This window comes from Cydia pomonella, chromosome 13 (genome assembly GCF_033807575.1).
Source record: "Cydia pomonella isolate Wapato2018A chromosome 13, ilCydPomo1, whole genome shotgun sequence".
Taxonomy (NCBI): Eukaryota; Metazoa; Arthropoda; class Insecta; order Lepidoptera; family Tortricidae; genus Cydia; species Cydia pomonella.
In genome coordinates this window covers 10,661,917-10,734,005 of record NC_084715.1, presented here as the reverse complement: position 1 = coordinate 10,734,005, position 72,089 = coordinate 10,661,917, and the positions used below count along the sequence as shown (strand labels likewise).

The 72,089-nt window shown below is 35.0% G+C and overlaps 2 protein-coding genes across 2 annotated transcripts; one reads left to right on the top strand and one right to left on the bottom strand.

Moving 5' to 3' along the window:
- Positions 1 to 12,886: 12,886 nt before the first annotated feature.
- LOC133524176 (uncharacterized) lies at positions 12,887 to 15,127 on the top strand. The gene is made up of 2 exons (XM_061860045.1): positions 12,887 to 13,998; positions 14,646 to 15,127. Exons 1-2 carry the CDS (start codon positions 13,647 to 13,649, stop codon positions 14,687 to 14,689), a joined length of 396 nt encoding a protein of 131 aa, XP_061716029.1. The 5' UTR covers positions 12,887 to 13,646; the 3' UTR covers positions 14,690 to 15,127.
- Positions 15,128 to 22,389: 7,262 nt separating this feature from the next.
- On the bottom strand, positions 22,390 to 29,616 carry LOC133524177 (uncharacterized). Its single transcript, XM_061860046.1, has 5 exons — positions 29,589 to 29,616; positions 27,191 to 27,265; positions 27,044 to 27,075; positions 24,355 to 24,429; positions 22,390 to 23,826 (listed from the first exon to the last, which is right to left on the bottom strand). Exons 2-5 carry the CDS (start codon positions 27,263 to 27,265, stop codon positions 23,703 to 23,705), a joined length of 306 nt encoding a protein of 101 aa, XP_061716030.1. The 5' UTR covers positions 29,589 to 29,616; the 3' UTR covers positions 22,390 to 23,702.
- Between the last annotated feature and the right edge of the window lie 42,473 nt (positions 29,617 to 72,089).

Genomic DNA, 72,089 nt, shown 5'->3' with positions numbered 1-72,089 from the left:
ATCCATGCCAAATTTCAGCTTTCTAGCACTAACCACCACGGAGCAAAGCCTCGGACAGACAGACAGACAGACGGACATGGCGAAACTATAAGGGTTCCGTTTTATGCCATTTGGCTACGGAACCCTAAAAATGAAGATATGTTTTTCATTCACATACAATTTTCAAAATTTACCTTACAAAACAAACCATTAGTGAAGTAATATACATAATTCCCAAACTGTGAAACTCTTAGACAAGTTCCAGTTTCGCATAAGTAATAGACACAGACGTTGCGTTAGTTCGTGTAAAAACATAGCTTTGGACGTACGCCAACTAGACAGCCTCGGGTGACCGGTAAAGTTTCCACCATCAGTTCCTAACGCCAATTCGACCTTATATTTTGATCTCAAAACTATGCGATTGTGCTTTCGGCCGCCCGTGAGTTTTGCTCGCACTACTATATGTACGTATAAGTACGAGTGAAATGCACGCGCGATTTATAATAAAATGACATCATTTTGATATCGAAATGTAAGTTCGGATTAGCCTCCTTGACGACATAAATGACCTGAACTTCTGCTTGTTAGTGAAGTAACGTGCATGTTTAAATAGTGCGCTAAAGATGTTTAGAGTTTACTTTGAAACTGGTTTTATGAAACTAACCTTTGTTTAGTTTGGCAAGTCTTTTATGTTCATACTTAAGTCTATCACTACCATTTTAGGAAAACTTCACTTACATTTTATAAAAGTAATACTTACCCACCCTTTTCATTACTCTTGGCTGTTTTGACATTTAAAAAACAATCTCAGTCTATTATATACGTCCTACAGCCTAGGCATAATCCTGGATGATAGACTGAACTGGAACAAACACCTGGACAATAAACTAAACAAAGCAACAGTAGCCTTTTGGCAATGCCGGAGGATGGTGGGCAAGAGATGGGGACTTGCTCCTCACATCATACTGTGGCTATACAAAATGGTAATAATGCCAATGATCAGCTATGGCTCGGTCGTATGGTGGCCCCGCACCCAGCTAACCACGGTAATAGACAAACTAAATAAAACACATAGACTAGCATGTGTGGCTGCGACGGGCTGTATGAGAACTACTCCGACTGCGGCGCTAGAAATAATGCTAGGACTCCTACCATTACACATATATATACAAAAAGAAGCGGCTGCCACGGCTCTTCGGTTAAAAAAGCTAAACCTATGGACATCCTTCAGCTCATCGCACAAGAAGATCTATGAAAATATGATCTCAAAACTACCCATGCTGGCGGCGCCCATCGACAAAACACCAAAAACTATGATCTTCTGGAAAGAATACGCCATATCATTAACAGAGGATCCTAAAGAAGGACTAGACCAAACAAACCTAAGAATATTCACAGACGGCTCAAAAACATTTGAAGGGACAGGATGTGGTGTCTTCTCGGAAGACCTGAACATACACATCTCAAAACCCCTGGGAGAACATAACACGGTATTCCAAGCTGAATGTGTGGGAATAATAGAAGCTTGCAATGCTATAACAAGACGACAGGTGAAACACGAAAATATACTAATACTGTCAGACAGTAAATCAGTACTACAAGCGCTATGCAGCGACAAAATTAACTCAGAGCTCATACTCGAATGTCATCGAAGCCTCACGGAAGTGAGCAAAGAAGGCAACAAAGTAACAATTCAATGGATAAAGGGGCATAGTGGATCAAGAGGAAACGATGCAGCGGACGAACTGGCCAGGAAAGGCTCAGAAACGACGGCATATGGACCCGAGCCCATCATACCCCTACCAATATCCTATATACACAACCAGCTAGACCTACATCACAGACAACTGCACAATAAATACTGGAATGAAATGGACACATGCAGGCAGACCAAGGATTTTCTACCGGAACTGAACCACAAACTCACCAAAATACTACTGAAAACACCTCGACACCAACTACGTAAAATAGTAGGATTAATTACAGGACATAACACACTTAACAAACACCTACACAATATGGGTAAAACAGACAGCCCCATGTGCAGAGCGTGCATGGAAGAAGAAGAAAGAACAAAACATATTCTCCTAGACTGCAAACAGGTAGAAGTATACAGGAACAAATACCTAGGGAATCCGTGCACACTAGGAGAGGCAATTAGCAGCCTGAAAACTTTGCTAGGCTTCGTGGAGGAGCTGGGGTGGTTAGAGTAGCGCTACCTCGTTTCACGCAAAATAGGCACAATGGTTGTCGAGTTGCGGAAAATGCCCAGAAGCACTAACTAACACTAACGTCCTACAGCCGGGCACAGGCCTCCTATTAGGTACAGAGCGATTGGGCTATTATATTCACCGGGCCCCAAGTGCGTGGGGGACTACATATACACTTTTCTATTCTTTGTATATATCTGCAGGATTTCTCATGATGTTTTCCTTCACCGGAAAGCTACCAAACTACCATTAGGCAGTAATGGTATGTGTCAAATACGTTTTCGTGCATAAGTTCCCAACCCTGACCTCCGAATTGAAAGCCAGAAATAAATAATGATATTAAAATATAAATCCTGAATTAATCAGACACGCTTTTTCGTTAGTTTATTAGTTTTATTAGGTGATGATGCCAGGATTTTTTCAATAATCGATAAAGGAAAATCTCTATTTCCTTCTATCCCTCTATTTTGTATCGTGAAAGTAAAAATTAAGTGTACGTATTAAATGCTAGGCTGTGTCAGATTACTCTAGTTAATTAGGAACAGAAGATAAGTGCGATATTTTCTATGATAACACAAAATTAAGTCGATGCGCACGTTTAATAAAAATTACATTATATCCAAAAAATGCTTGAGGCGTAAACGCATCCATGCTGCTACAAGGTGTTCTGAACACAACCAGATTGCTTCAGAGTGCGGTCATTAAACAAGTGTGTAAATAATCGAAATTCTAACGTTAGGTACGTATCACGAGTAAGTACATTAAGCTACGATTTCCACGAATTCAGAAATCAGAATTTGACCAAAACTCATAACATTTTTTGCTTCTTATAACCTCAGGGATGCGTGGTTAAAATCTGTCGGATCTTTCCAGCCCACGGCATAGAAACCATAGACAAGGCTGCCTCTATCTGTAATTCTGTCACACTAATACGTACTTGGTGGGTGATTTCTACTGAAATTTGAATATATATCATATTGAAACTGAGTACCGCTAGTTTATTATTTATATACCTACAATTTTTTTCAATCTCTTTTATATTTCACGTGGAAACTTATCACGCGTCATTATGCGTGTATTTGGATAATGTCACATAGCATTTTTATTTTTTTCAATATTGCTCTCCAAGTTTTCATGTGAATATTAAATTTGGTTTAAATTAAAATATTCCTATTGTATATTATTCAAATAAACGGCTATTCTAAAATTCGAGGAAGATTTTTTTAGAGTAAATTAATGCCCGAAAGCAACACTGCGTCCTCTAGTGCCAGATACGTCGTTAGTCGAAGAGTTTCCTTTTGTCTCAAGGGTGGAAACTTGCTTGTTATTCCCGCCTTTGTTGGTGACCCCGACGCCCGTGGCCTTCTTTTTACTTATTCATTGCATTTTTTGAACCAAGCCGGGTATAAATTATTTAGGTCAGTCTGTTGAGATGTACGGGAGTTTATTACTTTCTTCTTTATGACTTGCATATTATAGTGGGAAGTTAGACTATATGGTGGACCTAAACGTAAAGTACCTAGTACCTATCTACTGTGCTACTTGAGGACCTACGAGTAAGAGCCATTTTTGTAAGCCGTAGTGGGTGGATCCGTTTACAACCTAGTTGTATATAACGAAAATTTTATGAAAAAAATAATGTAGTACACAATATGGTTGTTACTACATGTTAAGCATAAAATAAGAAATTATTTATTCTTTCATCTTTCATACATCTCTAGTAAATTCTTAGAAATCAATACTAAAGTATTAAAGTGCTTAAAATTTTTGTTAGCCGACTGTACATTTTATAATCACCTTAAAGGCCGGTCCGCCATCAGGCCGAGATGTAAAATTTTCATAAACCACCTGACGGCCCGACCTATCTCAATTTGAAACCGGGCTGCTTTACGAGCGTCGCAAAAACGTAGACCCGCGTCCAACTGATGGATTGTAAATGTCATAACATAATGTAAAAGATAGACCAGACGTGTCAGATCTACCTGAAATGGGCATAATGACTAGAATTTTTTTTAGGATTTCGTAGTCAACTAGGACCCCTTATAGTTTTACCATGTCCGTCTGTCTGCCCGTCCGAAGCTTTGTGCGCGCAGCCAAGGTACTCACTTCACTCACTTTAGCTTGTACGCGATCCTGATCTCACCTTCAAGCCAGGCTATTTTGACGGACGGGAAACTGTAGTACCCTTTACTAAGCATGGCCGGACATTTTATGAAACAAATCTAGAAAAAAAATTTGAAAATGCTTATCTCTGCTACAAACGAGATGTCGTGTGTAATAATATTAGCTTGAGCAAAGGCTAACTTACCTAACTTTTCCAGTTAACTTTTCAAAGTATTTTTTTCATTCCATTGCGATGATACGAGTATACTGGTTATTTTGAATTATAATTTTTCTTGTCTCAAATAGCTCAATCGGTTTTCGTAAATCAAGGGGTTTTCGTTTTAGCGTTTTGGACATGTTTTAGTACAATGTTTTTGTTTTTGTCCACCCTTGTCTTGTGATGAATGTATTCAAGTTAAGTAAGGTTAAGTTGTTAAAATTTAGAAAATAAAGCATATATAAACATCATAAACACTGTAAGAGTTTCATAAAAAATATAAATATTATTTGACAATCTTACACAAATCGACATAAGTTCAATATTTACTATCCGTGATAAACACACAAATAAATGCCCTTACTTTATTAGATTTAGGAAAATAGGGTCGTCTAACTTCGTTAGGCAGGGCCACAACCTCAAAACCCGTCTAGGCTATGCGACCGTTAAATGCATCTGTAGAAACAGTTCGGTTTTCGTGTATACGACGAAATTAACAATCGTGCGATTGGACGACGGTTTATAGCTCGGATATGGGTCGTGTTATTGGGGCACCGGTGTTGCCAGCCTTGCTTTAAAAAAGAGCAATATTGGCCGGTATCCGGAATAGATCAAAATATAATGACCATTGGATTTTCCCATTAGGGAGCTGGACTTTACGAATTTCACGAATCTCACATTTGTATTTGGATTTGAATGAATTTTACATTTACGTTAATATATAATTTAATGGGGTTTATGATGCAATTTCTTTGTAACAAGAAGCCTATATTCTATTTTTTGTTAATGTCACTTCTCATTCTCGAAATTCTTCTTTAAGGTTGAGTCTATAAAAAGTTTTTATTTTATATTATTAGGTGCATAATTGTATTTATTTAATAATCGCACCCATCGGTTGTAGACGTGTGTCTACAACCGATGGGTGCGTGATGACACAGCGTCTGTTTTAGATGTCTTCGGCATCTCATTAAGTATATCAAAATTTTATTTTATTTTTTTGCTGTTGCATATGTTCAAACTTATTTTGTAATTAGTATGCTTATTTTATGATAGGTATTTGTCTATGGGCTCTTATTGCCTGAGAATAAGCAGTATTGCATTTCATTTCATAAATAAGTATAATGATTACTGAGACTTTTATTGTCCTATTACAAGTAAGAAATTCTACATGACTGTTACAAATGATCCCGCACGGCATCACACTGGTAACCATCTTCGCTTAAAAATTCAATATGGCTAAACGTGCTTGGTGGAGGATATATCATGTGGAAGCAATTTGAACACCTCTCCGCCGAGCAGTAAACGTTATTTATGGTAAGCCCTCGCCACTCTCTGGATTGGCCACATTGAGTTTGGTCGGATTTCTAGAGTTGCGTAACTACCTGAAGGGTGCCAACGAACGGCACGACACATAAGTACTCGTATCCTCCTATAAGGAACTGTCAACGTTCCATATTTACAAGCACATTTAAAATGAACCTACTGTCCTTCTGTGAAATGAATTTTCATAGACTGCGTACCTATTTATATGGTCGCCGTAATAACGGGATAAATTGCGTCAAAATAACTAATTTGGTAAAATTTGTTGATGTTATTTTCTTAAGAACAGTGAAACATATATAAGAATAAAAGTGTGACTATAAAACAAAATATACTACAAATAAAAAAAACTCGGTCAGACGGGAGCCGGATTAAAAACTGTACTTGCACGGAAACCTCCATGTTCGAGTTCAACTCGAGCTTGGCCGATTCTCGCTACGCCTGTATTATCGGTGTCACATATTGATTACAAGTCGGCGTCTGTGGGGTGATGAATGGGCCGCGAGAGAACGCTATTCGACTGTAAACGGTTTTTCATTGATCTAATCTTTGCGTGGGTTTCGTGAGGATTTTTGATTCCTTATAATTGTTATCATAATATAATTGTTGTATAAGTGTTGTTGTATGTAATGATTTAAAACTTTTATTTGCAAAACTTGAAATATGTTATTCTCTCTCATAAATATTGGGGTCTGGTCAACGATTGACCGAATATGTACTAATTCATTTTTATTCAACCGTTGGTGCAGAAGGACAAGGATCTTCGTCCTCTATTGTACAAAAATCATTTTCACCATATAGGTTAAAAAGTTACGCGATGGGGAATTAATTAAGCGTCAGTTTATCAGTAAGTAGTCAGAGTCAGCAGCTTTCAGGCCAAACTAAGAGTTAACAAGTTAAATACTCTTGCTCGCAGCTTTGTTTAGCTTCAGATCGATCGTTTTGAGCGAAAAGTCAACTAAAGCCTAATTGCTTAACTGTAACATACACATTACCAGTTTGTTGCTTAAATAATGTTTAGATAATTTGGCTAAAAGCAAGCGTGTGTGGTTAACGGCCGGCGTGTGCTAATTACAGCTAAATCATAATTATCTAGGTGCGCTTAATTAGAACTGATTTGAGCCGGCGTGCAAAATATGTTTAATGAAATTTCATGCTTTAATTATTATTATTGGACATTTCATTGGGTTTCACAAAATAGTTCCAGGGCCGCGGCAAAGCTCTCCTCCTCACTGATGGCGAGATAACCTCTACGTCTTTGATTGTGACTGATGGGAGATCGCTCAAGACGTATGAATACGTACGTATACATGTATACGTAGAAAGGAAGAGGGAGATCTTTGCTCAGCAGTGGTTTTAAGCTCATTTGAATAAATTGGAAATCTCAATCAATAGGAAAACCTAAGTTAACTAAATAGCTCAATAAAGCCGTCAGGCTGCTTGGACGGGACACTATATGGTCAAGATCGTAGGGAAATAATTGGACGAAGGCAGCGCAACGAACGTTTCCTCGATCATCTCCATAACGTAACAGTCGTTGCATTGTGGACTCGTGTTGAGGAAGGTCAAAGGCAAAACAGTGAACATATTTCAATGACGAGGATGAAAATGATTCTACCGGGCGGGCGGGTTCTCTGTTCGTAGGCGCTTTTCGCTACATACGGTTTTTCCGGTGTTTTTGGTTAAGCTCGTAGCGCGTAGCTCGCGTTGGTAGCAAATGTGTTAAAATATCCTTGTGGATCTAAGCGTACCTACTACCTTTTTATTTACCATCGTTAATTTCAAAAAGAAAGGTTTCATTTGTTTAATTTACGATCAATTTGTTTAACAAGATACTCATAAAGGCCTGATTGCAAGACTTTGTAATATTACTTTAATACTTAGAAGCTATTTCATTGAAATTCTGTATATAACTTAAGCAAAATTATAAATGGCGAATTAGATAACTGTTTCACGTAAAAGAGATTTCAAAGTTAAAAGAACTTTGCAGAAGCTCTTCGCTTTGATTTGTCTCTTTGTTCTTGAAATGAAACGCCATTTGTAGATGACTATCTTACGGCCGGGATAATGACACCTCTTTGTTCAAATGATATCTCATTTTTAACCCTTCAAGACGAAAATATCATTTTAATTTTGGAATTTGGGAAGTCGAATCGTGTCTTTATTTAAGGAGAGCAGTTTTAAGAATATTAAAAGCTCATCTTGTTCTTTAAGGGTTTGGATATATATATATATATATAACGTTGAGGTTTCATTCAATTTATCAGCCTTTTTTAGGGTTCCGTAGTCAACTAGGAACCCTTATAGTTTCGCAATGTCCGTCTGTCTGTCTGTCTGTCCGAGGCATTGCTCAGTGGTCGTTAGTGCTAGAAAGCTGAAATTTGGCATGGATATATACATCAATAAAGCCGACAAAGTCGTACAATAATTCTAAAAAAAATATTATTTATTAGGGTACCTCCCCTTTACGTAAAGTGGGGGTGATTTTTTTTTTGCTTCAGCATTACAGGAACATTTCAGCATTACATCGTTGGAAAGGTCTTTCAAAAATAATAGGGGTCTTCAACAAACATTTTTTTATAAAATGAATATGTTCGGAGATAATCGCTCCGAAAGAAAAAAAAATGTGTGTGTCCCCCCTCTAACTTTTGAACCATAGGTGCAAAAAGTATGAAAAAAATCGTGGAAGTAGAGCTTAAGAAAGACATTATATGAAAATTATAGCGGACATGATCTGTTTAGCTGTTTTTGAGTTATTACAAAAGTTTACCCTTCATAGTAAAAAGACGTACATCCACAGTTCATCCCTTGGTTAACAATCTACTATACTTTAAGCTCTATTTTAGCTTATTGTGACGGAAAAGTAACTACGGAACCCTACTCTGAGTATGGCCCGACATGCTCTTGGCCGGTTTTTTATTAATATTCTAAGTAAGCGTATGATCTCGCAAATAAATATTCTACATGTAGGTATAATTTATTTGTTAAAATACTCGTAGTGAAGATAACTGCCATTTGATTTCACAGAGAAGGTTTTGTAGAAAGCTTTATGGCCAACTATCTCATATGGTAGAATTTATATTTTCTGAAAAACTGTAAACAGTTTCATCATATCATCATCTAAACTTAGATTATATTTGAATTTCACATGAACTTCCTCAGAACCAACTGCAGTACATACCTAACGTAGTTGCACACTGAAAGGAAAAATTCTATTCTTGTATTTTAATGTTTTATCATCAGCCCCCGATCTATGTAAATTAAGGGTTAAAATCCTTGATCAATTTTAACATCTCAACTCATCATCTAAAAGTAAAGTCCGATTGTTATCTTCAATGCAGTACTCCCCAGTCAATATGCTTAACACATATCCCTCCTTGAATCACCCGTCATGTTTCAACGCAAAGGACCACAAGAGTTATTGGTGTAAAGCAATTTTTCTAATGCATCGACCATCGACATGGCAATATCGCGATTAAACCTCCCTTCCCGCTTCTACTTGTGCCAAGATTCTCTAAGCGATTGGATTAAAGTGGCAACCATACAGAATGGAAATAATGTTGTCTGCGTTGGATTCTAACAATTTTACAACCGTACGTGTGCGTTAGGGCGTTTTGCGTCTGTCATTATTTATGTAGAAAATTTTGCTAGTTTGCTAGCTTCTATGCATATCAGATTTGTAGAATATGTAAAAAGACAGCAAACCAAAGTCAATGTTTTTGTTATGCATTATAGTTATAATTTACTGAACTGTCTAGTATCGATTTTACTAACTACATGGAAATAAATGTCAATACTATTTATTGGTCTCTTTAATAAGCTTAATTAAAGTTGCTAATGGCCAGAATCAAATTTTAGTAGGTACACGTAAAAATTAGATCTAGATACAATATGGTTGGGTACTGTCATTGTCAAAAGAGACGTTTTTGTTAGACGAAACCTCATTTTTGACACTAACAGATCCAATCTATCTCGTATCCAGATCTAATATTTAACGTATACTAAATATAAAATCAGGCTGCAAATCTTCATAATGCATTTATTGTTTTAAAATGGGCACTTGATTTGCCAAGTCAGCGGTGATATCAATATTATTTTACAAGCTTTTTATTAACTTGCAATGTACGGGTTAAATATTGAAATTTAAATTTGACCCACTTCCCAGTTTCCAATGAAGCTGAAAATTTGCATGAGACAGGAGGTAGCCATAGGAAGAAACTCTGTGATAAAACAACGCAACCTAATTGTGTTTAGGGTTTTAGAATTGTCTTGATGAATATTTGTTGCCTGTGGAAAGAAAAGTACAGTCAGCGATAAAAGCTTGTATCGAAAATGTCATTTTTGCCAAAAAAATGTTTTTTTTTTTTTCAAGTATGCAAAGTCGCGTAAGCATTTGCTTCCGCAATTTCCATCAGCTATCAAACATATTTTGTTAGTACATGCCCACAATAAATAATTTAGCTTCCGGGAGTAAATCTACTGAAACGGCCGAGGGTATAATTAAATGATCATTAAGTGGCAACGTTTGTTTTGTAAAACACACCTCAAGGGAGTAATTTAGGTGAGGACTTTAAAGCATTTTAATAAACTAAAATCCTTGAGGGCCCAAAGGCTTCATTCGTAAATATTACTGCCCTATTAATATACAATCATTAATGCAGACAATATTTAGGTAGTACCTGTTTACCAATATTTACGATTCTTGTAATTATTGCATGATAAGATTTTAATAATCTTTATTACAGTAACTTGTTAACAATACCGAAAGAATAACGTGTAATTTACGGAGGTAACGTCAGAGTTATAGCAAATAAACCAAGAGTATCAAGGTGTACATTAAATGTTGCGCTCCGCGTACCTCGTTAATGTTATCGGTGGCGCTTTTTACTAGTTTTGCATTAAGCTTTGTTTTCATGAAAACATGGACCTAACTGCTATATATATATATATATATATATATATATATATATATATATTAATGGTCCAAGTTTGTTGGCTTAATAAGGCCCGCAATGTATATTAAAAGAAATAGTTGGACCTACTTGTTCCATTAGTCAATATCTTTCTAATAAAATATACCTAGGTATAAAAAAAAACAAAAATTGAACTTCATGCGACTACTGCGGAATGTTAATCATATACATGTCAGCCTCATCAGTGACTAGTCGATAAAATAGCTCGCTCAGCGAATAACAAGTAGGGTACAGGCGACGTCAGCCCTCACATAAATTTATAATCAACCCCCCTTCCCGAAATGAAATTAAATTATACCTGGCACCTGTACCTTCGGCAAAACATTTACATTTTGCTTCTTGAAAAACGCCTTAATTTGTGAGCTCCATTTCACAGTATCAAAGAGGGGACTCGTTTTGTCACTACGCTGAAGGCTCTAAGGTTCGCTTCGGCTTTGGTCTCAAACGTGTTTATATGGCGTACTTAATTAAACTCAGACGGCTCAGTTATAACGCCTTTTTAAATCATTTTACAATTTATAAGGTGAACAATGTGACACGTTTAACTTAGCAGCATAAAGCAAAGTTTCGCTAAATTCTAGGCAGTATTTTGAAATGAGGGGATAACAATATTAATTGAGTTTCCTTTGCTATTTGTTGAGGGCTCAATTATATGTAGGGGAGTCCGGGAGATATGACCAGGTGGGAGAGTTGAACCACGACAAATATTTCAATTCAAATTTCGCGCCACCGACGCCGTTGACAGCTCATGTCGTACTTTAACAGAAGGCGCAACTTTTGGCGACGCCATATTGGCCGCTTTTAGTCTGGTTTGGAAATGACTGGAGTAAACGTGGTTTCGCTGTCGCGAAGTGAAAAAAATAACAATTTTATATTTTTAATCTATTTTGACAATTAAACAGGTGAGTAGTATTATTTTATCTTATTGTACTTGTTTTTTAATGTAGTTTTACTAACAGTGATCATTTGGAATGTTTATTGTAAGAGTATAAAGAAAAAATAATCTATATAAAATAAAGGGGGGTGCGGGAGAGTTGAGCCACATGGTGGTAGGGAGACATGATCAGTGGTTCAATTCTCCCACACTGTCCTTAAATAAGGGTTTGCTTTATTTTTATGCAGGCCAAACGTCAAAGGAGGTAAGAGGAAGGTGTTGCAAGATAGCGACAAGAGAAAAAAATCCAAAAATAAAATAAAAAACAAGTCAAACAAGGTTGGGTGTACCAGGTTGCCAGAGCTCGACGAGGGTACGGAGTGCGGAGTGTTAGGGTCGGCAACGCGCATAAAACACCGCTAGAGTTGCAGGCGTCCATAGGCGACGGTCACTGCGTACTATCAGACGGGCCGTATGCTTGTTTGCCACCGACGTAAGTTGCATAAAAAATGTTCGACTGTGTGGTTCCTGCAAAGGATAGGTATATTCACGAAGTTTGCGATGGGTTAACTGACAAAGATGTGGACAACTTAATTTGACATGAAGAATTTATGTTTTCGATTATTATGTTATGTAAAATGAAAAGGACCTTGCATGTGCCTTTGATAATTTGTTGACTGAATTGATCTCACAGAAATAATTAATAAGTTAAAGATAATTGATCTCTTGAATTTCATGTTAATGTGGCCGATCTTAAAATTTTATAAAGTTTATTAAATTTTCACATTTTGTTTTATGGGTAAAAATACTTCGTTACAACTACTTTCCTTTTTTAATAAATATATTGGATTAAACAGCACTTTTTTCACTGTTTTTCCTACCTAACATATGTATGGTCATATCTCCCTCACCCCCTGGTCAACTCTCCCATAGGTTGGGGAGACTTGAGCCAATACCCCGTTTAAGAAAAATATTTTTGCAGGACTTAAATTTTGTACTTTATCAGCACTTTGCTATGCTCTAAAGATACCTATTTAAATATGTCATCTATACACGAAATATCGAGTTGCTAACACTTACGGATAAAACTCTAGTGGCTTCTAAGTAAAAAGAGGTTCAAGTCTCCCGGACTCCCCCTATCTATTTTTGAAAGTTTCTTAACAAGAGGGTTTCTCTTTAGGCGTTTAATACTGGTTGTGATTGTTCGAGACAAGTCTCAACATAGCTGTAAACTTTATGTTTAATATTTGTTGCTTGCAACATTTGAGAAGAGTTGTGTCTATGATGCGCTGTCAAGAGCTATTTGCGTTCTGTGCTATAACTGAATGTACTAGCGTAATAAAATAATTTAGCTTTCAATAAAAGTTATTTCTCCTAATCGCATTTTGATTCAAACATGCGATTGTTGGTCCTTCGAGCTTTTTAAAAGTTTAGAATCAGTGATTCCGTGGTTTTACTACGTATTTCGTTTGCTGGCTGGGCGAAGGTGACTTGCTATATCTTGTCGCCGCCCGCTGCAACCTCGCCCAACCCATTGTTTGGGCGAATTTATCATCGTGATTTCGGTTGATATTATCCTGAAATCGTTTAACTCCGTGCTGCAACAATCATCAGGAAAGTTCCCGTTCGTCGGCACAAAGGAATTTTTGTGCAAGTACCGGCGGATTTATTTGAGCGGTACAACGAGAATACTTTGACAAGGTTGTCAACTCAGGTGGGACTAGATTGTAAGGTTGGTAGTACGGATCATCGGTCGGTGCGTGTGTGCGTGCCTTTGACAGAGTTGGCGGTAAAAGTGACTTTTGGCTGTCAAAAGTGACGTCTGCTCAATTGGAATTTTCTTCACGGGATTTGCAACTTTTGCAAGTGTTTATATACATATTTCAGCTGCGATTATTAACAAAGTTGTTTTATCAAAGTGCGGGTTTGTGCTTAAATAGTATTAAGCGTTTGTTTCGTGAAATACGACAATGGCGGAGCTCAAGAAGTTAAAAATAATGCGCGGCCAAGTCAAGGCAACTATGACTCGCATCGAGCAGTTTGTCAACGACCCCAATACCTTAAATTCCGCCTCTCTTGATACTTTGGAGGCTCGAAAAGAGAAGCTAGCCTCTTCCCTCAAAGATTACGAGGGAATCCAACTGGACATATTGAGCTTTGATGACAAGGACACAGAGGATGCAGGTGACTTTGAGGACCGCTACTTTAACACAATAGCGAAGATTAATGAGGCTCTCAGGTCTCTAAGAGGGTCAGATACAGTTCAAGCTGCTGGTGTCTCTTCTTCAAAGTTACCCCATGTTGACATACCAGTGTACAATGGTGAGGATGTTACCCTATTCAAACCCTTTTATGAAATGTTCATAGCAGTGATTGATAAAAACAAAACATTATCAGATGTACAGAAGTTGTTTTACCTAAGAAAGTTTTTGTCTGATGAAGCACTATCTGTCATTGTAAATTTGCCTTTAGTCAATGTCTCATATATGGAGGCATTAGAGTTGTTAAAAAAGCGATATGACAATAATGTTAGGCTAATCATAAGCCATATATATGTTATCTTAGACATCCCATGCATGCCTAAGGGAACTGCGGCCTCTATAAGGTCATTTGTATCACAAGTGCAGCAGCATCTGCATGCACTTAGAAACTTAAAGGAACCTGTTGATAAATGGGATATGTTGCTCATTTCTATATTATCCAGAAAGCTAGATCAATATACTAGCCGGGCTTTCCATTTAGAGAGAGACCCACAAACTCTTCCAACGATGTCGGAGTTTATTGCATTTTTAGAAAGGCGTGCTATGGCGCTAGAGGATAGTTTGCCTCAAAAGAGTATCCTAAATGATAATGTAGGTACTTCTAAATTTAAATCTTACCCCAAGGTTGCTAATGTTGTAGCATCATTACCTGGTTGTAAATTTTGTACTAAACCTGGCCATGCAATCTATAATTGTGTGAAATTTCAGGAAGCCTCCGTCGAGGACCGCTTGGCCTTTGTGCAGGAGAATGAGATGTGTGCAGTTTGTATAAACCCTCACTCAGATAAACCTTGCAAGTACAAGTTCAAATGTAAGTTATGTAAGGGTCATCATAATACCCTTTTGCATACAGAGGATGCTGGAGGTGCCAATCAACCAGTGGCAGCATCTATTGTTTTGACATGTGTCAAGAAAACATCTAATAAAAAGGTATTACCCACAATTAAAGTTAAAATTGTTGATAAATTTGGCCGTGATGTTTACTGCCGTGCATTGCTTGACACTGGCTCAAGTGAATCCTTTGCCACAACTTCTCTTGTAGAAAGGCTGGGTTTCTCCACTGTGGCAGAATGTGAAAATATAATTGGTGTAGCTAAACAGACCATCATTATGGATAGGTCAGTAATTATTACTGTGGAGTCTTGTCAATATCAAGATGTTAAATTTAAAGTTAGCTGTCATGTTGTAAAAGATGTAACGGCACATTTGCCACCACAATATGTTGATTGTTCAGCACTAAAGTTTCCAAGCCATGTCAAACTTTCTGATGAAAACTTTAATGAACCATCAGAAATTTCATTGCTACTAGCAAGTGATATTTATTTTAATTCATTATTAAATGATTGTATCAAATTGCCTGAAGGACTTGTCTTGCAAAGCACCTTATTTGGCTATGTTGTTGGTGGCAAGATAAACCAATCTGGTAGTATTTCAAACAGTACAAATTTAATTGAAAAATTTGTTGAAATGTGACAAATTGTATGTCAGACCTAATACAAAGCTGTGTCCCTTATCTCCTGACGAAATATTGTATATATCTTGTTAAATTGTTGTTTTCGACCTCTACCTAATGTAAATTAGCTCACCTTGCCCGGCCCAATTATGTTCGAGACAAGTCTCAACATAGCTGTAAACTTTATGTTTAATATTTGTTGCTTGCAACATTTGAGAAGAGTTGTGTCTATGATGCGCTGTCAAGAGCTATTTGCGTTCTGTGCTATAACTGAATGTACTAGCGTAATAAAATAATTTAGCTTTCAATAAAAGTTATTTCTCCTAATCGCATTTTGATTCAAACAGTGATAATTGAAATTCCTACGTTGACATGACAGAAGTAAATTAGTATACCTTGTTTACATTTAGCCGCTGATACATAATGAGCCGCCTATTATATTATTTTAACGGGATCCTTCCCCAGCAACATGTCAGTGCTGTCCTAACTGGCACTTTTTTGCTAAAAAATTAAAGTGAAAAGTAGGCACTGTATGTATAATATCTGCACCTGCATAGTTTTTGCAGCCTCCCGGCAGCGACAAGGACATTATTTAAATAAAATTTGTCAAATATGATCAGGAGATCAATACAAACTTTAAAAATCACAAGCTTATGTGTTGGTGCGAGCGTGCCTCCTGTACATGGAGTGTGTGTGTTAAATTGAAACCGTATATTTTAATCTTCATAATTTCTTATTTACTTCACAGTTTGACTTAGTTCACCGATAGATGGCGTTAGTAGTAGCGATTTTGTTTTTTTTAATGGTTGTTTTTGTTGGCAAATTATTTGATATAACGTGTATGTAATATTTTGCATTTAAAGTCACAATTTAACTATTTGATGTTACAGAAAATTAATTACCGAATAAGTCAAAAGATGGCACTTTATTCCCAACGCGTATTTACTACAACGCGGTGTTAAGATTTTTCCGGGTATATATATAGGGTCCGAGGAACAATAGGTCATCAGTAAGCCCAAAAAATAGTTCAGTTGCCTGCCTCCCGGCTTAAGATAAAATCCATATAATAAATAAAAGGTCATCAGTTCAAGCTTTAATTAAGCAGTGAGCATCATAAAACGTGAGTAGTAGTAGTGTAAATAGTAATTAAGTGTTGGTGAGTTATAAATTAAATTATAACTTTACACATTATTAGCCCTTGGAATTGGCACATTTTACCTAACATCAAATGAGGTACTTCTGTTTTTTTTTTTAATATGTTGCTAGTGATGAAATGGTAGAGTCTGGCTACTGAAATATTATACAATATTTTTGCGGGAAATTCAAATAATCTTGGGCTGGTCACACTTTGTGTAGTAGGAATTAGACGTGCCGCCATAAGGAGTCAGCGCGCCGCCGCCGCCGCCGGTAGTTTAAAATTCGCGCCGAGACAAAACCCGTACGCCGCCGCCGTGGATTTTTACGTGGCGCGCCGCCGCTCGATTTTTTTCGACCGGCGCGCACGTCTAGTAGAAATTATAGTTTTGATACTAGAAAATATTTTTTTATTTTCTGTGCACACGTAAGGTACCTAAGAAAATAAATTAATATACGTTGACGTGCACTCAAAGTCAGCTCACGTAATTTCTATCTCTATAGGGAGCGTGCATGAACTATAGGAGGCAGCACAGGAGCCGTCAGATTTTTGGCGCGAGACGTAAATGTGATGTTTATTGTTCCAATGTAGCCCACAAGATGGCAGAACCTACCATGCACAACAAAACACGTGACATGTATATTTGCATGTTTATTGTTCCGATTCAGCCCACAAGATGGCAGACCCTCCAACGCGCACGGTCCCTATGTAAAGTACAAAGACATATATTTTATTTTATTTTTAGAGTATATGGAAAACCAACAGCGCTATATATAACATATCTAGAACTTACATTAGAATTATAGAGCCAATTACAGGTTCTCACATATAGACATGTTTCGCCAAGATATTTTTATATATTTTATATCAATTTACTACTGACCAGTCATTCCACAGATTTCTTCTAAACATTAGTTTTCAGTAACTCGTTACGTTCCAATGTTTTGATTTTATTGATATTTTCCAGAACTTTACACACTTGTTCATGAGATTCAGGTATTCATAAATTCACGTCCTTAATCAAAGTTATAGGTAAATGTTAGAACTAGTACTTAAAGGATCAAAATATTAATAGAGCACCAACCCACTAAATTGTTTACGACTTGTGAACATAGCAGATTTTCGATATAGGTACAACGCTTCACGTCGATATCGCACTTTATCGTAATTATTTATGAGCTTAAATAATCGTTTGCGGACCTCAGTCGGTATAGTCATTTTTTATTTATTTAATCTTTATTGCACAAAAGAAAATCTTATAGTACAAAAGGCGGGCTTAATGCCATGAGGCATTCTCTACCAGTCAACCTTTCCTTATTATTATTATTAATATTACACCGTGAACAATTTGACTGAATAACATAAATTGACAACAGACTTTTAGTTTTTTTTATCATAGACAATTGGTGATACAACATGAAAATATCTGTCAACAATATTTGGCTAGCCAGACTCTAATAACAAATCTAAGTTTCCCACCTCAAATGCCCTTGGGATCATTGAGAAGTACATGAAAGTCGATTAAATTTTAGGACTTTTTTCAGTTGTTGTAATATTTTTCCACCAATATTTGGAGTTACGGCAAAAGTCACTATGCACACATTCAAGAAAAAGAAATTTACAATTAATTGACTATATTTTTTTCTTAGTTAGTCAAATAGTTAATAAGCTACGGCTTCTCAAAGGTTTGTAAAATTTTAAACTAACTGTAACTCAAATAAGGTTGTACCAGCAGCTGTGGTTGCAGGAAAGCACGATTCAAATGCTCAGCTGTTTGCAATTACAGCAATGGTCAATCGTGCGAGAATATACAGGACCGGAGATGTGTGCCGATATTGAAAATACACACACACACACACACACACACACACACACACACACACACACACACACACACACAATGAATGCATTGATAATCCACCATCAAATGACAATTTCTACCGGCCTGGAGTACTGTGGATCCAAAGGACAAGCCTGGTTCATCAAACTGGTATCTTTGATGGACCAGGTTATAACAATTTCCCTCACTGTACTGAATATTATACACACAATGATCCGAAGGGCTTACGAGGTGGAAATTTTGGATCTGTCATTACTATTTCATCACTATCAATAATTATAAAAAACTCATTTGATGTAAGGCAACATCTCTTTTTTGGTATGATTTCCATGTATTATATTATTAATACTGTGGTGTTATTTTTGAAGTACTATTTATATCACTAACTTTCTAATTTCACAGACGAGGGACGTTAAAATATGCTGTAAAATTTGCATTGAAAGTCTATCCCGTGTTGCAGGGAAAGTTTGGAAATATTTAAATAGTTCTAAAACTGAATTATTTTATGAAACATAAGATAATAACCACAAACTTGCGCATCACCTCAAATGTATTCAGCCCAATTTACATACCCCCGTTTTATTAGCTTTCGTTGGTCTTAAAGTAAAATTCAGGGTAGTCATAAATGAAAACACCTTCTGGATTTATGGGACGTGTCAAAACGTTTACTTAGTTGAGAATTCTGTTCACGCAACCCGGTGCCTAATGCCCCGAGACGAAAGTTAGCAAAGTAGAGAAGTTTTACTGATAAGAGTGACGTTCAAACCGCACACTAAATACCTACTGAGATAGTTTTAGTACGTCAATAAATCACGAAGTTGTTTAAACTTCTTCCGACCTGCGATACAGTCAACCGAGCGCGTATTCAAATTGATTCATTAACCGAATTGTGAAAAGCTCATAATACCAATCCGGAGGTCCAAATTATTCATGATTTTTTTAGTCAAGTTGGGATTTGTTCGATCATTGGTAAATGCAAGATGTTTTACAATAAAATTTACAAAGACTGTGGCAGGATAAGGGATAATCTTGTGCCTAAATAAATATAAGATGCTATAATATTTTTTTTACCAATATGTAATAGTTTGTGCCAATAGGAAATAGATATTCATATAATAATTAGAATAAGTAAACTGAATTGGACTATGCATCTCGGTGAGGACTGTCGTGGAGGAAAATGCATAATTTATGTGTACATGTACATTTAACTCTGTTTGTTATCCTAATAAATAAAATAAAATAAATAGCTTTTCGACCTGATTTTTCCATGGATATGCCCGTTTCAATGGAACGAAATCTTTCGTGCTTTACACGTGTGTTAACTACATTTATTAGTTTAAACCCACAACATGTCATTAAAATCAGGTTTACACTCCATATTAAACAAGAAAAACACATGTGTCCATTATTTTTTAATAAAAAATAAGAATAATCGAATCCTGAAATTTACTCATATTATACTTACTAGAGTCAGACCAAGCTAAGTTGGCAACGACTTTGATAGCCCAACCTGTGGAAGTGCAAACGTCATAATTTCATAGATGTTTGACGTTTAAAATAACACTTGTGCTGTCTGAACTATCAAAATCACTGCGAAAGTATCTTGGCCTGACTCTAATGACGTGGCAGATTAGCAAAAAAAACAGGCCGTAAACCTGTTAAAACACAAGAAAGTAGTTTAAAATTTAGTTATTAAGTAAAGGGAACATGTGATACTATCAAAACCCAAAACCTACGAAATCGAAAATAACAGTCAAATACGAACCTATTAATTTTCTAATCAAATAAGCTTTTTATAATGATTGTATGCAGATCCGTAATTACAAACCACGTGTCAATATAATTAGTCAGAGATGAGAAGTCTATAGAGTTTACCAACTATAAATTAAAAAAAAAATATAGCTTCGTTCCTAGCTACGAAAAATAATAACACTAACACTTTCCCGCAAAGCTATAATAAAAATGATTTTAGAACATAACAGTAAAAGGCTTTTCAGTTATAAATAACAAATATTCCCTCCCTACAAATACAAAGATCAAACTGCAATATTTTTAAGTCAAGCTCTTGATAGGATTAAATGCGGAAAAGTAAATAAATCAGTCTTTTTATGCAAAGTCGGAGAGGTTAATGCAAGAAAATATTCCCTGGGGAAGTTACAGCAATAGCGGTGGATCCCGAGACACCGTGCTCTTTTTAAATATTAAAAGTTGAAATTTTAATTAAAAGACTCTTTGCGTGCTTCGAAACGACTCCAATTAAAACTATGTCTTCGCCTGTCGGGGAGAACATAAAAGAGTCGAGAGGTCGGCTAAAAAGGCCCGTATAATTGCTCTCTCAATTGTGTATTTGTGGCTCGTCAATTTAAATATGTAAATTGTCACCTCTTGTTCCAGATTTTTGTAACTTTCGCCACTGGGGAAATGTTTTTAATGAGATGGAATTCCATCTCTATGTTTACCGAGGGATTGACATTCCATTTCAAATTAAAGGAGAGATAAGTACAATTTAAGCAGGAGCGCAATCTTTGAACAGACGTCAAACGTACATATACTTACAACTCCTCATAACGATCCAAAGAAATTCCATCCTTTGTTGTCCTTTGAATTTGTTCGTCTGCTCACCGACATTCATTTTCAGAGTTCTCTCAGAGCCGGAGCATTGGGATTGTTATTCAACCCCCACTTTGCGATTTTTTAAGAGTTATCACGGTACTTCTTTTGTCGTTATTTCATAAAAAAAGTTTCGAACTACATATCAGTTCGTTAGATACGGTATCGAAGATTGTAACGTCTGATGACAGTAGTCGACGATAAAATGTAGCTGTATAATACAAATGTTGCATAATTTTTTATCCTTACTTGAAAGCAGTTCTCTCCTCTGCACTATACCTTCCAGTTGATCAAGTAATATTAGAAAAACATCACGTATGTATTTTAAACTTCACAATCAGAATAAACAAAATATATAAACATGCTTGAGAACCAATTCACATCCACATCAAAATTAAATATTTCACATGCTATCCTAACCTAAACTACATTTCACAATTTTATTTATCCTTCCATTTATCTAACTACTTAAACATGACAGTTATATTAAGCGAATCCACACTTTACGTCAATACCACAAGGCTTTTAGCGACCGATCACGTTTTTCTGGGCCACGTATACCTGAATTTATTTCTAATACACTTATCAGAAGATATTCGATCACGTTTGTATGCATGACCAATAGCCGACCACCGCTTTGGAGTTATGACTACGTTGTTGGAATGAAAGGACAATGCGGATAAACAACAGCTAATATTTAGATAAGGGGCCTCATTCGCAAACCCCCATATGACCAACAAAGTTAGGACCCAACAGATAAGGGCGGTCGTAAAACAAACGTGTCTTCTTTGTCCTTAAGCATCAAAATGGCGAGATGAATCTCGTTTGTGGGCCGTCGTTTTAGAAATTTGATTTAATTTAGTCGTCAAATTCGCCTGCGGTGCTTTTAACGTTAATGTTGTTTCATGGAGGTGATGACTGTGACTGTGAGGGTGGGAGTGAGTTGATTTTAATTTTGCACTGGGAAAATTTAACTTTATACTCATTACGCAATCGATATGGTTTTACTAAGTTATACTCTTCTGAATAAACGACAAAAAATAATAGGTATTATTATTATAATCAAAAACTAAACAAATATAAAAAAAACTGTGTGGTTCTTTATATTGATTCATATTGATGGAAAGATTTATAAAAAAAAGAATTAATATCATTATTATAGCATTAAAATGTTGTAATATATTTTAAGATCTTTTGCGGGTTGGCCAATGTTTAGGTAAGTAAAAATGCAGTATCATTTTTTGGAATCGCTTTAAAAAAGGAGGAGTTAGTTAAGGGATAGATAGAAACACAAAACACTTACTGCTTACTCGTTAAAAAAACATGACCCGTATTTTGTCCGTTGGGAATATATTGCATATAATTATATTATAATCAATATTTCAGACTATCACTGTAGACTCTCTAAATCTCACTAAACGCAGACACAAACGTATTTTTAGCACGATCAATAGTATTTAACGTTTCTCAGGATACGCAAATTGTAACAGGCTATGCAAATGGAATAACCGTGTAGCTGCGATTAGAAGCGGCCGGGCCGTGTACGGGATCAGCCTACGTCACACACACTCGTGGTCGGGCCACGTCTAGGCTTAGCTTTATTAACGAGTGAAAATGATTGGTTTTAGCTATTCGACCTCTTTGCGTTTTCATTGACATTCCCAAATTGAGTCCAGTCCAAAATGTAAAATGTTAATGGCAAATCTAATTTATTCAACTGCTTCATTAAATTTAATTAAATCCTTTGCATTATCTTATTTCGGCTTGATCTTATTTGTCTTTAATAAATGTTATTAATTAGAAGGCTTTACAAAACATATTATGTGGCTTTCTATCACATGCACATAGAGCATGAGAACCCTTTAACCATTGAACGCTATATATAACGGTATGCGTAGCACACTACATCGCAATCCAGCATAACCTGCATTCGACCTGCTGTTGCAGCTAAAGTTTTCGGAAAGGTTAGCAATCATTTTACACATCTTAGAGAACTGGACACCCACTACTCTCCAGTAATTAAAATTTAGGGTTAAATGAACTTACCGGTAAATGTAATTTTATTTGAATTATATCTCGACATAAGGATGCCTCACGGTCACGGTAGTACGGTCCAGGTCTGGGCCAAGGCATTCGACACTTTAGTTTTCTCTAGAAAGCATCACGTTATTACATAGAAAACGAAACGAACGTGTAGATTTTGTGAAGTTAGGGCGTGTAAAGTTAGAAGCTTTGTTCTACATGAGATCTTGACGGTGCGAGCCTTGTGGTTTTGGCAAACATTTTACAAGATATTGTTTTTGATAGGAAACCTTTTCCCAAAAATACGTTCCTTAGGGCAACTTGCGCGTTCTGGGTTAGCCAACTAACTCGGAGTTAACATTTTATGCAGGATTAAAATGTACTTTATAAACGGTTAACTCCGAATTAGCTGGCTGACCCTGGAACGAGCAAGTTAAGGAAGTAAAATGACATCCTCCATGTTAGTATGGCAGTACAAGTGCAAGTCGATTTTTCTTGCCATGTCGTAAGAACGACTGTTACTTGCATGTACAAACTCACGAGCAGAGGCTTGTATTAATAACGAGGTAAATAAATGTGTAGGTAAATTTTACAGTAAAACTATTCGCTTTGACATTAATTGACGTAGTTACACTGCAAGAATGCCCCGAGATTTACTTATTCCATTTACTTGCATATTTGTCGGCCAGTCAAAGTGAACATATTTTATGCGTCATTAATTCCAAAATCTCCTGCATGACAATTCCAAGCGCACAGCCAGACACGCATAGGCACGCTACGACGACGCCGGGGCAAAGCTTGCACATCATCTGCCTCTGCAAGTGAACTCCTGTAAACCAAAAAAGCAAAATAGTCGAAACACCGACATATAATTAAATTAAATAAAATAATAATTTATTTCAGGCATTTACAGCCCATATGTGTGTTAGTAACATACAAAGTAAAAATAAAAATTAATGTTAAGACTTACAGCTATATGCAAAAACGAGGTAGGTGCGCTTCGAAACTGCATGGAGAAATTATGAATGAATTCATCGATAAAGTCGCCATGCACATTTACAAAAACCGGATGAGCTTTATAATTAATATATAACACGAATCTTATGGGTAACGCCAAAAAGTTCGTGTTAACGAGCCTTTTGTCTCAAGACCAAAAAGGGTACGTCTAGTTTTTCAAGATAAAACAAAAACGATTCATTTCTAGGTTTTTGAGGAATTCGAGGTCAAAATATTTTGGACCACCATAGTTATTTATTAAGCTTTGAAGGGAAGACATTGAATTCTAGCTAACTAGCATTCGTCTTCGCGTAGTTCGAGTTGTCGAGGTATTCAGAAAGAAAAAAAAAACTTGATATACCTGTCGTTGAAATCATTGAAGGAATCAGAACCGTGACGGTCTGATATTGACAACATGTCGGCTATCTGCTTAAACCTGATAAATAAATAAAGCAGATACAATTGTACGATGGTGTTGATATCTGGAAGTGTAGAAGAGTAGGTAAAAAAATTAAAAGTGAGTTCCACCATTTGACGAACTGGTCTAATATTTTTTTGATTTGGTTTCACTTGCAGCACATGTCGCGCGCTACAATGTAATGTAAAAGCAAGATGCACTGGCACTGTAAGTAATGTTTAATGAAGTGTACATTTTTAAAATTTGATTGCGGTCCCAAAATTATTGCAACTTCAGTATCCGTATACCTATGAGTGTCGCAGCCTGTGGTCGCAGCCAACTGGTTAAATTTGCCAGCTAATTAGTTGGCTGAAGAACAACCGGCCAAGTCTTTGATCGCTACGTTTAATCAGATGGCTGAATGTGGTGTAGTCATTCAGTTTATTTGGACATTGATGAATTTGTTGTTTGGTTAGGTTAGGTTAGTATTTTAGTGTAAATTTGTTTATTATTTATTTATTCTATTTTAAGTCATTTCATTTCTTTAAGTTTTTAGGTTACATTTAAATTACTTGGCTGTGTGAACCAATCGTCTTTAAAGAACTAACTTTCAATACGCCAAGTTGTTAAACATTGCATGATTTTCTATCGGCCTAGGCAACTAATTAGCTGGCTAACTTAACCAGATGGCTGCGACATAAGCATGAAATCAAGATTACTGACGGTTGTTGTAACCGTCTCAAAATGACAGATGTAGAAAATGTTGATGGATGTAGTTTCATGAAGGTACAGCCGAGGAAATGTATTCTTTAGCAGTTTGCGGTTCAAGCAAATTTGGTTGACATACTTATGCTAAGAGCTGTCTAATTATTAAATTAAATTAAATTAAAAATATTTATTTCGGACTCTGGTTCCATAATTTGTTAGTATAATACACACAATACACTTACGACTACAACACTGTACAATTTACTTTACAACTAGTGTTAGTGACATACATTACTTAAACCTAAACCTAATATCTCCGGGGAGAGGCGCGCACTGGGGCATGCATCTTATCCCAATAACGCATTATCGGGCAATCTACCCGTTCAGCAAGTGAGCTCAAAATGCTGTTGGTGCTACCCAGAACTCTTCGCATCAAAGATGATATTCTGGTGCGTAAAATTGCGTGGAACCCCGGCACGCCCGCCGCCGCGAACATGCCGGACGCACTGCAATAGCGAGGGTGCCCCATCAGCATCCTGAACGCATTGTTGTATTGAACTTTCAATACATTGACGGCCCTCTGAGAATAGCTAATCCACAGTGCACACGAGTAGAAGGATTGGCAGAATGCCTTAAACAAGGTAACTTTTACACTGTCACTACATCGTGCGAACCTACGACTCAGCATATTACAACGGACCGCCAAAGCTCGACGTTCCCTGTCTATGTCCTGATCATCACATAGCGTGTCCGATACCCAGTGCCCCAAGTACTTAAATTTAGAGACTCTGTTTAGTGGTGTGCCATCAAGTACAACAGGCGGGACAATGTTGTATGATTTATTGCCAGCCTTAAACAGCAACAACTCACTCTTCGTCGCATTGTACTTAAGGCCATGGGCAGCAGCGTAGCGCTCGCATATGCATAGCAACTTTCTCAATGCACTGATGCATGGACTCAGTAACACCATATCATCGGCATAGCTGATGTTGTTTATAACTTTTCCGCCCACGGAGCAACCTATAGAAGTGTTACTGAGTTCATTGATCAGCCCATTCATATAGAGATTGAAGAGCTTCGGAGACGTCAACCCACCCTGTCTCACTCCGCACTTCAACCTATACTCGTCAGAAACCGATCCAGCCCACCTTACAACATTTGTTTGATGCTTGTACCAATACTTAAATATAGACACAATCTCCCCCGGCATGCCTGCCTCTTCAGATAATTTTGACCACAATGTAAAGTGAACCATAAACTGCGAAAGAATCAATTTCCTCGACCGTACAAATAAACGAAACCAGCTTTAGTTCAGTATCGTATCGGAAACAGATCTAAAACTAAAATTCGAAAAGTACAGCAGGTTCACTACAGCCAATTCTCAAGATAGAACAAATTGTATAAGCCCATGTCGGAAAACAGACCCTGACCACTGTCGGGATATCGCAAGCGTAAAAAGAAGAAGTGGACATTCATGTTTCCGGCTTAAAATGCTTTAGTAAATAAAGTTAATTAATAGAAAGTGAATTCAGTTACCTAGGGAGTAAGCAAAATAAATAAATATTTCTCAAACATGCAATGAAATATTGACGTATCAGGTGCGATGAGTGAAGATGATGTGTAAAGGAATTTCATACAGCCTTACACACCTAGGCCTGTAAAGCAACCTTCTTTTGTTTTCAAACGTGAAATTGCGACACAGTGTCTTGGTATTCAACCATCAAATAGTAGTAGATTCGTTATTTGTTTCTAGTTGTATAAACCCATGAATAAAACAAATTGATTACATTTTTTTTTCATTGCAAGTTTGAGACAAAACGGAGTTGCCGGGCGTGTATCCCTATAGCTACTTGGCCTGCAACCCGATGTTCCTGGCCTCTATAGTAATGTACTAGTAATATAAGAGAAATCTGTTTAATTAAAATGGAGATAGTTGTTTTTATACCTCCTGGTTTCAGCATCTTCAAAAGACTGTAACTGTAAGATTAAATAATTCATATAATTTAGCCATTCCACCAATATTATAAACCATATATATTAATCATATGATCAAAGCAAAAAATGAATTTTATATGAATCGTCAGCATTTTACCTGTACACTTGTGATGGCGACCATCAGTATAACGGCCATCAATACGAGTATGAGGGCTCCACGAACCATTGCCATCTAGTCACGAAAATATTAACGAACTTTACTAAGTATTTTTGCAATTTTGTGAAATCATAATATAATTATAGTAATTAAATTACATACTTAAGAACCATTGATTTAATTTACTGTTCATTATTGATTACAATGATAATAATAAAGAATGAACAAAAGAACAACTATAAGACCGTGTCATCCATGAAGACGCGTGACATGACGTGTGTAATGTAATGTTATTAAAGATTAGATTTGACAAATCTGCGCATTATCGTGGATGACATGAACTATATCAGCTAATTGGCGTTATGTAGTAATACCTAGTTACTAATAGATATGTGTAAAATAGACCAATCACAATGCGAATTACCATATATTTATTTATATTTCTTCTTATCACAAGTATGAAATCGCTTACGAACCAATAGATGAAGTCAGTGTTGGCGAAATGTCAATGTAAAGTTTCTACGCCCGCTTAAGTACAATTCTAACTGCAAGGCGAACACAAAAGCGTGTCGAATTTTATTTGAATATACATTACTATTCATTAAATGATTATACTAGCCAAGTATTAAAAGTTAAACCATTGATATTTTAATTGGTAACGTAGTACCAATTTACTAGGAATACGAGTAGATGGTGGATACCTGATAATATCTATCAGTGCTAGGATTTTAGTACCTAGCTTAAAGGAAAAATATAGTAAAGTTAACATCTCGTATTCATGAAATATATATATATTAATTTATTTAGAAAACAAATAGTCTTTTACACATATGTTTTATATAAATGAACTAAAAATAGGTCTAAAGCTTTCTACGTTACTAAGAAAACTATTACAAAGAAATGTAAATTACAAAATTGGGTAATTCCTCGAGACTGTAACGTCAGTTACCAATTCTTTAGTGTGTTCTTACATTAATTAAGCAAATTTAAGTATCCAGATATCTACCTGTAGGGCTATGCCAGACATACAGACACTTAAATTTGCTTAATTAATGTAAGAACACACGAAAGAATTGGTAACTGATGTTACAGTCTCATGGAATTACCCAATTATAAAAGTTGTGTACAGTCAGTATCAAAAGTAGCGGATCAAATAACGCTTCATAAGTATCTACCATTCTATAACAGCTTAACAAAAAGTGATGTCTTTAATATAGAATAGAAGAACAACTAAGACCGTAAAAGATATATTTTTGAACGTGAATTTCAGAAAATTATCTAAATTTGGAAAAGTTATACGGAATATCAGATGCTTTTGGCGCATTGTTTCATCCGCTACTTTTGATGCTGACACGCAGGTACCTAAAGTAACAAAACAATAATGATATATATTTTTGCCTGTCAGTATCAATAGGTATATTATAGGCTGAGGCTGGGACTTGGTTACATGTACTTCCCTCTCCACAACAACTACTATTACCTTTCTCGACAACAACTCCTTGCGAGTGGCTGACGCTTTTTGCTGCTGCGATGTTTACGAACCACACATATGCATCTGCGTCACTATGGTTGAGTGTAATGGTTATCATGCGTTGAGTTGTCGGGGAGTTTTCACGCCGGTAGGTATATTGGCTGACATGACTATATAAGGGGGGCACTTTAGTGTGCAAATGTGCCGTGTATGTTGGAACCTCCACGCCTTAGGCGGTCACATGGCCAAAGGCCTGACGGGCTGACACCATGGGAAAAAGAGTGTGTCTAAAGTAGACTATCAATACAATTTAGACCCAGCGACGACCCAGAAACAAGAAAGGAGAAGGAGGATTAGGAGAGCCGACCCCAATTTGAAATGGAACAAGGCCGGAAGAAGAAGAGGATTATTAATTCTATTTTTTTATTCTTACAGTCAGCACGCTAAATCTTCAAGAAAAGATTACCATCAGGCATGTCGTCTGCTTGTTTGCTTACTATATCATAAAAAAAGTAGGACTGAAATATCTGAAATATCCTCTAAAATGTATATTTTCCCAAAAAATCTCATTTTCCCGCTTTCTTATTTTTCTCGCCCGTGTAAACCCCTATTAGCCTAAGAACCGAACACAATTTTTGCAACTATCCTAGCTCTTTTCAATGGGATGCGCTTTATATGAAAATTGGGCACGCCTGGGCTCAAACAAGCTTTTGAATACTTGAAAATACCGTCCAAAGCATTTTTACATGTAACTTTGGCATTTTTACATGAAGCTTTGGTATGTTACTTTTTTTAAAGATTTCTAAGTATATAATCATTCTTTTGTTAAAATAATATCACACAACGAAGGATCTGCCAAAGCTAGCTCTTACTATCATACACTTATAATAAACACCGATATATTAGTTTACAATTTTACTAACTAACCACAAAATGTGATATATCTGTATAATAATTTACTCGGACGGAGTTGCGGGTACAATTAGTACGGCTTTAATAGTAATGTGTTTTAGTTTTCTGCATTTCTATACCTCTACCTACTTATTAACAAAACGATGTTATTTGAATATAAGGTAAATCAATATGCAAATTGATTTGTTACGGATTACGACCAGATTGATTATCAGTAATAGTCCAATGTAAGTACCTAATAGGAAAGTTATTCATTTTACAAAACAATATAAACAAAATTGTTTATATAATGTTACTTATTATATTTTTTTAGGAAATAAAGTTTCAAATGAAATAATTGTTAAATACGGTAGAATTATAGATATTGTAAGCCATTTTGTTTATTGTTTGTTGCAAAGACATGAATGGCAGAGAGATTCATTCGGCTATTAGCTATTAAATTATTAATATTTAATCATGAACAAAATAAATATATGTATTTTAACAATAAATCTCTTTATGGTTTCTTAGTTCATTTTTCATTTGTCATCATTAGTGACATATTTTTCCTCTGTAAGTTTTTCGTTTTTCGAAATATCACCATTTATGAGCAAGTTTAAAAAAAAATGTTTCTAAAACACAATTTAACGCAGCTACTTAAAAAATATGGTATTGACTCGGTATGATATCAACATTAAAAAAACCAGCCAAGAGCATGTCAGGCCATGCTCAGTGTAGGGTGCCGCAGAAACCCCTTCTGTCACACTCACAATATAGCCTACCTTGAACGCTCTTTCTACGTATTTTTACTAAGAAAAGACTTTGAAGTTTTTATAGAGCTTTAGTTTCACGATTTTTTTGATTGGACGAAATTTTAGAGAGAGATCAGAAATTTTAGAGAATTATGGGGGGGGGGGAGGGCATATTTTTTTGAGCGATTACTTTATCAAAAATATTTTTTGAGCTCGTGTAGTCATTTAGAAAGATCTATCCAACGATACCTGGCAACATATGGATATAACGAAAAAAAAAAAAAGACATGCGCACCTTCCCTACCCTAAAAATATATTTAAACTACACCAGCTCGTAAAGGCTCTTTTGATTGTTCGAAAACTGATGAAAAGGTTGCATTTTATCCACATAAAGTAATTTGATGCAAATTTTGAGTTGTTTCCTTATGTTACTTGGTATATTTGGCTTTCGAACGATAAATATTTCATTAATTACGTTCATTTGGATTTGATTTGGTTTAATTTTATACGTTTAGTATTTTCCTCGCGTTAATGTGGTCAAATATTATTTGAAACACACTCGGTGGCAATTTTTTTTAACCCTCGTGACTTGAAACCCTCGCAACGTTCAAGAGTCCACTTTTCGAACAAATTTGTGATCCATATCTTGCTCTGGTATCAATATAACGAGTGGTTAAAAACCAAAATTGGCTCCTTGTAACTTTATCGGCATGATTCATTTTACATACGAGTATCTATGCCTAATTGCTGCTTTCTAGCACTAACTAATGATCACGGAGCAAAGCCTCGGACGGACAGACATACAGACAGACAGGCGGACATGGCGCCACTATAAGGACTACGGAACCCTAAAAAGAGCAAATGCAAAAGCGAATACCTACATTTGGCGGAGCGGTGAGTAAATTCGGTTGCCTACGTTAAATTACGAACGAATATTTTGCAGGAAATTTGATATGTGATATGTGTCAATTCAAGTACGGTATGATGTGTTTCTCATTAACAAACAAGTAAAATATGTTTATTTTGTTCGGCTTCACAATGCTTATATTAAAATATTTGTATCAATATTCATTTGATACGATGTAAATTAAATGAATACTATATGTAAGTAGCTTTCTACTTATATTTAATGCTCTAATTGTGTATATGAATATGAATTTTAATCGTGAAAAGTTCACAGGATAATTGACTGTCCTTCGCAAACCTTCTTCTTGCGATCTCGGGTCCCATAGGTAAAGTTGCTCAGTATAACCTAAACGTTAACGGGTTTAAATTAATGCTTTACGTTCAGATACATACAGTATATGTACATCAATTGCAAAACTAGTATGTAGACATTGAAGAAGAATAATTTTTTACCTAGATATATAAGTAAAAAACATTTTGCAATCTAAAATATATCATCCTGATAACATGTTTGTCCAGGTTCGTTAGTATTTCATAGGATTTTACTCAGAACACGAAAAGTTCGTTTTTTATACGCGATTGCAATGCTCAAAGGGAGCGTTGTCGCTGGAATGAATCCGTCTGTGGCGTGCGGATTTACCGAATCCGTGCAGGTATTACTTGAATGCATGCAAACAGATTAAAAATGGGACTAGCGAGAATTATTGGAATGATAAAAAAAACATAATAAATGGAAAATTTCTGGATAGCCTAGCAAGCTGCTGCAGGTAAACTCTAGATGTTTATCATATATATACCTGTACCCCTAGTGTAAATTTAGTCGATAGCGAAACGTGACGTACGCGTTTGCGTAAGTCTAATTTTGTATGGGTTTTTGAACAGCGCGCCAAGCGGGACGTTTTGGAAAGTCAAAAATCTCATACAAAATGACACTTAACGCAAACGCGTACGTCACGTTTCGCTGTCGAAAATATTTACACTAGGGGTATTGTTTATTCAACAAAATATTGATCGTTAAACACAGTATATTACTTTTCTCTCAGTTCAGTCAACATATATCATGTCCTATATTTTGGGTAAAAGGGTACAAAGTCGTCCTAGCTAAGATTAAATACACAAACAGAACCTAAAGACATGGTATAGACATATACATATATGAAATGACTAATAATCAAGCAAGTAGGAAATAGAATATTAATACAATATTTTGGTCCATAGGCTCCTCAAGTATGTAAGTAAGATTAGTTGGGTCATGTTACTACCGGGCGGGCCTGTGCTACTAGCAAGGGTGAAAAGACTCACTATTGTATCTTAGCTAATGGTTTTTTTTTGCCGGGGTTTGGTGCCTTTGTGATTTATCACGTATCACAGAATAGTCGTGTAAATTTTACGTTTTGTTTTGACATGTTGATTTGATTCGACATCAAGACTGGTATTTGAACTATTAAAATTGCTGGCTAACTACGGGCAAAATTTACTGAGAGTATTATAAAATCAAGATACAGATTTCTAAAACTAGAATTTAATTCACGGTGAAAATATTTTATCCTATTAGTTACTATCGGAGACATTTGCGGTGAACCACCTTAAGGGCGAAAATATTTTAAAAGTCTTGCAGACGGTGAGGCGATAACACAAAAGTGACAACCAATAGTACGGCACTTAAAAAAAGTGGGTGTCGAAAAAAAAAGTTAGCTCAGGTAAAGTTTATTGTCGTCCATTGTCTTTGTACTCGTAGTGGCCGTATTTGCAAACTAAGATAATGAATCCTAAATGCATCCTTATTGGTTATATCTATGGGAGGAGGAGTTTAGCTCGCTCGTAAAGATCAAGGCAAAAAAAATCTGAACTGGTTCAACGTGAATGTACCCGATTGTACATTAAAATTTAAGAAGAAACAAAAAATGGATATATTGTATCCCATGCTTAAATATTTCTGAAAGAAAAACACATCGCAAAAGACTATATTCCCCGGTAGAGGTACATCACCTTAACGTTGGTGCTACTGGGTTTGTATCGCCCCGGTAATGCTATTACAATAGGGTTGTCTCTTGACTTCGTTAATATGTACCTGTATATGCGTGTATTAGATTTTTATTTTCCAAAATTGCAGGTATATTTGCTAAACAATATAGGTATTGAATGAAGGTGCAGATTACATCTCCTTTCTTCAACTTTGCCGTTTTATATGATAAACACTAGGTAATTATTTAATGTGCACATGGAAACTAGTTACCATCACGTAACTTTTAACATTGAGTAGCACTTTTTAATAACATTTCAATAATGTGATTAAAATCATTCATCAGATACAACACATAATTAATAAATTATAATCGAAAGAATAAATATGGTAAATTTATTTGTTGTATTTAAATCAAGCATTTTCTTCTATGTCCTTACATAATCGTAGTGGGTATTCAATATTTTATATCATTTTTATTTTGGCAGCCCTGAAAGCACTTTCACCCTCAGATTTACAGCCGAAGCCAGATGAAAGAGCTAGGTCGAGAGCCCGTTTATTAAGACTATTATGTGCGGGATTTATTGTGTTTCCTCTAAGAGTTTGCCGCCAACAAAGTTTAATGTTTTGGCTGATGTAGCAATAGATTGGGTTCTAATAGAGAAACAGAGGAAATGGACAACTGAACAGACTGCAAGTAGCTGTAGGTAAGGTACTAGAACATATCCTTGCTAAACTTTCCTTGTTAGGCCTGTTCGAATTTCAACTCTTTTCGTAATTTGATTTGTTATTGATAAGATACAAACTTGAAATATAACGCAGTGCATCTCACAGGCACCGATGAGCGCGAGCAAGATGTACCACGGGACGCGTCAAGCTTGTATTAAAAAATAACAAATCAACTCTTTGGCCTTGGTACGGTATAGGTCGGATATATCAGTGTCAAGTGACGTTTTTGTTTGAAGAAACGTCACTTTTGACACTGACATATCCGGCATCGTTTCGAGCGATGGCGCCATAACCTTTGGCTTATGCTTTTTAGATGGCGTCACTTTTTATATTTAACAAATTTAGCTTGTATCAATGAAAAAATAAGGACCAAATTCAAATGGCGTTCTAAAAGTTTTAGTCATGGGTCGAAAGATGGCAGTAAATTTACTGTGGCTACAAAGTTTTCTTTGACAATCCACCTCTATTTCAAATTCTCTTTGATGTTAGGTGAAGTCGGTATTAACCCCAGGCAGGCATTATTTATACAGGTGATTTATTTTAACAAAATCTTATTGGAGTGACCATGCGACTGCTATAGCGAGAAAAATGACATGAAAATCAGCTACCTATTACTGTTGCATGGCCTTTGTATATGTTTTAATACATATTATATAGTATGAATTCGTAATTAGTTTGTAGTCTAGTGGTGGCTATGTATGGATCATGCTACTTATTTATTGTAAATACAATTATCACAATGCTTAAGTCATTTGGAAACTTGACGATTGAATCTCAGCTAGTCCCAATTCAATGGTCTGAATAACAATGCAGTAATTCGGCATTGTCCCACTATCAGCTTGACGAGCTTGCATCATTATCGTTTAGTCTAATGCCTTAGAAAGCAACTGGTGACAATAATAACGTAACATTGGGTAGCGTTAAGGCGAAAAAAAAGTTTAAAAACATTGTGTTTAGTAAATGGTGATTTTAAACCGTGGCCACATACTGGGTGTCCAGTAAATAATGGACCACCTTTTAACCACTTCTGTCGACTTAGGTATACGTATAGTAAAATCTCCTCAGTGAATGTTTTAATTATACAGGGTTTTGACTCTTGGAGACATCTCTAAGGATACTTTGATAAACTATATAATATTTAAGTTCTGGCACGAAGCGACATTTACATCTCTTAATAATTTTAGATTTATTTTTGTATCTTTTTTTTAAAATATTATTGTATCTCCTTGGATTTCACGGGCCTATAAATCCCGGTCTTTTGATAGGCGTACGTGGGGATATAGATCCAACACGTAGAGGCCCCTTGGAGAGGTTTAATGTCATGTAGGACGCCTGCTGGAACCCGTTCAGAGGCGCAAAAATAAACACCCATGAACCGGTCGCAGCAGGCATTGGAAGTATGATGGAAAAAGTGAACACTATAACGGTCTATGGATTTTTAATATTAATATTATCGTTATTTTTTTGTAATTCGACATTAAGAGACTATAAACATCTCTAAGTGATATAATATTTTAATTTGAATTGATATTTTCAGTTAATTGTATTTTATAATAATTGTTGATGTGTTTTTCTTACTTGTTTGTAAATTGCACGTTGACGTGTAAAAGTGCCCTTGTGGCCTATTTACTGAATAAATGTTGAAGCTGATATTCCTGATTTTCAGTCGGTGGTTAGAAGGTTCTCCATTATTTACTGGATACCTTGTATACTCATTAATTACATTAGTTAGAAACTTTAAAAACGTTAAATTATGGGTCGTAGAACCAGTCGACGTATATATGTTTACATTTTTCGCCTTATTACAAAGGGCTAAGGTGCAAAAGTGTGAACATATCTTTGACGTGGACTGACCTATAACTAGTTGGTCTAGACTTTACAAGTAACAACGACTATTTGGATATACCTCTCGCGTGTGATGGTCCTTATGACAGTTCCTTCTGTTCTTTCAAGTTTCTTTTAGTTTGAAGTTCTGAAGAAATATAATTTTACCGTATGCACGGTGTAACATCAGGAACCCGAAAGATTTTAACCACGAACATTTCAAAAATAACATTTTTACTTTATTTTAGCCTCTAAAATAAAGTAAAAATGTTATTTTTGAATGTATTTGTACATAAAAAAATAATGTTATGGTAAAACTGGCACTATTTTTTTTTTCTAGAACCTAGTTTTTGCATAGGTTACTTGTCACTTTTTGACATCTATCAAATATCCTTAATATTTAGACTACGCCCCATAATGTCATCATCGCCATCAAAAATACGTTTTGCACTAAATTACAATAAATAGTTTTTTTTATTGGTATTAACTCTGAAACTAGGCGAAATCCAGAAAAGTTTACATATATGACATTTTAGTATCGAAGTGTGATCAGGAATACGCTGTTATAATCTTTCGGTTTCCTCAAGTTACACCGTGTATATTAGTGTGCTAAACTTCAACGTCGTCTACAAACATTTTACGTAACAACTACTACATATTTAAATAATCAGCTGTCATGGGACCATTATTTAACACGAGAGGTATAATGGTTATTTTGTTTGTTGGTAGTGTATAGGTAGATTATTATTTAAGGTACCTAGTAATTTTAATTAAATGGAATAATATGATTATTGGATTGAATGAATGAATGAAAATCTTTAATTTCAAGCAACTTGTTATGGTTGCAGGCGTCCATAGGCTACGGCTACTGCTTACCGTCAGGCGCGCCGTATGCTTGTTTGCCACCGACGTGGTATAAAAGAAAACTACTGACCCATAGATAAATACCTTAAAACAACATACATATTATTATACTCGTAAAATATGTCTTAAAACTAAAAACAATTATGGCTGCGATGCAGTTCGCAGCCCCGCAGTATCAGAGAGCCGGCCGCGGAACCGCAGGAACTTGACACTTCGGCGAAAACTCCTCCTTGGTGAACGTCGCTAAATGTTCAGTCGCATAGCAGCTGACGACAAAAACAATTAATATTCACATGAACAATGAATGATAGGTATATAGTAGATAATAGTTCAAAACGGTTCATTTTGGCAAGATATCATGTTGTGACCATTAACCAAATTTCCGTACTATTCTGAATAGATCAATAAGATAGGTCAAAATAGGTTAGTTTACTGAAGCCGTCCTTTTCAAGTACAAAGCACGCCTTAATCACTTAACTAATGCTATCACTTTAGTTCGCACAATGAACTGCAAAATTATGTTAACAGCTTTAAGCTCTATCTTCAGTAGCGTAAAGCTTTTGAATAAACTTCCAGAGCACTCTACCTACTGTAATAAAACCCCAAATAAATATTCATCTTGAAAATGGTAATCAGTACGCCCTAAACTCATTACTGAGTCATTTGACTGAAACTAAAACGCATTGCCAATGAATACAACCATTAAATAAAATGGGAATTTATATTGCAAGTTAAAGTCAATAAGTATACTTCGAATGTTATTATCTTTTCAATATTTCCCAACGGCATGTCATTGTCGTGATAGTAAAAATTGAATGACAATTTAATACATATTTAGCTTGCGAAAAGACGTTACATGGTGCGTAGTCGGAATAACGAGCGAGGGGGCCGCCCCATCGCTCTGCCCTTATGGAAAATAAAATTATATTTGACGAGCTCAAACGTTTCGTTTTTATATTGAAAACAACGTTAACGTCATAATATTTGAGACTACATTGAATAGATATCTGTATTGTTTCTGTTTTGTTTTGCTGGGTCCGAAATACAATAGCATACATAGGTATGTTATCTATATCTATGTGGTTAGATATATGTGAATCTTCATGTACTGAAACATTTGAGTTTGACAAAACGAGTAATTTAAGTGCTGGTACCATCGGTTACACCTATACCACACAACGGACGGTTTAAAACAGTACTAAAACTACTAAACAGATAGTATTGAGATAGAAACAGCTGCTAGCTATTTCTATTATTTGCGTTTAAAATCTACCCTATACTATGCATACAGAAAAGGGCGCGAGTAAAATGTATGACGGCATATTTCAGGTTCCGAATTGATGCGCCATTTGGAACTCAATTTGACGTATAATTCATATTGTTTTCTACCCTCCGGTATTTTCTTTAGTCTCATCCTCCCTTGTGAGAAACTTGTTGGTTTAGAAATGACATTAAACGGAAATTGAAATAAGATATATTAATGGTGACTTTTATAACCATCAAAGAGCCCAGAGTTTTTATATACCTTAACCTTTAAGAACATAGGTTTTATCCTGGTTCCATTTGTTATAAATTGAAAATATATATTAGATACCTAATGCTACTATTCACCGATTTAGACCTTGGCGACCACTTCGACTCCTAGTTAGCTCGGCGCTCATACGCCCGAAAATGGCTGACGTAGCCGATCTTCGAGGTGAACCCCCGTGCACACTGAGGGCACGTGAGGACACCAGCTGCGTAGTGGTAGTGAATGGACGCAGGCTGGCGTGTTTTCAGCTCGTCGCGTTTATTTTTGAATATGAACGTACTAAAATTATAAGTATCGATTTATTTCGCTGCCTTTAAATTAACTTAACTTTTCGTAAACCAAAGCTTTGACATTAATGGTTTACATAATTTATTTGCCTTCGTGACCGCAATTCGTTTGGAGCAGGTCTAAACTTCTAACATTGTATTTTATTTTTACTCTTTACCAAAGAATGTCGCCAATAGACCTTGCATTCAACGTTTATCAAAACTCGCGTCACCATCACCAGAAGTGGACGCTATTTTCACTTTAACTCTTCGGCGCTAACGGTACAAATCAGTTGCATATTACACAATTTCATACTGCAACCACTCTATCTCTATTTTTAGTTGATTGAGTGATTGCTCTCCCACAATAAAGCCATGTATTCATTATTAACTTTTTATAAACAACACAGGCTTATACACAATGTTTCGTAACACCATACATTGTCCGAGAAATATTGTTTACCAACACTGTTTATGAACAAAATGACTTGCCTTAAGCATCTATAGGAGCGCGAATGTGTGATGACCGAGAGTACTTTTATTTGGGTTTATTCCCACAAGTTACCACCAACTTGTTACCAGTGGTAATTGGATTTTACTTGGATTTTTTCCCCACCTTTTACTAGTGGTAACTACTGGCAATTTATTTCCCAGTAGTTAGCACTGGTAAAAGGTGGAGAAAAAAATCCCAGTAGTTACCACTGGTAACAACTTGGTGGTGACTAGTGGGAATAACCACTTATTTGTTCCGATAAGTATTTCACTGGTAAGTGATCTGTTGTCTATACCTAACTCTGTGCGGGTTCTGTAATCTTCTTATCGGTCCGTTTCTTTGTTTTGAAGTATTACTAAGGATCGTCTCGTTGGGTCTGCGTGAGGACAGATCCATTTGTAAAGGTTTCTTACCTATACATACGAGTAACCAAGCAGCTTTTCTACGAATAACAGCCCTTTCAACAAAAGCTTCTTTTGCTTTTATTTATATTTTTATTCTTATTTCGTGATAAGATTGAAACGAAAAATATTTTTAAGTATGTATTCCTTTTAAGGGTTCCTTGGCCAACTAAAAACCCTTATAATTTCACAATGTTTGTTTGTCTGTCTGTGTGTTATCTATAGTCCTAGTTCTTGTTAATATGAAGGTTTTTTTAACAATAGATGTTAATAGAAGAGTATTTTAGAATTAGGTTAAGGTGTTTTAAGAATTTTACCAACTGAACAATTTTCCCGTACCTTTTCGATTCGAAATCGAACAAATGTCCGCGGGATTTGCCCCACCACTGTTGATATACTATACCTAGCTATAGTATCATTATATTCCAACACGTAAGACGAAGGTGGAGGGGCAGACGTTCGATTATTGATTTCCAGTCATGATTTGCAGTTTCCCCTTAAAAATACCCTTTTCAATATTTGAAAGGTACTTGAAGATTTATTGTTTTTCTAAAACAGACTTTGATAAAGCGGATCGGTAAACCAAAGCTTTAGGGAGCTACTCCTCACTTAAGGTATTTTGAATACCGTGAAACGGTGAACTGTTTTAGTTTGCGTCATGTTTTTAGGGTTCCATAGCTAAATGGCAAAAAACGGAACCTTTTATGGATTTGTCATGTCTGTCTGTCTCTCTGTCTGTCCGTCCGTATGTCACAGCCACTTTTTTCCGAAACTATAAGAACTATACTGTTGAAACTTGGTAAGTAGATGTATTCTGTGAACCGCATTAAAATTTTCTCACAAAAATCGAAACAAAAAATATAAATTTTGGGGTTTTCCCATAATCTGAAACTCAATTTTTTTTATCAAACCCACACGTGTAATAGATAGGTCTTCAAAAATGATATTGAGGTTTCTAATATCATTTTTTTCTAAACTGAATTGTTTGCACGAGAGACACTTCCAAAGTGGTAAAATGTGTGTCCTCCCCCCCTGTAACTTCTAAAATAAGAGAATTATAAAACTAAAAAAATATATGATGTACAATACCATGCAAACTTCCACCGAAAATTGGTTTGAACGAGATCTACTAAGTAGATTTTTTTAATACGTCATAAATGGTACCGAACCCTTCATGGGCGAGTCCGACTCGCACTTGACCGCTTTTTTTTCTTACCAATATATTTATCACGCTTTGTTTTTCGTATAAAATATCAGATGTATTTTTAGATAACGTTATAATGTGCGTTATAACATTATCTTAGTGTTTATTTTGATTTAAGATGAATTTGAATAAACGTTGACAGGATAGCTTAAATAGCAATTCCAGCCAAATATGCGCAACTTGCTTATTTAATGATCGCATAGCCAACCAATGTTTTGCGCATGTTTCCCGTTAATCACATGAAAATAAACAATTAATTATTTAACAGGTATTAGGTTGAAAATTCAAGTAAGCCACAAAAACACACCCGGTAAGAATTAATTACTTCTCCTTTAAAGCCTACAATCATCAATAAATCTTACCTCCCTTAAACCGGCGCAAAATCCGGCTTTCTTAATGGGACTTTGCCATCAAGCTCCATTTTTAGATTTCCCTCCAGAGAAAGCATCGGGTTTCAAGTAAATCTGTGATATCTCCTGTAATGTGTCCCTTGGCGTTTATACCGAAGTCGTTGACCGTAAAATTGTAAAAACTACGATAAATCTTGCCTTTTACTTTTCCCCTGGCCTACTGAGGATCGAGTAAAGCTGCTCACCTACTCGATATATCGCGAGGAGTATTAACGTAATGTGATGGTTTATGGTCCCTGTACTGTAACAAATGACTGTACCATTACGAGATCCTAAACATATAGGTACATATAAATAAAAAAAGCGAATGCTTAAAAGTGACGCTGACGTGGGTATAATGAGATAATTAAATCAGAATAGTATTTTGCCTTTCGGTAATTTTTTGGTAAATGTGTTGATTTGGATGCCGTTTTTTATTTAAAAACAAGTTTTCTAGCGGTGATTCTTTGATGTTTTATCCAAATCGATTCATACGTTTCTAAATTTTATATTTTTTAACATAAGAACATGTATAGAAAAAGAGATAAATTCAGTAGGACGAAACGTAGGCATTCAGAATGTAATATTTAAATATAAGTTTCAAATTGGGTAGTCAGTTCTTATATTTCGGGAACAGAAAAGACAAATTAAGAAGCTAAAGCCGTGTAAGACCCTGACCATGACCAATTCAACTGTCATTAAGTTTCAAATTATATTATTAAACCAAACTACCAATAAAATTGAAAATATTTTATCATCATAAGAATCTGTTTTGTTCTGGAGTTGGATTTAGTTTAGTGGAACACCAAGTAATAAAGTATCATGAGTACGTACAATATAAGGCACATTTCGGTCTAAATTATTTAAATAAAACTCGTATACCTCGATACAGATTCAGTTACATCGACATAAATGGGCTTAAATGTATACGCTAGCAACAACAGCAAATTGGTTTACAGTTATTAACTTTCATGAATCACTTAGCAATAACGGCAGTAAATGGATACTAAAAGGGTATGATATCACAGCTCGGCCATTATAGCAAGTAATTTAAAACTTTTATTTTTAACAAACATCGATAAAAAGTAACTTTCAACCAAACCAAAGTATAATTTTATGACATGGTCTGAAGATTCATATTAGCGGATTTAGTACTGTTAAAAATATTTACTAGCTTTAAACAAAGTGGATAATTAAATCTTTGCGATGAAATTTTATAGAATAAGTACTAAAACTAGTTAGTCTTAACACCTACATTGATGCTATTTTGAGCCGACTGGCATTATCAGGGAACACGGCAAGAGGCTTGATGGGTTGTCCTTAGTTCCTTGAAGCTTAGGATGGATGTTAGTGTGGGATGCTACCTGCGTAGATATACTGGCACCGTCCCACCTCCAACGGACCAATGTAAAAGTGGGCAGAGCGGTGGAAAGCGTCGAAATTTTGAAACGTAGTAAATATCCTCGGCAGAGAGTACCATTTTATACCATTTGGCGTTGAAAGTCTAGGTCCATGGGGTCCTAGCGTCTGGTTGACGTAACTGGTGACCGAAGAGCTAGCGACTTCCTCGCACAACGTATCAGCATTGCGACACAACGAGGAAATGCCGCCAACATCCTTTTAGATTTAAGCTAATTATAGTAACGCCACTATATATATCCACTATGTATACTGTTATTGTAAATAAATTTAGTTTTTGAGTAGGTATATAAATTTGCTAGAAAACTTGAGGATTATTTTGTATCTCATCTACATTCGGGATTAGCAGTAGCCTAATTTTAATTGTCTACTCAGACACTTACTACTTGTGAATATCTAATGAACTGAATTTTATTTACCAACTTCAAGATTTCAAAAGCAAGAGGTTCTCAAATCAGGTGTATGTTTTTAGGGTTAAAGTTAAGTAAAGGGGGGAAGTAAAAAGGAACCCTTATGGTGCGATTTTTTCGTCCGTATGTCACATCGCTAAATATCAAGAAAACTACTTCAACTAAAATCATTCTTAACATGCTTATTTATCTAATGTAATACAATGAATTGAAAATGTTGGTCCCTCCGAGTTTCCTACGCTGTTTTTTCTCGGGGCAGATCAGAGGTTTTCCTCTCCGCTGGTAGTATTTACACTTATAGTTTCATTTACGGTCTTAAGCGCCTCTGTGTAGTGTGTACTTGTCCTGTTGTTATCCTGTAGTTTATGAGTTCTACCTCACCTCCAGTACATAGGTATCGGCTGTTCCATTTAATTTACGGCGGATAATATCAATAATTCATAGTTGCAATTCCCACCACTGAAAAAATACGATGTCAGCTCGGGGTGATAACATAGCCTAATTATTTTCCTTTTAAATTGGCTGACATCAATCTAACGACTCCTCATCAGCCAAGCCGTTTAGACAGCAGACGTACTCTAAAACCACATCTCTAATTATTTTAAGTTGCGTAGAATTAAAATTATTTTGAATAGATAGATCAGTACAATCGAAAGCACAAAACAATAAGCGTAATTAATTAGCTTATTTCTTGAGTAGAAAATCAATGAAAATATTCTACTTGAATATTTAAACACTATAAAGTCTGTCTGGGTCTTAGTTTGCGATTTGTAAACGACGTCAATTGCCTGAGGGCCCAATTAGGTTTGCACGAAATCGAACTTGGCACGATGTTGTAAGGAAAATTATATGATGTAGATATTGTAAATAACGATGTATTTTGAATACAGATTTATTTAAAGGATTTATTAGATTATAAATGTATATTAATACTTATTTGATTTATTTAAGGGGCGGTGCTCAATAAAAAAACGACAAAAGCGGTTCCCTTACTATTTTGTAGTGTCAATAGCACAGTCAATACCCGGTGGCAGCAAAATTAGTTCTGTACCGTCCAATCATAATTTACACTTTTTGAACTATTCATTTAAGGTGTAATTTCCTACGATCGTTCCTTGTAGAAACATAATAATGGCGTAGATAATTAAATATTATAAGCTACATATTAGCTTTTTGGAGAATTTTTGTTCAGAATAGAAAAAAACCGGACAGCTGCGAATCGGACTCGTCCACCGAGGGTTCCGTACTTTTTAGTATTTGTTGTTTTAGTGGCAACAGAAATACATCATCTGTGAAATTTTCACTGTATAACTATCACGGTTCATGAGATACAGCCTGGTGACAGACGGACAGACGGACGAACGGACACCGGAGCTTAGTAGTCAAGTACGTGTCTTGTATAAAAATAAATCTTAAAGAAATACGGTTGCTCCACGAATATGTGACAAACAGTGCAATTCGAACGTACCCGACCCCAGACTGACATCTACTCGTAAATGATGTCATTCAGTTATTATCGTGCATTTTGCTCGTACTTGTCCGTACATGCATTGGCGCGGGAGAGACGCGCGGAATCTAAATAACAACATTCTAATATCATTCTGATGCCAGTGTAAGTACGTTCGAATTGACCTGAAACTGTCTTTTATTTACAAGGCCTTTGAGACTATTTCCTATTGTACATTCACAGCAGACTACGGATGTATCATGGTCAATAAAAATGCTATGATCTATTCTTGAACTATCGAACACGTGCTAAGGGCTAAATACATAGTTGCCAGATATTTTTTGTGAAACTTCGTACAAGCATCAATCCTTTTACGCATTGGTATGCAGGTTACGTAGGTCGAAATGCAAAACACTTACCCCGCCAGGGTTCAAAGCGTAAAACTTTTTCTGTCCCAAACATTATTCCGGTCTCGTAGTTCTGCAGCTTTGCGTGTTTGAGGTTTGAAGTATTTTTCGGTTCAACCCACTTTCATTAAAGAGTTTTCGTTACTAATATCCAAAGTAATGGATAACTTCCAATTACGCTGACAGAATATGATAAGATTTGTTTATCTTTCACATAAAAACACCTTTTGAAATCATAAACAAATTGAACATCTGTTGAAGAATGTAAAATTATAAGAGATCATCATTATCGACGTTTAAATTTGTCACACTAAGGGCTGATTTGGACGGCACGTGAACTCCTATACTATGGACTATTGGGGTTACAACCAATTCGGCTGACCGATCAAATACCGCAATGTAATGAAACTCACATGTCCAGTTCTCGCACCGTGTAAATGGGGTGCGTAACGTAATGAATACGAACTTTTTTTATAATTTTAATTTACAATCGTTCAAAACGTATAATAACGTTAAAAATAATGCACTAAATGTCTATTTTCAATTAGTATTTAATAAGTAAGTAATATAACATAAGTATATTAGACATACATACCGCTGTTTCATATAACAAGTATTTTAACTCATTCCGTTTTGTATAATCTTCATTACGTATATAAGTTACTCGTAAAAAAACGAATAACTGCGACCTCTACAGAAATAAACTGCTACCAAAAAAAGTAGGTTAGGTTAGGTTATTTCAGTATTTTTCAAATTCATTGTTATAGTAAACAATTTTATATGTTTACTACATTATAAATTAATCAATTATACATTATTATACTGTATGCATTTCAAAATTATTCAAATTGAATTTATACGCAATCCTCAATATACTCGTAGTATAAGTTCGTATACGTTCCATTACTTACCCAGGCAGGTAGCCTTCGAAACACTAAACATTATTTGCAAAGTTTTAGAGTCATTAGTGTACACAATCGCAGAACATGGAAAATAATCGTGTAATTTATGTAAAAAAGAAAATAAGAAAAGCATTGTTAGTATAAAAAGTATAGAAAAGTCGGTGGGCACTTCGCGAAGTTTTTATTAGAGGCAACTCCGTTTGCCAGACCCGCCTGAGCGGCCGGGCGCGACTCAATCTACCAAACAACTTACAGTTTTTTATGCAACTCGGTAAAGTTTATTGTATATTGGTCACGCTAGGATTAAATTAGTTGTATTATATGCAGCATTTTTAAACCTCAGATATTTCATACTAAGTTGGTAGGTACTTAGTGGTAGTACATACATGTACCTAAATAAACATGCTTTGCAGACATCATATTAATGTATATTGGTATACTCAAAAGCTACTGAAAGTTCAAGAGCAAATGGATACGAGTAATGATTGGTCATGGCAAGACTCGCAGATTTCGCTCACTATCTTTCTTTCTCATATAACCGCGTTGTCGTCTATTATGTTCTAAGTAATACTTGAGTAACAGGACCTCAAATTTAATCAAAATAACAAAGTATGACATATTATAATAAAAGCGTGTTTTAAACACTAGAAAAACACGTAAAAACCATCATGGAATGCCAATGCCTATCTTCCGGCTTCATCATCAGACCATGAAACCTAATCATGGTCAAAGTTCAGTTCATATCTTCCGGCTCCATCATCAGATTAGTTCGACAGTACCATATTATTGTATTGTCATCAGAACTACATACAGCTGCCAAATTTCATGACGCTACGATCCTTGGAAGATGGTTAAATTAGCTACTTAGGTCGACCTACGACCGATTCGAGGGGAGCCAGTGCTGTCAAACTGGTCTAACTTGACAGACATTCAGACATTCAGACGTACTCTCAGAGTAAACAACAATTGAATCGATATACGCTGATGTCAGATTTGACCTAATAAAAGCGTGTTAATTTATATTTGGTTTTAGAACCATTTCACTGTAAAATAACAGTTTTGAATACGTTACCGTAACAGTCTGAAAAACATCGTCGTAACAGCATGACCTAGTAATTGTAATTCTTGTAAATATATATTTTTTTGTGCTCCTTTTAATAAAGTGTTTCAATAAATATCGCGAATTCATTATACAAAGTATGTGTGTCAAGGGCGGTATTCACACAGAGGCGGTTTCCGGATGCGGCGCCAGTGTTTAACATGAAACAAAAATTAAACAAGAAAAATCAAAGAAAACAATTACGTAAATATGTAGTGGAAAAAAAATCCCATTTGATTATTTTAAAAGTTTTTCCAGGCTACGAATTTGCAAAACTTATACCGGGTAAAATTTAAGCATACCCAAAAATCGCCAGTTAGTAGCAAAATTAATATTAATACAGCCTGCGGTCGAACCTAGCGGCACAATACCGACAAAAAAGAAAAGGGACCTATTATTAAAGCCTTAGAAAGTAGAAGTTTAAGCCGACTTTCTTTCTACAAAGATTGGAGGCTTAAGATATCTCTGGGAGAAAACTTTTTGCACGATAAAATGTTTCGTTTGCGTGTGAGTAATCCTTAGATTCTACTTGATTTGTCTTCAGCGAGATAACGTCGGAAGTCGTGATGCATCAGATCTCTGCTCTGGAACCTTTTTTCGCAGTGGATAGCTATTATTTAAAAAGTTACTGCCCTTTTTGATTTGTCACTTTGTATGGGAGAAGATATCGGTTTAGTTTAGTAATGTTACGTTAATATTTAAATTTGCAATCATGTTACGAATATCATATTATATTTCAATTTCATACTTAACCTTAGGAATTTGTGTTAGAATAAAATAAATAACATAGCATTTTAAATGAATCTAAAACTAAAATCATGTACATATTAATATGTACATGTCATTATTTATTATCCTTATTGTATTATTATTCTGGGTGTAATATACTACGGTACAGAGTTGTATATTGGCAGACTCTTAGAGTATAATGGTTTGATCTAATGATTTCCTATGGCGACAACAAAATTAACTTAAGCAAGAAGCCATTTTAAATGATGTCGTAAAATATTACAAAGACGTCGGGTTGGCAAAGGCTTTCGAAATAATTAAGGAAGTGTAAGGCTTTGCATTTGCATAACAAATTTGTAAAGGGCTGCTTGGTGAAAAAATATTGCTAGTAAATCCTTTGACAAATCAGGCGTCCCTTTCGCCTTGAGTTTTCTTCTGATTATTTTGTTCAAGCTTGGTTTTGTCAGCTTTTATTAATTTTTGTAAATCTCTGTTTTCAATTACTAAAGCCGCCTGAATGGCCATTGCTTGCTTATTTTACGGTCTAGTGGTGCACGGAAAATATTATTGTACTAATATTATAAAAAAATATTTAATTTTATAAAATTTAATAAATAAAACTTTAACTAATTATTATTAAAAAAAAATCTTCGTAATTATGCAGACATTTCGCGTTGTATCGTAGCGTTATGCTATTGTCATGTTCTATCCGCTAATATGTTTGTATCTAAATTTTTAGTTAATTAATACCCTTTGCATTAATTTTCCTTTTAAAAATAGATTATTAAACTTACTTACCTACTCGAACATTTTTGATCAAATTTTAAGATTTATTATTTATGTGACTGAGTAACATTATACATTTGTAGATGGATTTACAATCTGAAATGTCAAAAAGAGATTATCTTCAGCAATGTCTGGGGCTCAGGAAACATATACTTAAAGGCCACAAGTCCTCGTCTCAAGTAGCGTGTCGCCAAACACCTGCCTGAGGCATTTGTCAACTTCACGGACAAGGCACTCCAGCGATACAGGGCCCTCGGAACGGACACGCTGCAACTAACATTATAGACAGGCGTTGATGACACTTGGCATCAGGTGCAAGGGATGTGGGTTGTAGCGGTTTCCAAATTTTAGACCCGTGTCGCGATAGGTAACGACATTATATACGTTTCAAGAAATATTGTTTAAGGTTTAGAAATGGTGCAAATAATTGAATGGCTGAAGTATATACAACTTTGTATTATTTTCTATCGTATATTGTACATACACCTACTTTTTTTAATATATCTGCTTACTTTTTTGGTGTTAGTTAGCTTTGTTGTTAAATAGTGTCTGTAAATAACTAATTTAAAAGGATTATATTATTATATATTTTCATTTAATTTTATGTTAGTCATAATTTGTTTTTTATCTCAAACGCGTAACTTTTCAGGATTGCCATAAATCAAACCTAACCTAACCTATCTCTAGGATAACCTTACGAAAATCCTGAGAAGTTAACGGTTTCAGAATTATGACGAGTGATAATCTGACAATCATTACATAATGACTTTCAACAATTATGTCAAAAAGGGATCTGTAGGGCTAAGATGGTCGGCTCTTTATCATTTGTCACCATGCCTGTCACGTTATAACAAGTATGTAATGGCTCCTCTACACGATGGATCATCATAGTGGCCCACTAAGCTGGGCCAGCGTGTAGAGAGGGTAGTGGTGTCGGATGGCTTATGGCGTGCGGGATGGCGATGGGATGGCCGCGGTGTCGGTTTTTCGTCCGCACATCAAAGGCAGTGGACCAGCGATGGCTGTCCGCATCTACACGTGGCCCATCCCTCAGTGCGTGCTCGAACGCGGTCGAGTGAGGACGTTCGTGCTGTGTATTATTTTGATTAAAAATAACGAGTATGTGGCCGCATCACGAAAGAATAAAGTTTTTAGAGTTATATCGGGGAGAAAGCGTAACATGGAACCCCAAACATAAAGACCAGAACTATAGAAATAAGGTAGCAGGATATTTAAAAAAAAAGTTTTTATAACAAATAGTGCACGAATTAATTGGAGGATTAGGAAAATTACTTATACATTACACAGACATCTGTATATACAGTACATTTACAATTTAAATAAATAAATATACCAATAATAAAAGAAATTAATATTAGATACCTACATATCTAAATATACATACATAAATTATACCTACATATCTAAATATACATAAATAATATTATATACCTACACAGCGGCACATTAAGGAAGAGACAAGTAATGATTTTTAGTAGGGTTTCAAAGGTTTGAGGAGTTTATTGCACAAATTTAAATTGACTTAGGTGACAACCTGTGTGGTCTAGTGGGTAGTGACCCTGCCTATAAAGCCGATGGTCCCGGGTTCAAATCCTGGTAAGGATATTAAATTTATTCGTGTGATGAGCATGGATATTCGTTCCGGAGTCATGGATGTCTTCTATGTATTTAAGTATTTATACATATGTATATAATATGTATATCGTTGTCTAAGTACCCACAACACAAGCCTTATTGAGCTTTCCGTGGGACTTAGTCAATTTGTGTAATACTGTCCCATAATAAGTAGTTTATTTATTTATTTATTGCGATGGATAGATAACATCCACCATAATCTTCTACGTCATTTCTTTTTAATTACTTCATTATTGTGCAGATTAAGAAAAGGTTGGTACGTGGCGTATAAATAAATTGCTGCAGCGGCTAATGCTCCCACGTCCATCTTGGAAAACGAATAGATCGCAACTGAATATCGCCATCGTGTAGTGGCGTGTCAGCCATCGCATGGCCATCTCGCTGGGCCAGCGCTGGGCCATCGTGAAGAGGAGCCATAAGCCCGAAAGTGACGGACATAGTGACAAGTGATAAAAATGAACCATGCTGCCACCGCTGATATTATACTATATTACTATAAATCAAAGCGTATATTTTTCTACATTTAGAACAAGCATAAATCGTAATACATGCGAAAAAAAATGCCTGAACAGATGATATGTCCTTGATATTTAATGTGTTAAATGTCGCCCAGCACCCTCATCGCTACTGAAAAAGAATTTGGAATTCAGGTAGGCAATAAAACGTGGTCCTTTTAACACACTTGGTGTGGCCGTAAAAAATGCTGAAGCTTTTATTTATAATCGATATATTCTGAACTCAAGTAGCTCTACTCTGCTGCTTTGTTCGTTTGTTTAATTTATGTATAGACATGACACTTTTAAAGGAGCGCATTTATTAGACATATATTTACTTCCCCCGCCCGGGACTTAGTCTGAGCGTTTTGTAAATATATAAATAAAATTTATAAGCTGTCAAAAGATAGACAAAAAAAGTGTTCTTGGTGTATATTTTCCTAGACTTTTATAAAACCCACCGTATTCTCCCTTGTTGGTAAAATTCTAAAGAAGTTTTAAGTTTTAGAGTAGCCTGTGAATTATCGTGGTCTCGTTGGTGTCATTTGTAAAGTTCTGGTAACTTCGGTCTTCGGAGAGGTCTTGGCGATGCAAGTTTGCCCCATCCTAGACCGTCTTGTTCAAAATTCTATAAGTAGGACGCCATTAATGTTCTTTCTAAATCTTTGGGATTTGTCCTAAGAGACTAATGTTGACGGATTTCTTAAATGTAAAATATTTCCCACAAATAGTAATAAGTGACTCATTTTCATTAACAATGGTGTAATTGGGAATAGTAAGTTTTAAAGTACATTGTGCAACGAGGAGGGTAAGGGAAATTTTGCAAACGAGGTCTTTAGATGCACGACAGCCACAGACTGGATGGCTTTAAAGGCTCGAGTTTACAATTTTCTTACTCCCGAAGTTACACACACAATTTTATTTACAGTACTTAAATGCGGTGACATTTCAAACATTCGGCCGCCGTGTCATTCGTTGACAGGTTACAGATATACAGAAAGCACAGACCTACCCGGCATTCAGCCACGATTGAAAATTGTGTAAAAATATTTTAAACGGCTACTAAATCAATCCAATTAAATATTTTTTACTTGGTCGATATAAATTAGTGACACAATACAATCGAAGTTACGCTCTTATTTTAAAATGACATTCTTAAATGGTTAACATGAAATTAATTATTATTAGCCTCGGTAGAGAGTACCATTTTGTACCGTTTGGCGTTGAAACTCTTGGTCCATGGAGTCCCAGCGCGCACAAGTTTTTTGGAGAAATCGTGAAACGTCTGGTTGACGTAACTGGTGACCGAAGAGCGGGCGGCTTCCTCGCACAACGTATCAGAATTGCGATACAACGAGGAACTGCCGCCAGCATCCTTGGTAAGTACAATGCCTCAAGGGCCTATTTTAGATATAAGCTAGTTATAGGTAGTAATCATCTGTATATATCCTTTATGTATATTGTTATTGTAAATAAATACTTTTTTCATTATTATTTATTAAAAGTTTTCGTTGCTAGAGATTGTAAAATAAAAATAAATTAGAGCGAGTAGATTTTATACATGCAAAACTTCTCACTATATTTCTTCTTCTAACTAGTAAAGACAAGTGTAAAAATATAGGTCCACGCAACTTACTCAAAAATATGTCCCATTAGCTCTTAATTTGCAGACATAAGAAAGACAGAAAGAAAATAACATTATTCAGTATGATTACAATATTGCTGTTATAATATATCAATTACTATAAAGTATAAACGTCACTGAAAAGGTCTTCCCTCGGTTTGCTTTCAGGTATCTTGACGCTGGTTTTCCTCGGAGACCTGTCTAAAGGTGGCGACTGACTTGTAACATTTGCTTGTAATGTATCGTTCACGGCGATCGTTACAAGTCAGTCGCCACCTTTGTAACACTCAAAGGGATTCGCGTAAAAACCGACAGCCGAGTGGAGCACGCGGTGCTCGCGTCGAGCGGCGCAGCTCGCTGCACTGACTGTTGTAATGCTCGGGTTGTATCACGTTACATTACACCGAAATGTTACAAGTCAGTCGCCACCTTAAGCGATCGCGTGTGTATATAAACTTAACTAACATTAAACTAAGTCAAGATGAGGATGGCAATCACAATTAAAATTATTTCAGTTCGAGTTATTCATATATGATGTATCACTTATTTTTTCAACGACATATGTAAAATAATATAATATAACAATAATAAATGTGTATAAATAATATTATGTTTATATAAAACTAAAATGTTAATGTACTTTAAATATGTAATTAACTTACCGTACTTAACCGGCGGTTAACCACTAGGTACAGATCTTGTTTAACCGAACCTGTTATAATACAACTTAGTAGAAGCGCATGCGTATTTTCGTTGCTTATATCTACCCACTTTAGTTTTAATATGTAGTAGTATAGTTTACATAGTTGTATATTTAGTTTAAAATTGGCCTTGAAAGTTGCATAATTACCCTCTCCTTTGTGTTATGTTAAGTTGAAATATGTATTTCTCAGTAAGTGATTATTTGTAATCTGTATCTTTTGAGAAATAAACATCTTAAACCTAAATATGTGTAGGACTCACTAGAGTGGTTGTATGGACTGAAAATAATAAAAACTTAATAAAGGTTAAAGTTGGCATTGGCACTTACAAGTCATCTAGGTACTCATGGAGCAGATTTCTGCAAATTTAAAATGTAATTTTTGTATTTTACTTAAAGACAAATAAGAGCTATTAGAAATATTTTGGAGCAACTTGTGTGCACCCGTTTTTTTACACTTGAATGTAACAGATATAGATATATGTTTCTAAATGTTCATGCCAAGTTTCATGTAATTTAAGGAAATTGTTTTAAAATTACAGAGTAACTTTGATTACCTACATGGGAGCAGGTTTTTGGTTTCGGATTCTTGTGACTTAAAACTCAAAACGGTGTTTTGCACTATAGTAGGACCTATGTTAACTAATCAGTTTTACGACATTTTGGTTAAAGTATAATAACCTAAAAGTCTATTCCAATATTAGCTTGGTCCAGCCCAGTCAAAGATAACCTTATACGAACATGTCGGATAGGTATATATTTATAAAATATCACATATAATGCTAAAACCAGCAAAGCTCTCCTTCGTATACTATCTTCATCTACTTGTAATATTATCGAAGTTGTTTTAGTATATTTGGCCCGTTTTAGATTTTCGAATAAACTTTAACCTAAAACTAAAATCCCACAAAACCAGATAATTGCCGGATAGTCGAATAACAAAAACAGAGCAAACAAAGAGACAGAGCTGATCGAGTTTCTTATGTTACGCGTACGAGCTGGTATTAGCCCAAGTTTTAATTGAGTTTTTGCAATACCCGAGGGCTGTTATTCTCGCATGTGCATTTCACATATCAAAATTAAATGGAAAACGCAATTTGTATATATTATTATTTAAATGTACTTATATGTCTTTTAACTTATCAACAAGGTTATGAAGTGGATATTAATTGCGTGAGGTTTTTGAGAATTTTTAACCCCCCCTCTGGTGAGATGTGAGATTAGCTTCGGCCTGTCCCACCTCTAATCTCACGTCAGATATTTCAAAAAAATGCAATGAACTCATTAAAAATATTTTTATTTTCGTTAAGAGTAAAATTCGGAGGGCTGTGTTCATTTCACCATATTTTAATCTAGAAACATATTTCAATTTAATTTTCCTCGCATAATTAATGGACGCCCTCTAAATAATCTGTATATACTGATAGAAGAACGGAAACACGCTCGATATACATGTGAAATTACAAAGGGTTCACGCTGTCACTTTTCAACAGCTGGACCTTAAGGTTGTTTTTCTCCATAATATGTTGTATAAAAACGGTACCTGCTTAGGGTTTTATTATTGTATGTATTAGTTTTTATCTATGGGCCCGGCCTTAGTTGCTTGATAATAAATGATAAGTCTTATCTTCATTTTCTTGATCGTATTATTTTCAAATGTGAAATACTTTAGCTGAGTTTTTTTACTAATTGTTTTATTTCCTAGAGTTTTGGTGTTCTTTTTTCAGGGCACGTGAAACCTAGAGATAAGTATGTCTTTCCCATCACGGAACAATGGTGCTCCGGACCTTTGGGAGGCGTGCGCGGAGCCGAAGCCAACACGTAGAGGCCCTTTTGACACTTTAATGAAATGTAAGGGGTACACCTAGCGGATGCTGCCCTTGCCCGTGTCATGGGACGTCTTTATTATTATTGAAGTCAATTGGTCGCATAAATGATATTCAGATACCTACAGGCCTTCCTCCAGGCCACCACGACTATCATTCTGTCCAAGATTTAATGGATCATTGAATGATTGAATGGCCATTATATTGTCACGAAATTTTAATTTCCGAATATGGTTCTAGTTACTTTTGTCGTTACTTGCGCGGAAAACGGTTACTTACTTTGTTCAGCAATACCTAGGTGAATAAGCATCGCCATTATAATACTTACTCGTAATGGGATTATTTAGTTTTGCATAAATACGTTTTTAATATACCTAACTGGTAGAAATGATTTAAAATCTTGTTTTCGAAATGTTTATATTTTTTTGTTAAATCATCTTATTGACGGTGGAAAGGCAGAACGCTTTAAGCGGCATTTTATAAAATTTACAGCCGAGCGTTTAAGTTATTTTTTTATGAAAAAATAAAAACATTATTTTATTTTATTATTGAACTAGTGAGTGGATATGGAACAATATGAGGGAGGATATATTGTATAAAGATCAGCTTGTTACTTTATTCAAACCATCATCTTTAATTAATAATGAATTCAGTTATCTATTATTTTTAATATTTACCTGAACTTGCAAAGCGACACAAAAACAAGCGCGAGCATAGGTAAACCCAGCGACCCAGCCAGTATCTACTTACAATAAGCACCGGCCACTGGGCGTTAGCAATTTTTGTCTACACAATGGATGGCGCTTCTTCACACGAACCACATTGTTTGCTGACCGCCGCCGTGTTTATGGCCTAGAAACACCGGCACCATGCCACTAAAAGAGATTTATTAACACTTTATTCCAGCCTTATACACATTTGAGGCAAGTCAAGTGCAAAAAACATGGCGTAAACACGTATTTATTCAGTTGATGGATATTAACTATAAATCGATGTCACTGGATTGGAAAAACAAACTTGAATTATTCTTTCTAGTAAACATACAACTAGATGAGCATACTGTATGTATTGCCTAGCATACAAAGCTCGGTTGACTTTAATATACTATATATCACTATACTTTGAAGGAAACAGTTCAAAAGATTTTCTGTAATCATTGCTGAAGAGTTTTTCATCAACTCAAGGGTGTTTTTCGCTGGCCTGGTGTTTATTTTTTTCTATTGCGAATTCGTTTTAATTTGACGATATTTCAAACCTCTGAAACCTTAATTTAACCCGCAGTAAAGTGCTTTTCAGTGCTCGACTGTCTATCCTCTTTACCTCTTGCCAGTTTTTCAACGAAGACATAGTTTTAATTGGAGTCCTTCCGTTTTACTTAAGGCCCTCTTAATTGAATTTTTTGCATTTTAATTTGAAAAGACTTAATTTGGTACTTAGCTAAAGGGTTTTAATTCATTTCATTATTAATTAAGACTCCATTGAAATTCAAATAATTACAAGATATCAAGTTCGCAAAATTAAAATACTTGTGGACTTTTGTTTGAAGTTTTTTCATTATGTAGGTAATTAGAGGAAATTTTGATAACGTATACGCAAGCATTGCTTTTACCACAAAATGCGTATATAAATAAAATAAAATCTATACTACCATTAAAAAACCTAACTTTTTAATAATGGTAAAATGGAAGATACTAACTACCTTAATTTGATGTAGTGGCGTTAATCTGAATTAGGTCGATTAACACACCAATCTACAATTATAGCATCGATTTATCAGCAAATATATCAAAATTCACGAGTTGTTAATAATATTGCATCATGATCATTTCTTTTCTTAAAGACCTTTCCAAACTCAAATATCAGCTTTTATATTTATATAAAGCTGTTACTGGCCATTGGACTGTTTCAATATAATAGTATATTAAAGTACCTACCCGTAAAGGCAGTATAGCAGATTATTTAAGAAATCCGAGAATTGTAAAAAAATACCAATGTAAAAAAAACCGCCGTATCATAAACACACATACAGTAATTTTTGCCTTAATGTTTTTACAGTGCCGCCAAAGTTGTACATAAGCAATGCTTACGGCTTACTAAGCATAGTTTATGACATCTAAAATAGTGAAAGTATTGCTAATTATCTTTCAATGTGCCTCATAACAGACAAAGTTTAAGTTAAATTAAAAGACAAGTAAGACAATAAATGCTTGATTTTTTGAAGAAAATACGCCTTTAAGATTTGACGAGTTCCCTCGATGTCTCATGAATCCCATCATCAGAATTGATTTTTTACAAAAATGGGACCTATCTGTCTGTACGAGTATGTATACTTCCGATCATTTTTTTTTATTCAAAATTGGTCGAAAAATGACGGAGTTCTGAGGCGACAAAAATTAAAAAAAAAAACATACAACCTAATTGAAAACCTCCTCCTATTTAAATCTTAAAGTCGGGTAATAAAGGGTTATATTTATGTAGGGTGTATTTTGGGTATATAACACCCAAAATACTTTTGTTTTTATCTCTTATTATTGTAGGCCTTGAAAATAAAATAAATTATGTACCTATAAATCCAATAATTCCAGTGTTGTCAGGTTACTTTGATGCTGGGTTTTGTTCTTGTTTACCATTTTAAGTGCCTTTTGAACATTCGACGAGGTTGAAATATGACTGTAAGAATTACTGCAGGTTACTTTGGTACCCCAAAGTTTCTTCACGATTGTGTGGAAACCAGAGATGGTAAAACAGCACTGAGTATTTTTGTGTTATCTTGAGTCGAGATGGGGTAATAACATTGATGTTGAGAATAATATTTTAATTTTCATCAATCCATTTAGTTAATTTGAGATTAAATATTTAAAACTGAAGATGTCCATATATTGAATTCGATGCGAAAATCGCAAAATGCTTTTATTTTCAAGCAAACAATCTAATCTTTTCAATCTTATGTATACAGTTAACAATGAATAAATACTTTACTTCACAGACCATCCTGTAAAAATCTAATTCACTTTGCAAACAATATTGATGAAAATACGACTTATCACTTCTTTTGTGTTCTAAACAACTCTCGAAAGCTGTATTCCCTCGTAAAACTGCACAGTCGATAAAAATCTGACGTAAAAACTTGGCGAAAAAACTGCGATGAGGATAATTGAAAAACCTGATCTCTCATTAAAATCTCGTCCGTCCTTTTCAGAATTAAACAGCGGCATATCGCAGTCACGTTCGTGTGCCTTCCAGATTTTATGAGTACAGTCCCTAGTATTTACCTGAATTTATTTTAATACGATTGTCCGAAAATTTTCGGGGTCTTATTTATGGAATGGAATTATTATTGTTTATATGATTTTTTTATTATTATTATATACATACATACTTCGTTTGTAGCAATAAGCTATTTATTTTAAAACAGGCAGAAATTAATGAAACGTCAAACCAACGTAGCTTTTTGACTTTTCATTATAATAAAATATTACCAGTGTTTAAAACTTAATGTTGAATATGGCTTATTTTACAGAATTAGTGGTATACGTCTTATTTTTGGTGCCACGTCCTTTATAGGGGTATTTAATATAATACCCCACTGCGAACACAATACCAACTTATATTAATGTTTTAGCAATTTTACCTAAAGAAAACATCAGGTACATATATTATGACATTAACATTACAGATCTGATTTAATGTTTCTTATTTATATTTTGCGTATTGGGCTTCATAACAATTGGAAGTTTTATTTAAAGGTACTTATCTTATATATATTTACACATAACTTTTAATATTAGCGAACACTATTCTACTTACAACAATACTAATTGGTAAAATTAAAAGGTAGATAACCTTGTAATATACTATATGAAAGCAACATATGTTCGTATCGTAATAAAAGCGGTCTTGATTTTTTGAAAGTTTTTCACTATGCAACCGCCTCAAGTTACTCCGTTGTAAGTACTTAACTTTTGCTGCTCTAACTACAGTTGAATCGCATGTGTATTCGTTTATATCCTTGTATGTGTTTTAAAATTACGTTGTTGACGATGAAACTATAGTTTTTGTGCCAATATTGTATCTGTAGCAAAAAAGAATTATGTCAATATTCAGAGAATAACTATTTAAAATATGCGGCACAAAGGTCTTCATCCGTTGGAAATTAATTTCATTGGAAACTAAAGGACGGAATTTTCAAGAGTCGGGGTGATAAAAAAGAGTAAAATTTACCTCTTACTTAAACAGAGCTTGGACGTTTTTTTTTTTTTTTTTAGTTTAAATATATGTTCTAGTATTGTTCTTAGTAAACATTACATTAAGAGAGAAGTGTATCGCCTACTCGTCCATACAAAAAGAAAACAATGTTTTTTCCACTTCTAAATATTTTCCATTCTCGATGTTTTTGTTTTGTATATTAGGTTTATAGATTTTTACTTTTTTTTTTTCAAAATTTGCCTAAAACCAATAAGCCTAAAATATAATAAACTGAAGATCGACATCAAATTTAATCTTTTCTTCTAATCTTAATCTTTCCAGTTAGTTAGTGGGAACCTATTTCTCCCGAAATGAAAACATCAAAAAAGTACCGTTATACCGTACAAACGCGAATTTTCTGAAGATTTGCAGGAACAAGAGTTTCCTTTTCTGAGACTAATGGTCAAAATATGCACAGAAAAAAAATCCCCTGATTTAAACGCTGAAAAAAGTCGAAACACAGAAAATAAAATGCGTCCGTACGGGACAGCTCGTGGAATGCTCCTATTTCGTTAGGATCGCAAAGCTATTCTTCCCTCTTTACAATAATATCTGATAGGCGGTAGGTTAGATAGGTAGGTTTTGCTATAAAATAACTGCAAAACATTCTTCACCAAGTGCAGATGCCACTTATTTTCTAAGGCAAATTGCTTACACTTAGCACTCACAACGAACCAGTAAAATGACGTTGCACTTAAAAAGGCCTTCAACACGCGACCGCGCCACCTGAACGCATTTCATTGTAACACGATTCAATAGCCGTTCAAAAATAGCTCTTTTTCCCTTCTATTAAAGTAGTTGTCAATCATGCTACAGCAAAAACGGTATAAATGCATTACAAAATTCACAAACTTTAATGTTGCCTTAGCGTGTTAGAAAAAACTTTAAAAGATCGTCCGATAAATAATTGGTGCCAGTGTGATTTGTGTACAAGTAGTATGTTGCTGACATAGACATGCTAAGAACGAAACAGGTTTTGTTTCAGGCAGTATACTTCTTCTCGTAACAAGACATCGGTGTTTGAGATTAACTATAACTTAACTGTCGTTCACAGACAAAGTGTAGCTAGCTAGAAAGGTTTAAATGTAAATCCCTTGGCGTAGGTAGGTGGGTATAGTAAATGTACCTACATTTACTATGTTTGATCTCTAATCAAAGAGTTTACTAACCATGTTATTGTATGCCCTAAATTGATACTTCGTAACGTAAATAAGCTCCTAGTAGTCGATATACGTAAAAGAGTTTATGACTTAGTTTTACATTGACTCTTGAATTTTTGCCTACATACAATCTTACATTCAAGGACACATCTTGTAAGGTTAGATATTCATAAATTGGAATGAAGTAACATATATTTTATTGGGGGCAATTTAACACAGATTGACCTAACTCCAAACTAAGCAATTTTGACCTTTGGGTAATAGGCGACAATATGTATATCGATATGTATGTATACTCATACTATAGAAGTATAGACAAACTTAGATGCACGGGTAAAAACCGTAGCTCAGGTATAAAATATAAGTGACAAACACCGAAACCGGGACCTCCTGCTCCGTAGGCAGGGTCACTAACAACTTGGCTAGGAGGCCGTTAATATAAATCAGATAAATGCACCAGAGTCTCGATAGTAAAATCTTATTAGAGATAGAAACACTACGGAGTAGAAAAATATGTTTTTCATAACACTGCTTGGAAATCTGGCAATAGATGGTCTAAATTTTGACTAGAATGTAGCACTTTGTTGTACCTCAACCTCAACCATGTTTAAGTTGTACTAGATTGTACTGCCCAATTACTTTCCACTTAATGATTGGTTGATACTCAACCAATCCCAGCGCACCAAGTTAATTAGGTGATTTATGGTAGTACTTTTAATAATTTTAAAAATAAATTACGATGATGGTGGTAATATTTGTAATTTGTTGAGTCGATACCATTATTATAATACCTTGGGCCGGATTATTTTGTAAAAACGAATAATAAATGTAAAGTGATTGTAAAACTTAACTAACTCTTCCATCTATTGGTCACTTTTAATTTTCTACCCTCTTCAACAATGTATAAGTACTATTATTTCAAAATAAATACCTACTGTATTCATATTCCACCTTATAATTATATCCTCAGTGACTAGATCGAATTTCTACAAATTCAGTTTATGGCAAGCGATAAATTTGTAAATCCTAGTATTATTATTACTTTATTTATTTTTCTGTGAGTCAGTACGTAAATACCACGTAAAGAATCATGCGGCCCGATTTGGACTTTAACATATGTCAAAAATTTCCTAAAGATACGATAAGATAAGATAAGATAATTACGATAACGATATGGGTTGGACATGTTAGTGTCAAGTGACATTTTCATTTGAAGAAACGTCACTTTTGACACTGACATATCTAATCCATATCATATCTTTAGAAAATATTTGAAGTATCTTAAAGTTCGAATCGGGCTGATTATATAAGTAAGTATCAAAGTAATAACTGGCAATAAATGAAACATATTATAACTGTATATTGTTTAAAAAGTGTCTTATGTTAGTAATGAATCTGATACCTACAGTTTTGATATTATCTGATTTAGAAAACAACTGATTTTAAAAATAAAGTTATGGCACCGTGACACATGCCTTTTTATTTTGTCATAAGTTTTCCTCTGTTTTCTCCACTTGCTCTCGCTTGGACTTTATTAGCAGTTTACACTGACTGGCATCATAATATAAATTATAGCAGTACCGATTTATTTATGAAAATGTCCTATAATATTTATTTATTATTCTATCTTTCATATTATTTCTAGCAACAGATGAAATGTTAAGCCGATAAAAGTGATAAAATACCTTTGTGGTAGTTATACATATTAAAACATGTGGTTATATTTATAAAATATTATATTTATAAAAAAAATCTAAATAAAAAGCACGAAGTGAGTATCTGGCCTAAGATATGCATCTTATTTCAGATATAAATTCAGATATAGAAAATATGCCGATGGCAGTTTTTTTAAACTATAATTTACCTGTTTCTAGTGGCACCCTTTCGAGCTTCTAATTTTTTACCAAATTACTATACTGATGCCATGCTATAGTCGGTCGTTGCGCCCGTACAACTCGTACGGTTAGCGTTCACAACAAAAGTTTTCCTTTCTGTTTGATTTAAGAACCCAAAGCTCTGCTAACGGGGCCCGAAGCTAGTTAACAAATCGTTACTTTGCTATGTTATGTACATTAAAAGTCAGACTACAGATCTGATCCCTCGTTTGGTATCCACTTTAAATTTAAAGTAATCAATGGTTGTTTTTGTTTTAAGACTCAAATACTCGTAGGTTTAGAACTTTTAATATTTCAATTATTTTTCATTTTAATTAGTTATTATGTGTTTATTTCAATATAAATCTAAAATATTTGTAATTTTTATGTCAGATAAATGTCTCATTCCAGTTTGCTCCGGCGTTAGGAATCTATATGTATATATACCAAAATGACCGTATGGATTGACTGCCTGTTATATTTTTCTGTTTATGATTATTAATATCTGGCTGGTTTTTTTTTAATCTGTTCGAGTATATAGTATATATATAGTTCTGATATATATTGAGTTTTTAACTCTCTAAATTACTTAGTACCAAACACTCATATTTACAATAGGAACGGACGTTACTTGCAAAATTATTAAAACCAATGATAGGCATGCAGCACACTGCACAAAAGACATATATATCTTCATGGAATACCATCATAACATGACATATTGCACATCAAAGCCCGCTGAGATTATTTAAATTACATCACAGCTACAATCCCTGCACATGCGGCTTTGAATGGCGTTATAAAATTTGAAAAATATATTAAATCGCTTAACAAACGGAGGGTTCGCCCGTCAACGTACCCTTATACCTATTGCTCCAACAAAGGCATGAAAAATGGTCGCTAGTGAGGAGACGTGAAAGGGATGAAGGTACCTCTTATCTGTTGGATTTAACATCGTTGAAGCATTCACGTCCAAAGCTCTTTTTTAGGGAATTGTGCGGATGTGTAGTTAGGGGGTTTATTTACATAGTGGCTAGTTTATGTATTCAAGGGCTAACAAATATATCTATAAGATTACAATGGGTTTAGTAAGTTTACACTTTCGGTACCACTTATATATATTTATGTGTGGTATAGTATATATATATTTTAACATTATAAATAATCTATTTGGGTATTTTCTGAAGTTTAGTTACAAAAATTTAGTTCCATTTTTGTATTCATAATACAAGTCTGGTTTCGTTGGTTTAAAAACTCTTGTCTTATGTTGAGAGGGAGAAAAGTAAATAATTGTTCTTTAAAACTCTCATGATTAAGTAATAATTGTCAAAGTGCATTGAACTTTAATGCGTCCTTATTCGTGGTCGCGTGATCACGACCGTGGCGTGTCGTAATATTAACAGTCATTACAAAATTTCCCAATAATAAGCCCTGAAACATTAGCTGCCGTCGGCTACACGAAAACAGAATTATTAATGGGCCAACTTTGTGGTTAATTCAGTTCAGCAGCTGCAGAAAATGTTGGATTTTTTTTTACATTCCATCCCTCTTAGATAGGCCGTGTACACACGCACGATGCCTTTGTCATCTCTACTGAACTAATAATTATGAGTATTTTATAATCTTAGAATTTTACATAATGTCAATAATCTATACATAAGTTGAATTAAAAAATTAAACGGGTCTTTTCTTACTCATACTTTCTAGTTAGTCATAAATACTTTAAGCAAGTTACCCTCTTATAGTTTATTACGTCAGAACAACTTGTTGATTTAGCTCCACCATCGATAACGAATCTTTTGATAATCACAGTCTTAGGAGTAGGGTTTCTGGTTTCTCGACCTTTTTTATTTCTCGAGCCACGGGAATTCTTGACCAGGATTTCTCAAGTTTCTCGAGTATCTGCAGAAATTTTCAAAAGTTAAAAAAAAAAAAAAACATTTTGTTTGCTTTATTACAAATCAGACGCATATGAGTCGTATAGGTGAGATCAATAATCAAACAAATAGTAAATTTTTATCAATAATTCAACAACAAACAAATAAAAACGTGTTCTTTAGGTATTTAACAAAATGTAAACCACTCATAATATGGTATTTTATTAGACAAGAATATTCGAGTAAATTAATTTAACTCGATGTGACAAACTTACAGAAGATTTTAGTACGTAATATACTTATTCAACGTAACAATAAAGTTGCTAAAATTGTGCTATTTTGCCAATAGGAATATATCGGGATGATTTGATTTATCAATAGTATTTTAGTTTTGTAATATTTGTTATTACATGGCCCTATAATTCGTATTTCAACATTAGATAAAAGATAAGCGTTAACGTTTCATTTTATTGGAAAACACTTGAAAAGTAAGTCGATGCAAATATGTAACAAGTATAAACTATATACGATTACTTACATTATTTTTCTTTCATAAGTAATAGTTACTAATTTATTAAAAGCGTTTTTCAAAGACCCGTAAGGATAGTCAACCTTTTCTCTAATTCTAAAAAAAAAGGAAGCATAGTAATGACCCTAAAACGAGACGAATTCTTTAGACAACTGAGGGTGGTGCTTCAAAAGTTACAAAACATGAAAATCTGTTGAAAGCAGAACGATAGGGGACGGATCAAGGCAGTTTTTTATTTGGTTGGTTAACTAATAAATGTTTAAGTACCTGAAAAAAAAAACATTGTCTATCATTTATTTACCTACTTAAAGAAATACACTATAAACATATCACGTATTATACGCGCGTATTCTTTTTTACTTATAAGTCTTATAACAAGAGATTTATTTCTCGAGTTCTCGAGGCATTGAGTTTCTTTTTCCCGCCTCGATGAAGGACAAATTTCTCGAGATTTCTCGCCTCGAGAATTTTCGAGCAGAAACCTTACTTAGGAGTATCAGTAAATATGAACTCGACACATTTTCCAAACTTATTTTTACTCATCGAATCATCATGGGTATGTTTTTTGTCACGATTTTAAATACTATTAATATTTTGTGCCCCTCACACGCAACTAACACCGACTGACACCACGGCCCCAAACCTAAAATCATTCCTGTTTCTGTTTGTTTTCAGGAGAATTATAAATCTATTATATGAGCCAGAACCACGATTGTAAAGTTTCTTTATGACACAAAAGTTTCGCCTGCAATTGGCATCGTTGCGTGGTTGTTTCACCGACTTGATTGCGTAGAAAAAAACGAATGTGTTTACAGATTTGCTTTGTATGAGGCTGTCTTTGTGTTATAGCGCTGTAGCTCGCATCGCATATAATGATATATGAAAATGTAAGTAAGTAAGTAAGTAAATATTCTTTATTGCAAAAATGTATTGTATTGTAAATTTAAAATTATATTTGCATTCAAAAATATTCATCAATTAATCGTATTGCTTAAACTGACAGAGCTGTCCAATCGATATTGCCGTAATACAGTAAGATAAAATAATAAATGAGGCAAATATTTATATTAAGTAAATTTTTACGGGCCCTGGAGACGTGCCCCAAATAAACCTATTTTGTTTACTAATTATTGCTTCAAATGTGTGCATTCCTTAACAGGTCCCGTAAATATGCCTCCATTAACCGCGGCCGATGTAAACCGGCTTTATTAAATCAGAAAAGTTTTTCCTCGCGCTCTGCGCCGGTCGCTGATACATCAATGTGTCTATTAGACCGACCCGTGAGACTCGTTCTTTCATTTATTGAATTTTACTGAAAACCGTGGCCATTATACTGCCACAGTTACCCGTTCATTACTTTGGGCTCTAGTTCAGTAACGGGTGTTTGTTTATATAAACCAACGTTTCATGTTTGAATTATAAACTATTAATGCAACGAAATACATTGTAGACGTGCTCCCTAGTTTAGTTTGATATTTTTTATGACTTTATTTACCCTGTGGCGGTATTATGGTCGCATTTTTATCACTTGTCATGTCATGCGTTACTATCGCACTTACATACTTGTTAGAACGTGACAGATACGATGACAGATGATAAAAAATCGACCATCTTAGCCCTACTGGCTAGTTTTAATTTTGTATGTTCATTAGTAATTGACTGTTGATTTCATTTTACATAAAAGAGGAAGTTCTAAACTTTATGACCTTTTGTAGTTTTGAATTCTCACTGTTTGAAAATTAGCACAAGCTACACTAACTGCAGAAACATGTTACAAAAAAAAAATACAGCTCCGTTTAACGTTGCTCTTATCTTTATAATTAACTGACTCATAATTTCTCAGCTTGTTTGTAGCCATTCAAATTAATAAAATTAAATTTCTGATTTTTAGGACACAATTATTTTATCAAATACATTCAAACTTCAAAGGTTTCAATTTTACAAAACTCCAAATCAGCCTGCTACCATCTCCCCACGAAACAAGAATGAAAACCAAATAAATCGTCCCGTCCAAGTAGATGGTAAATTAGTATAATCTCTTATCTTAACCAAATCTTCTAGTGTAGAATCAACTTTACACTTTATAAAATAAGGTTCATATTTTATATCAAGGATAAGAAGACCGAGATGAACATAAAGTTAGAACCAACCAGAAATGTATCGCATAAAGGGGATTGGTTCTGTGCAATTTCAGTAATGCACGAGTTGGCTGGCCAAATAACGATAACATTCAAGATTTTGATTGAAGAAATAGATAAAAAGAAAGACACGTGGTTTTCCTTAATCAAACTTTTTAAAGATGTCATTATAAGTGAAACTCGCCTTAAATTATATCTTATTGGATAATTCCATTCACATTCAAGGAACATATGATAGGCCATCGGCATCGTGGATGACGCGAACTATACAAGAAATAAAATATTATGCAATCAGATCTGTAGGTTATGACCAGACTGAAACTTGAATCATAATGAAATGAAATTGTATAACCCGACTGAAAGCTATCGAAAAATTATCGCGAAAAACGAATTACTCAAAATCGGACCACGGGTGTTGGAGTACTCGGTGAAAGTGCGTAAAAAAATAAAAAATAGCCACAACCTAATGTTCTGTATTAGGTTGTGGCTATTTTTTATTTTTTTCCTCCTTTTATGAAATTAAACTCGTCTAAAAAATGTTATAAACCAATACAGTTTAATAAAAGTATCTTATTTTTAACTTAAAGATTGCAATTTAGTATCTGATTCTAAGTACCCAAAGGCCATAAAAACTGCAATATGCAGTGAAAATGCAGACTTCCTTTCACTTAATGCTGCTTATTAAACTTAAGGCTATTATGAGTGTTATTTTTATATCGCTAATTTCACAGCAAGCGTGCCACCACAATAAATTACACGAGGGGAAATGAGCTCAGCGCCCCGAAAAGAGGAAAAAATGCTAATAAAATTGTACCTTGCCCGTTAATCTTAACCCTCGCCTCCACATCACCAGTTTTCTTCAGATTTCTGGTAGGAATTATTTTTCTTTACTACTCACTTATTATAAGCAGGGGGTGTTAAGGTGGCGTTTTATCGGCGGTTACTAAGTTTTATAGGTACCTAATAGTGCATACATTTTCAAAACACAGTACATATTAGAAGATCTTAGAAAATCATTAGGATTTTTCCTCATGGCTTGCTTAAGTCGCACAAGAAAAAATGCTTGATTTGTTGATGAAAATACAAAAATCACTATATGTATGCCTTTCACATTTGAAGAGTTCCCTCGATTCCTCATGGATCCCATCATCAGAACTGAGTTTTAACAAAAACGGAACGAATCTGTATATATACAAATTAAATCAAAAATACAATTTTCAAAATCGGTTCAAAAATGACGTAGTTGTGAAGTAACAAACATAAAAAAAACCGAATTGAGAACCTTCTACTTTGGAAATCTTGAAGTCGGTTATAAAATAATGTCAGTAATATTTATGATACTTTCATTAATAACTTGCACTAAACTCTTATAATCCTCTAACAAAAGATCACACAGAACAATTTCGCATATATTTATAGAATCACTGATTTCTCCCACATAGTTTTTACCGGTTAAATATAAAACGAGAGCCATTGTGATTGTGAACTCTCGTTGTCCCAAAAACAAAATGCAAGAACGGTTGAAGTTTCTAAATATAAGCCGGTTCTCTGCGACTAAATACGGGACTGTTAAGACCAGTGCAGCCATAAGACTTAATCTCATTTGCAAAGTTAACTTTTTCAGTGAGCTTAGCTTGGTTGATCCGTTTAACTAGGTTCAAGAATTGTGACGATATAGATTCATGATATGTTTTTTTTTTGTATTTGTTTGGTTTACAAGTTTAAGGGAATTAAAATAAATAAATGAAACGTTTATATTCAGACTACATCAGCGTTACTTCTACAGTATTTGACGCTGCTGTCGACTGTTAAAACGAAATGTAAAACATCCGGGCAGCAGTAACGCTGGGGTAGTGTGGATCCGAACTTTAACCTAATCTAACCTCATAAATGCTGTTTTAAACGTTTTTTCCTGAAGCGTCATTTCCGTATCCGTCGATAAAGTGTTTAAAAAACTAAAGATTTCCTAAATATATGAAAAAATTCAACGTGGTCTTTGAACTTGGCAGCTACACCTGATTCCGTTTTGGCTATGCAGATAATCTTAAAAAACAGCTAGGTGTCTTATGTTCTCGAACGAACCAGTAACCTGTGACCTCAAAATCCATAGCAACTACGTAATCTGAAAGCGCACAATTTCTGATTCGACGAAGCCCAATATCGGATGGCGATTGGATTGACAGCCCTGAATAGCATTCCATCCATCCTCTCTCCGCCTGAAACTGTAAAATTCGGGTTTAATTAAATGGAAACAAGAGAATGGTGGGTCCATCTCATCACTGCTCCATTGGTTCGTTTTTATACGAAGCCCTCGCATATTCTGATGTATTAAAAAGACAATGCAGTCGTTCGAGGATTTATGGCTGACTCTTCCGTTTTTCCCGAATCTATTACGGTGTCCGTACGAATTATTTGCAGGGAACAAAGATACATTGCGGCTGCAGGAGCGCATACGCATTTGCTGTTTTTTAGAAGTGGCTATTTTATTTGTTTACCTATACCTTTAGCTATGGTGTAATATATTATACTACTTTAATAGGCCATCCTTTGAGAATATGTCTGCGGTCGCGTCTAATTGCCACGACACTTTTCATACATTTTATATGAGTTGTGGCAATTAGACCGCAGACAAATTTTTAGAGAATTATCCTAATTCTATACTGATTATGATGGCCAAAATACATTATTAATTACGAAAAAATTAATTTGTACATTACGAAAGTTTAACGATTACAAATCTATATTTTTATTATATTGAGTGTTTTTTTATGTACAGTCAGCTGCAGAGAAAAGATACTCCCCGGCATACTTAAAAGTTTGTATGCAAAGGTGCTAAGCGAATAGTATTGCTGACTGTACAATAATGTACTCCTGATATGAATTTGCCATATATTCGCCAAAACTTTATTTTATTTACAAACAGATAATTTAAGTAACTTACTCTCTACTCTTTCTTAATTCCTATTTATTAAAAAAAACCACCGGTACCTCAAAATAACCGGTTATATCCAGTTATTTAACCCCGCTTACACCGGGTAATGCATACACAGGGGTCGGCATCCCGTGGTTAATTAACCACTTGACACCCGCCGTACCTGCAGCTAATTGACATCGGGACGTCGCTAACGGGAACTCCCTGCAATAGCTTCTTGCAAGGAAAGAGTCTGTACATAAGTATATGAGTATTAATAGCTTTGATTATCTTTCTTAGCTTTATTAAACGTTTTTGCTGATAAATAACTGATGGATAATATAAAATTTCAGCCAACTAAGTACATAATTTGACTCAAGGTTGCATTTCAAAAAAAAGGAAAAGGGAATAAAAACTAAACTGCACCTTAATGAGTGTTGAGCTCCCCACTGAAACTAACGCTATGGCTTGTCATGTTTTAGCGTCTATTTAGTATTGTTGTCTATTTTACAGTACCAATGTTGCACAAATTGTGATTAAGGATGACTCACGTTAGAACGGCCCGGGCCCGGACCGAAGCATCCGACACTTCGTTTTCTATACAATGTCATAGAAAATGGAGTGTTGGTTGCCTCGGATCGGACCTGGGTCGTTCTAGCGTGATTTATCCTTAAGTGTATTTTCTTTTTAAAATAAACTTTACATTAACGTGAACAAGAAATTCCCGCAGAGGTTACAGGCAGCCAAATTAAATTCGCACGTTAAAAGCAACCTTTAGTTGCATTTCGGTACCTTAAAAGTCGACCATTGAAGCAAAATCTGCATCTTACAAGCACTAATGAATTAAATTCATCCCGTCCTACGTAACCTCATTTTCCTTCAAGAAGCTCGTTTTAACTTCAAAGGCGCTTAGCTCATCAACATTTTATTTAATTGATATTACTGAATAAGCTGCTAAATTAGAAAAACTGTAACAGACTACTATGTAAAACTGTAAAAGAAAAACTTTAACAATCAACTATACGACGAAATATAAAAGGAAGTCTGATTAATTAGACAATATCAACTTTTCTTCAAACCTACTATGTATGTTCTTTTATCAGTGTTCATCAACGTACAAATGACAGATAACGGTACAGGAGTAAAAAATAGTATTTATATAATCGTGAGAAAGAAAAGATCTCTATTAATCTTTTCAGTTAAGTACCGTGTTTAGGCAACGAAGCTCGCTGAGTTGCCTAAGTAAGGTACGAGATTGAAAAGCTTGATTATATCACTATTGTATACAATAATTTTCCTACGAGTCATTTAATATAATACTTTTTCTTACTATAAAACCTAAATAATTAATAAAAATTGGTAGGTACGTCACTAGACAAAAATGTAGTACAAAAGACATATACGCGCAAAACCCTGTCTGTCTACCCGTCCCCCGTTTAGTCTTTTCTATGGGAGCGCGGCAGCACGTGATTGATCTTTTTTTTTTATAGTTGTCTACCTACATCGAATCGAAACGAATCTTATAGTTGAGTTGGGCCCATACATGAAAAGTACGCAATTGTAGTTTGGTATACAAAATCTTAATTTAACCATTATAGTCAACGAGTAGAAAAAATATATTACGTGACCCATACATAGCATCTAATAAGTATCAAAACAAAGTCTGCACGCAACTCAGTAAATCTTTACCTTTTGTAAATTTTTAATCAACATGTCTGAGTGTCGTACAAATAAACCAAGAAGGCAACATCAGACTTTCGCATAAGAATTTGCGTTTCTCATTTTCTATTGCTTTGCATTCTAACCCTTGATTACGTTTGAAGAATGACAACAATGGAAGAGGGGAAAGTGGTATCCGACTTCATTATATATTTTTCTCTCTCTTCGCATCCAGTCAAAATGCCTGCGTTACAGACGACTGGAATCCAGAATACTTCTGAAGTAAATATGAAAAATGAAAGCGTAATTAAAAGATTGCAGCTCTCTAGTTAACACGCATGATTAAAGTGGGACGGGTTCCTATCTATTTATCTAAACGAACACTTAAGTAATTTCATATCTTTACTATCACTAACTTAGGATATCAGATCAGATCTATTTTTATTTGTGCGAATCAGCTTTTTCTTGTCAATTGTTCCCATGGTTACGGTCTCCTGGGTCACTCTTAAACCGTGGTTGTATGGTATTAAAATAACCAAACATTCATTTTGTGGTATTGATACACTTAAGTGTATCTTCTCCATGGGGATCTTTTTATGTAGGGATAATGCAATAAATATAGTTCACGGTACCCGGCAATTTTAGAACACCTTACGTGGTTCGTAAAAGAATAATTTTCTTCATAACATTACGTAGGTATAAGACTTGAAAAATGTAAAAAGAAGTACTTACCTAACACGGCGAAAGTTTGTGAAAGAAGTTCCCTTTAGGGTCATTAACTTTATCTTGCTTTCATACATTAGGTACTTATATAAATTCTTGACTGACAATTATTATTCATATTTAAATTAGCATTACACTCTAAGCATGATTCAAGTTTGTCAAATTTCAAACCGTTTTATAGTTAACAATTTTAGTATTCAATAACTAGTGTTTTTAATAATCTGAAAATTAATTCTGCACGAACTAATGGAAATATTTTAGCACATCATTAATGGCCGAGTAATCTAAAAAGTTATTATGATTAACTACGGGATGTTCGGGTTGTGGGAAGTTGCAAGTTTGGCTGCGAGCGATTGATTTGTATTAAGTATGTCAAAGTATATCTAAACTACCTAAACTACGTATACAGAGTCACAATTAATATGTTTAATGAGAAAAAAGTAGGTTGCGCTCAGTGAGAGAGAAGAACACGAACTAACTGGGCCTTAACGTAAGTTGGTTCCATAATGATATGACTATTTACCTACCTATATGAATTATTAGGCTCATTAATATAAAATATCTTGACTGTTATAATAATAACTTAACTGTTCACTTATT

What these genes read in the sequence shown, in the direction of transcription:
- LOC133524176 (XM_061860045.1), top strand. Translation starts at nt 13,647, where the DNA reads ATGGCGGAGCTCAAGAAGTTAAAAATAATGCGCGGCCAAGTCAAGGCA. An exon ending in TGACATACCAGTGTACAATG is followed by an intron (nt 13,999 to 14,645) that starts GTGAGGATGTTA and finishes GTGAAATTTCAG; the next exon opens with GAAGCCTCCGTCGAGGACCG.
- LOC133524177 (XM_061860046.1), bottom strand. Translation starts at nt 27,265, where the DNA reads ATGGCAATGGTTCGTGGAGCCCTCATACTCGTATTGATGGCCGTTATA. An exon ending in TCGCCATCACAAGTGTACAG is followed by an intron (nt 27,076 to 27,190) that starts GTAAAATGCTGA and finishes TTAATCTTACAG; the next exon opens with TTACAGTCTTTTGAAGATGC. An exon ending in TTCAATGATTTCAACGACAG is followed by an intron (nt 23,827 to 24,354) that starts GTATATCAAGTT and finishes TTTGGTTTACAG; the next exon opens with GAGTTCACTTGCAGAGGCAG.